General features: G+C 42.7%; 2 protein-coding genes across 4 annotated transcripts; both read left to right on the forward strand.

Annotated features, from left to right (window-relative positions):
- Window positions 1–469: 469 nt before the first annotated feature.
- On the forward strand, window positions 470–33,370 carry LOC139412054 (serine protease HTRA1A-like). Its single transcript, XM_071158845.1, has 9 exons — window positions 470–1,100; window positions 10,340–10,439; window positions 10,983–11,187; window positions 27,385–27,579; window positions 27,669–27,701; window positions 28,303–28,417; window positions 28,669–28,726; window positions 28,969–29,064; window positions 32,734–33,370. Exons 1-9 carry the CDS (start codon window positions 641–643, stop codon window positions 32,900–32,902), a joined length of 1,431 nt encoding a protein of 476 aa, XP_071014946.1. The 5' UTR covers window positions 470–640; the 3' UTR covers window positions 32,903–33,370.
- A 2,512-nt stretch (window positions 33,371–35,882) lies between these two features.
- On the forward strand, window positions 35,883–60,950 carry LOC139412061 (wings apart-like protein homolog). Of its 3 annotated transcripts, XR_011634662.1 has the most exons (21): window positions 35,896–36,166; window positions 36,921–37,306; window positions 37,978–38,695; window positions 40,237–40,541; window positions 41,497–41,618; window positions 47,350–47,445; window positions 47,778–47,942; window positions 48,591–48,727; window positions 51,296–51,407; window positions 51,659–51,892; window positions 51,973–52,084; window positions 52,476–52,573; window positions 52,751–52,827; window positions 52,975–53,147; window positions 53,351–53,466; window positions 53,750–54,127; window positions 55,828–56,041; window positions 56,151–56,239; window positions 58,824–58,919; window positions 59,022–59,777; window positions 60,500–60,950. XR_011634662.1 is itself a non-coding variant. In XM_071158858.1 (20 exons), exons 2-20 carry the CDS (start codon window positions 36,943–36,945, stop codon window positions 59,085–59,087), a joined length of 3,672 nt encoding a protein of 1,223 aa, XP_071014959.1. In that variant the 5' UTR covers window positions 35,883–36,166; window positions 36,921–36,942; the 3' UTR covers window positions 59,088–60,950. The 3 variants fall into 3 exon arrangements, 2 of the variants coding, with proteins under 2 accessions (XP_071014959.1, XP_071014966.1); XM_071158858.1 differs by having other exon boundaries at window positions 35,883–36,166; window positions 59,022–60,950; XM_071158865.1 differs by having other exon boundaries at window positions 35,892–36,831; window positions 59,022–60,950.
- Window positions 60,951–72,089: the final 11,139 nt, after the last annotated feature.

A 72,089-nucleotide genomic window follows, 5' to 3' on the forward strand; every position in this document is an offset into this window, starting at 1 on the left:
TATACTAAATAAAGGTTATCGGATTTACGTACAGAATAATACGAAATGCTCTCAGACTAGGTTGAAAAGAGTAGTCACTACCTGGTCTGAAGAAAGTGTTTGCTTTTTGTGTCATTAACAATTTTTTCAATTCAGATATCTTTTTTAATTGTGATTTATTCAGCTCAGATGCAAATGCAGTTGCATTGTTTTTAATAAAACATGCAATGGCTTCCCATAAAATCAAATTTTGATCCAGGATAGGCCTATTCCAAATGTGTAGCATATTCTAAATTTCGTCTATTTCAAAATAGAATTCATTCAAATAGGCCTAATGAAAAAAGGTATGAATACATACCAAAGCGCTTCCCTTTAACACGTGACACACACACCAACCATAGAAATGCGTATTGTTATTGCCTAGAAAGTGTGCCGGGTCATGTGGAATTGAGTAGGCTTTTGTATAAATGCAGTGCCAGCTAAAATACTCAGTTGCTTATTGGTGCACAGTGGAAGTGGAGCTTCTCTTAATCCCTTACATCAACTGCTCTGCTCTACACTCCTCAGCTCACATGTACCAAAGTACTGCACGTTTAGAGAAGCCCGGACACTTTTTGTTTACTTTCCCATATTTTGAAACTGTGTTTCACAGTAAACCACCATGTTTTGGTCAATATTTTGCGTAACCGTTTGCTTGGCATCCCTATTTGCTGAAGCACAGATCTCCAATAGGTACGTTATCAGCTGTCCCAGTCGTTGTCACAAGGCGATGTGTCCCCGTATGCCAGCGGAGTGCTTAGCAGGACAAGTCCTGGACCACTGCAACTGCTGCCCCGTGTGTGCCTCTGGAGAGGGCGAAGCGTGCGGCGGCAATGGAAAGCTTGGAGACCCGGTGTGCGGAGAGGGGTTGGAGTGTTCGGTGTCCGGCGGAGTGGGGTACTCTGCCACTGTCAGAAGAAGAGGGAAGAGCGGCGTTTGCGCCTGCAAAACCACGGATCCTGTATGTGGTAGCGACGGTGTATCTTACCGTAACATCTGCGAGCTCAAGAGAGTCAGCAACCGGGCACTGAAACTTCAGCAGCCACCTGTTATGTTCATTCAACGGGGAGCTTGTGGGAAAGGTAAAGGCTTTGAAGAATATTATACATATAATTCCCATTTCACCGTCTTGTCTTGAATGTGCTGTTTGTGTGTATTTCATAATCATTATTTCTGGTGACTTCCTAACTTTAAATCAGTGAGCATAACTCGATTACGCATAATTGTTCCATTCAATCTATATCAAATAAGATTCAGCCTTGCTGATATTTAGAGTCATGAATTCTCACCAGAAAGGAATCAGTGTGTGACAGTCTGGTGGGCAACAACATCCAGATGTGGCAGCTGGTTATGCATCCCACGGGCACAAACATCAAGTGTCCTTTGACAGTAAAACAAAGGCTACCATTGAAATGCGCTGGTTTTTGTTTTTGTTCATTCACACATGAAAAGCAGTAATCCTTGCTTAGTTTTGCTTGTTTGAACTAAGTCACTAATTATATTAACTTGTTATTAACGGTATGGATTAGCTCTGGTATGCGTACAGTCACATGGGAATAACCCTCCAAATTAATTTATCTAAAGTAGCACAATTAATGCAATAGGTCATTGTTGCTGACTTCACCATGGATAATGTATTATTTCTTTCTTTGGACTCCACTCTGTGAGTCCTCAGTTTCAGCCAGTGCAGCTGACCTGCAAACTGAGACACTTGTTATCAGAGTCAGTGGGACACAACATAAACCAGACCATCTATCCATCCCAGATTTTTTTTTCCTTATGAAATATCATAACATTAATAGATTTGTGACAGCCTTTTAAGTGGTTTCTATTTCCCTCAACTTTCTAATTGCACTTGCATTGTGTCTCTGAGGAGGGTACAAAGACAACCTTCACACTAACAACTCACCTACAGGTGGTAGAGAGATGAGCCAGTGATCTTTAACTGTGTTTGTGTGTTTGATGTGCTCCAAGGGCCCGATTCTGACCCGAAATGGAATGGAATTCCCTTTATAGTGCGCTATTCACCTGTTATTCATTGTGGGTAGAGATACTTTTATATATATAATGTATGTGGACACCCCTTCAAATTAGTGGATTTGGCTATTTCAGGCACATCCATTGCAGACAGGTGTATAAAATCGAGCAACAGCCATGCAATCTCCATAGACAGAAGAATGGCCTTACTGAAGAGCTCAGTGATTTTCAACGTTGCACCATCATAGGATGCCACCTTTCCAACATGTCAGTTCGTCAAATTTCTGGCCTTCTAGAACTGCCCCGGTCAACTTTAAGTGCTGTTATTGTGAAGTGGAAACATCTAGGAGCATCAATGGCTCAGCTGCGAAGTGGCAGGCCACACAAGCTCACAGAACGGGACAGCCAAGTGCTGAAGCATGTGGCGTGAACATTTTTTTTATCCTCGGTTGCAACACTCACTACCGAGTTCCAAACTGTCTCTGGAAGCAACATCAGCACAAGAACTGTTCGTCAGGACCTTCATGAAATGGGTTTCCTTGGCCGAGCAGCCGCACACAAGCCTAAGATCACCATGCGCAATGCCAAGTGTCGGCTGGAGTGGTGTAAAGCTCACCACCATTGGAATCTAGAGCAGTGGAAACGTGTTCTCTGGAGTGATGAATCACACTTCACTATCTGGCAGTCCAATAGACAAATCTGGGTTTGGCGGATGCAAGGTGAACGTTACCTGCCCCAATGCATAGTGCCAACTGTAAAGTTTGGTGGCGGAGGAATAATGGTCTGGGGCTGTTTTTCATGGTTCAGGCTAGGCTCCTTAGTGCCAGTGAAGGGATATCTTAATGCTACATCATACAATGACATTCTAGACGATTCTGTGCTTCCAACTTAGTGGCAACAGTTTTTGGAAGGTCCTTTCCTGTTTCAACATGACAATGTTGAGATCGGTGTGGAAGAACTTGACTGGCCTGCACAGAGCCCTGACCTCAACCCCATCGAACACCTTTGGGATGAATTGGAACGCCAACTACGAGCCAGCCCTAATCATGCCTAACCTCACTAATGTTCTTTTGACTGCATGGAAGCAAGTCCCTGCAGCAATGTTCCAACATCAAGTGGAAGGCCTTCCCAGAAGAGTGGAGGCTGTTATAACAGCAAAGGGGGGACTGCATATTAACCCCATATTAATGCCCATTTTGGAATGAGATGTTTGACGAGCAGGTGTCCACATACTTTTGGTCATGTAGTTTAGACTAAATTAAGGTGATGCAGAGGTATGTCTACAAATATGCTGTATTCTGACCTTGACTTAATTCCACCACCTTTACACTCGAGGAAACCATGAATAAGGTCTAGCGAACCTACCGGTTCCAAGTGGAAAATCTTCTTTCTTTTTTTCTGATCTAAATAATAACATACTCCATGCAACTTGATAAGAGCTATTGATAAGAGCTAGGTCAATGACTAATCTGATTGACACTTGTTTCAGATACATTTGACATTAGAATTGCTGGAGTCAAATCAAATCAAAGTTTATTTGTCACGTGCGCCGAATACGACAGGTGTAGGTAGACCTAACAGTGAAATGCTTACGTACAGGCTCTAACCAATAGTGCAAACAAAAAGGTGTGTGTGTGTGTGTGTGTGTGTGTGTGTAGGTAAGTAAAGAAATAAAACAACAGTAAAAAAACATTTGAAAATAACAGTAGCAAGGCTACATACAAACACCGGTTAGTCAGGCTTATTGAGGTAGTATGTGCATGTAGGTATGGTTAAAGTGACTATGCATATATGATGAACAAGCAGTAGCAGTAGCATAAAAAGAGGGGTTGGCGGATGGTGGGACACAATACCGATAGCCCGGTTAGCCAATGTGCGGGAGCACTGGTTGGTCAGGCCAATTGAGGTAGGATGTACATGAATGTATAGTTAAAGGGACTATGCATATAACAGAGAGTAGCAGCAGTGTAAAAAGAGGGGTTGGAAGGGCACACAATGCAAATAGTCCGGGTAACCATTTGATTACCTGTTCAGGAGTCTTATGGCTTGGGGGTAAAAACTGTTGAGAAGCCTTTTTGTCTTAGACTGGGCACTCCGGTACCGCTTGCCATGCGGTAGTAGAGAGAACAGTCTATGACTGGGGTGGCTGGGGTCTTTGACAATTTGTAGGGCCTTCCTCTGACACCACCTGGTGTAGAGGTCTTGGAAGGCAGGCAGCTTTGCCCCAGTGATGTACTGGGCCGTACGCACTACCCTCTGAAGTACCTTGCGGTCAGAGGCCAAGCAATTGCCGTACCAGGCAGTGATGCAACAGGTCAGGTTGCTCTCGATGTTGCAGCTGTAGAACCTTTTGAGGATCTCAGGACCCATGCCAAATCTTTTTAGTTTCCTGAGGGGGGAATAAGCTTTGTTGTGCCCTCTTCACAACTGTCTTGGTGTGTTTGGACGATTCTAGTTTGTTGTTAATGTTGACACCAAGGAACTTGAAGCTCTCAACCTGCTTCACTACAGCCCCGTCGATGAGAATGGGGGCATGCTCGGTGCTCCTTTTCCTGTAGTCCACAATCATCTCTTTAGTCTTGGTTACATTGAGGGACAGGTTGTTACTCTGACCTCCTCCCTATAGGGTGTCTCGTTGTTGTCGGTGATCAGTCCTACCACTGTTGTGTCGTCTGCAAACTTAATGATGGTGTTGGAGTCGTGCCTGGCCATGCAGTTGTGGGTGAACAGGGAGTACAGGAGGGGACTGAGCACGTACCCGTGGGGAGCTCCAGTGTTTAGGATCAGCGTGGCAGATGTGTTGCTACCTACCCTCACCACCTGGGGGCTGTTCGTCAGAAAGTCCAGGATCCAGTTGCAGAGGGAGGTGTTTATTCCCAGGTTCCTTAGCTTAGTGATCAGCTTTGAGGGTACTATGGTGTTGAACGCTGAGCTGTAGTCAATGAATAGCATTCTCACATAGGTGTTCCTTTTGTCCATGTGCGAAAGGACAGTGTGGAGTGCAATCGAGATTGTATCATGTGTGTATCTGTTTGGGCAGTATGCAAATTGGAGTGGGTCTAGGGTTTCTTGGATAATGATGTTGATGTGAGCCATTACCAGCCTTTCAAGCACTTCATGGCTAAGGACGTGAGTGCTACAGGTCTGTAGTCATTTAGGCAGGTTGCCTTTGTGTTCTTGGGCACAGGGACTATGGTGGTCTGCTTGAAACATGTTGGTATTACAGACTCAATCAGGGACATGTTGAAAATGTCAGTGAAGACACCTGCCAGTTGGTCAGCACATGCCCGGAGTACACTTCCTGGTAATCTGTCTGGCCCTGCAGCCTTGTATGTTGACCTGTTTAAAGGTCTTACTCACGTCGGCTACGGAGAGCGTGATCACACAGTTGTCCGGAACAGCTGATGCTCTCATGCATGCCTCAGTGTTGCTTGCCTCGAAGCGAGCATATAAGTAATTTAGCTCGTCTGGTATGCTCGTGTCACTGGGCAGCTCGCGGCTGTGCTTCCCTTTGTAGTCTGTAATGGTTTGCAAGCCCTGCCACATCCGACGAGCGTCGGAGCCGGTGTAGTATGATTCAATCTTAGTGTGAAACCAGTCATATGAGAGCAAACTGAAGCATATTCACATATCAACTTTCCCACAGTAAAGTTTATGAAATGCTATGCCATTATGCAGAATTTAAATTGTACAACCTTTTAACTTGCAGGGATGGGTACTCTCGAATCTTTTAATTATGAGTTACTCCGAATTTTTCTATTTCCTATTTCTATCAGGTTAAATATTAGCTTCTATCAGTATTGTCTGTCAGTAGGCTTAATAACACATATTCAACTGCCAATGTACTTTTTGTTCCCTTCAGTTGGTATGGCCTACATTATCATTCCATATAATTCCATTGTTTAGTTTACCTTAATTTGCTTCCTCTGTGCAGTATTCTCCCTATTATAATTCTATGTACACTTATCTTCCAACATTACCGTGGGTTAAAGAACTGAGTGTGGCAATTTTCAGAATGGATCAAAACACAGTTTTTTTCTTTCATGCCAAAGGCTCTCCAAGTCTGTTTTTCTGTGCTGAAACAAAGACTCATATGCATATACTGTAGATGGCTTTCTTTCATTGATTGCTAGTATTCTGAACTTGTTCTCCCGATATATTCTATTAAACCTGTCGACAAAATTCTAATTAAAAGGTACACTGTATTTAAAGGGATGGCTTAAGATAAATGTACTGAAAACCGCATTGAAATAAAATCTCTTGCCCAGTGAGTGGGAGGGTTTTCAGCGATTGAATTACATTTATTCAGCGTGCGGAATGGAATCACGCCTGCAAAGTCCTTCACACATCTTCATGTTAGTCTGAATTCCAACTACTGAGAAGTGACAAGGAAAGGAGTGCGTAAGAAAGGCGTCATTTCCTAAGTCGGAATCAGGCCCCATGTGTTTAGTTCTTAGTTGGACCACAAGGGTTCAAAAGGGTTCTTCGGCTGTCCCCATAGGAGAACCCTTTTTGGTTTCAGGTAGAACCCTCTGTGGAAAAGGTTCTACTTGGAACCCAAAAGGGTTATTCAAAGGGTTCTCCTATGGAGACAGCTGAAGAACCCTTTTGGGTTCTAGATTATTCATTGTCAGACAGTTAATGTACGTGTGCAGGCACATAATGTACAGTATGTGTATGACAGTAGACTATCTATTTTTAATATCTCCACATGTTTACCTTTTCCAACACAAGGATACACAAGGCATGCCAAAGTTATGTCAGAGAGTGTCTCCTCAGTGATTTTGCAAACATTTGGGATGCAAACATTTGATCCAGCTCCTCTCCAGCTCCAGACAGCCTAAGAAAACAGAGTGCAGCTCTGTGCCAAGCTACATGAAGGCCCCTGGCCAAGTAAAGAGAGGCTCCGGACCACTGGCCTCAATGACCTCTCTTAAAGCAAACACATTAAATTACACTGGTGCATGATGTCATTTGAATCTGTTTTCTGAAGTTGTCGATCATGCAAGTTGTTTGAGCTGGCACACGATTCAGGTCAAATCTTGCTGTCCCGTGGGCCCGTTGTGTGTTTTCTTAATGAACTCATTTCATTAATTCAGGTCAACTCATCACAGAATGGCATATATGGCCTGCAGAAACACGTTTGAGATGTATTGATATTTTACAAGAAGTAAGAGAATAAGCATGTTGACTTTAGGATGTTGAGAACAACCTTTTCATGCATTTCATTTCAATACACACCCAAAGGAACAGCAACATAATGCATAGCTCTAATGAGTGATTGGGGCTTGCTAGCTTTACATTGGCAAGCTGTGTTGGTGTACAGTTAGAGAATGAAAATTGTCTGTGATAATGCTTGGTGGATCATGTACAGTATGCTGATCGTACAAGTATTTTCTCTTCTCGTCTCTGCCTCTCACTTGCCACTCTTCCTTTCAGCGCTCTGTTTTCTTTCTTTCCTTTTTTCTTTCTTTCTTTCTTTCTTTCTCTCTCCCTCTCTCCCTCTCCCCTTCCTCTCTTGGCACTTTAAATTCATCAGTAGGGTTATCACGAAACAATGGTCTAGGGATTGAATTGGGATTGGGCTTTTCCGTGTATGTTCACACAGCTCAGGGAATATGTTTCATGTGACTTAGGGGACCCTTTCAAAGACTTAGTGAGTGTGTATTCAGTGGAGCCAATGCATTGCTGCAACACAGCCTTGCATCAAGGGACCTGGACTACAGTAATACCGCAGAGGGAATACAACCCCACTGACACTGCAACCCAATCCCTCTGCCCGTAGGATGGGGGAAAGGAAGAGCAGCTTCCTTATGGAAAAACTCATAAAGCAGCAACAGTGTGGACAGGCAGGCAGACCAGTGTGTGTTGGGGAGTGCTTGATACAAGAATCAGGGTTCTTTTCTTGGAGAGGTCAGTGAGTTTGTATAGCAGACATATGGGAATTATAGGGAGATGGACACAGTGTGTCTAATAGAGGGATGGAATGCCTCTTTGACAGGAGGTTACTGAGCTGGCCCTTGGATAGCATGACAAGCGCATTGTTTCATTCTATTTTTTACATTTGAGTCATTTAATAGATGCCCTTATCCAGAGTGACATACAGGAGCAAATAGGGTTAAGTGCCTTGCTCAACGGCACATCGACAGATTTTTCACCTAGTCAGCTCGGGGAGTCGAACCAGTGACCTTACGGTTAGCCTACAGTCCCAACGCTCTTAACCACTGTGCTATATGTTGCATAGACGTAACGAGACAAGTCGAGAGAAGATGTGGCACTACAGAACCATTTAGGATAACTATACAACCCCCATCCTCCTCCACTCTTTCGTCTGGTTCCCCCACCTCTGAGGTGGTGAAGTTGAAGGCTACAGGAGCACAGCCAGACAGCCAGACAGCCAGGCCAGAAGAAGGTAACTGATAGGACAACAAGGACTACCTTTCAGGGAGGCGCAATAGACAGGCTACATCTACACCCTGATAGGATAGGCTTTGCTTTGCCTCTGTAGAATTTAAGTTTAGATTTATTTCATCAATATGACATTGTTCAATTAAAAATGAGACCTGAAGCCTGATGCTTGAATACCCTAAACCTATGTATAGCTTGTATAGCTGTTTAAGAGCGTCTCCCCTGGTCCCCCTCTCTCTCCTCTCTCTCAGTCTGTAGTCAAGCATGCCTGCCTCGGGTCAGAACACTTCAATCAAAAAGCCATTATCTCGGTTTAACTGTGTGTGCGTGTGTGCGTGTGCGCGTGCGTACATAGGATATCTTTAATTTGTATTTATTTTACTCTGTCAATTTCTGGCAGACAGTAACTGTGGGTCGACTCAACATACTGTATGTATGTAGTTCTGTAAGGCTTATGCATATGTAACTGTGGGTCGACTCAACATACTGTATGTATGTAGTTCTGTAAGGCTTATGCATATGTAACTGTGGGTCGACTCAACATACTGTATGTATGTAGTTCTGTAAGGCTTATGCATATGTAACTGTGGGTCGACTCAACATACAGTCCTCCATCATTTCAGAACAGTAAAAACCGATAGTTATTAAAACTCCTTTTCAAAGGCATTCCAATGGTATTCAGGATTTTGGAGGGAGTTGAGGTTCAAGTAGATGCTCTCATCCTTGGTCCATATGCTTTTCTATTTGTCCAGCGGTCGACTTCATCCCAGCAGTCGTTGACCTGATCTGAGCCCCAGCTCCTCAGACAGAGTGTCTCATTAAGAAATATCCTGTCACGGTCTACAGACGAGGCAACACTGGCAATAGTAACCTGCACTGCTATGGAAGAACCACACACTGACTACATCTGCTTTGTGATTTTCCCAAATCAGCAAGAAAGATTTCGTCATCAACTGGCCAACACCCCATTCTCCTTCATTTCCAATGCAATAATGTGTCTGTGGAAACAAATCAGTCTGTCTGTGTCAAGAGGACGTGCCAAGTATCTTCATAACATTGCACAATGAAGAGGTCAAGTGGTAAAGATGACCTCTTTAGATACTTCAGATTGATCTCAGGTCTAGATACCAGAGCAGGCCCACAGACCGATGCACTCATATCTTAAACATTTGAACCAGGGACATATGCCATCATACTATCCCCATATCTTGGGGCAAATTAGTTATCCTGAGGATATGGATGCTATCATGGAATTTCCCTTCTTACACAGGAAAGAAATGGGGTATTCTCAACATATAATTAAGTAGGATACAGTATGCCAAGACTGTGCTCATTCTACTCTTGTGTTGGTTTAACTGTGCCTCAAGCAGGAAGTGTTTTTTTTTTTCACAACCCATCTGCTAGGCTTATGGGCGTCTCTTTCCCATGTAATATAATTGAACTAAACAACCTTTGCAAACTACAGCAAGGTTTTGGATTGTATGACAAAACCTCTATGGTGCTTTCTTTATTTTAAACATAATTACTTGAGGGGTGTGGAAAGATGAAGGAGATGAAACATGATTATCTTATCTTTAAAAAGCCAAATGTCTATGATAATCTTCAGAGAAGACTTACTGTAATTCACAGCCTGGAAAAAATACTTGTATGCCTTCTCAGTATGATGTAATTACATGGTCAGTCATCAACATTTTCTGACTTATCTTCTTACAGAAGAGTCAAAGGCACTTACAGACAGAGACAGAAGCACGGGGAAGACTCTGTCTATGCCACAAATGGACTGTCATCTTTTCCATTTCTCTTTGGGACCAGTTTCATATACTGGGCTTATTCTTGCATTGCTGTTACATCATTTCGTTGTATTTGTGTTTGTGGTTGTTTTTGAGTTCTTTTTTTTTATTATCCCAACGTCCTGTCTCTGTTGATGTATTTCTAGCCCAGGACAACCCAAACAGTCTGAGACACAAATACAACTTTATCGCTGACGTGGTGGAGAGGATCGCCCCAGCCGTGGTTCACATTGAACTCTATCGCAAGTAAGAGCGGCACCTGTGTGTGTGTGTGTACTTGTATTCCTACATTATCAGGACGCCGATGTCCTAACACTTCACCTTAATGTCCTGAAAAGGTAGGAAAACAAGAACTTTTTTCAGGTCCTGAATTTGTTCAAATGCTATTTTAAATTGAAAGGTTTAAGGTTTTGGGATTAGGGTTAGGGTTAGGGAAAATATCATTTTTAATGGTGAAACTTTTATACTCCAAAAAGTCCAGAAATTTCACGAAAACACAGCTGTGTGTGTGTGTATGTGTTCGTCCTTGAATATCTGTAGACACATACCAGAGTTTAATTTACAACCCACCTGGATGTGAGACCACACTAGTTGGTAAAACATTTAAGTTAAAACCCTCCCTTTTAACGTACTTCTCCTTCTGCCTTGCATCCTCTTTCCCTGTCTTCATCTCTCCATCCCCCTTTTCCTCCCTATTTATATGAATCACTCCCTTTCTCTCTATAAATGTATCTCTCTCTCTTTCTCTCCCTTTCTGCATATCTTTCTCCCTCTCTCCCTCTCTCTCAGGATGACATATTCTAAGCGGGAGGTGGCAGTGTCCAGTGGCTCAGGGTTCGTGGTGTCAGAGGATGGACAGATTGTGACCAACGCCCATGTTGTGGCCAATAAACATCGAGTAAAGGTGGAGCTGAAGAGTGGCGCCACCTACGACGCCAATATCAAAGACATGGATGAGAAGTCCGACATCGCACTCCTCAAGATCGACTCACCGGTAAGAGGGGACACCAGAGGTCACAGACATAGCTCAACATTTCAGAATTCAGTACAAATTACTTTATTCAATCATTACACTTAGAAACAGTTGTAAAAATGTGGTAGTTCGCCTGTGTTGTATGCTACCCATTCCGTAACAAAGACCAAGTTTCAGGTTGTATTATTTATTGTCAATGTAAATTGTCCCGTGGCGATTTTTATGAATTGTTCAGCAGTCTAATGGCTTGGGAGTAGAGATTGTTGTGGAGTCTTTTGGTCCTAGCCTTAACGCTTCGGTACCGCTTACCATGCGGTAGCAGAGAAAACAGTCTATAACTTGGATGACTGGAGAGTCTGACAATTTTATGGGCTTTCCTCTGACACCGCCTATTATATAGGTCCTGGATGGCAGGAAACTTGGCCCCAGTGATGTACTGGGCCGTTCGCACTAACCTTGGTAGCGCCTTACGGTCAAATGTCGAGCTGTGATGTCGAGGTGATGCAACCGGTCAGGATGCTCTCGATGGTGCAGCTGTAGAACCTTTTGAGAATCTGGGGCCCATGCCAAGTCTTTTCAGTCTCCTGAGGGGGAAAAGGTTTTGTCGTACCCTCTTCACGACTGTCTTGGAATGTTTGGATCATGATAGTTCGTTGGTGATGTGGACACCAAGGAACTTGAAACTCTCGACCATCTCCACTACAGCCCCGTCGATGTTATTGGGGGTCTGTTCGGCCTGCCTTTTCCTGTAGTCCACGATCAGCTCCTTTATCTTGCTCACATTGATGGAGAGGTTGTTGTCCTGGGACCACACTGCCAGTTCTCTGACCTCTTCCCTATAGGCCGTCTCATCGTTGCCGGTGATCAGGCCTACCACTGTTGTGTCGTCAGCAAACTTAATAATGGTGTTGGAGTTGTGTTCAGCCACGCAGTCGTGGGTGAACAGGGAATGCAAGAGGGGACTAAGTACACACCCCTGAGGGGCCCCAGTGTTAAGGATCAGCATGGCAGACGTGTTGTTGCCTACTCTTACCACCTGGGGGCGGCCCGTCAGGAAGTCCAGGATCCAGATGCAGAGGGAGGTGTTTAGTCCCAGAGTCCTTAGCTTAGTGATGAGCTGCGTGGGCACTATGGTGTTGAATGCTGAGTCGATGAAAAGCATTCTCACATAGGTGTTCCTTTTGTACAGGTGAGACAGGGAGGTGTGGAGTGCGATTGAGATTGCGTCATCTGTGGACATGTTGGGGCGGTATGCGAATTGGAGTGGGTCTAGGGCGTCCGGGAGGATGCTGTTGATGTGAGCCATGACCAGCCTTTCAAAGCACTTCATGGCTACCGACGTGTGTGCCACGGGGCGGTAATCATTTAGGCAGGTTACCTTCGCTTCCTTAGGCTCAGGGACTATGGTGGTCTGATTGAAACATGTAGGTATTACTGACTCGGTCAGGGAGAGGTTGAAAATGTCAGTGAAGACACTTGACAGTTGGTCCGCGCATGCTTTGAGTACACGTCCTGGTAATCCGTCTGGCCCAGCGGCTTTGTGAATGTTGACCTGTTTAACTTACCCAAACTTACCCTTGTAAAACTGACTATCCTACCGATCCTCGACTTCGGCGATGTCATCTACAAAATAGCTTCCAATACTCTACTCAGCAAACTGGATGCAGTTTATCACAGTGCCATCCGTTTTCTTACTAAAGCACCTTATACCACCCACCACTGCGACCTGTATGCTCTAGTCGGCTGGCCCTCGCTACATTTTCGTCGCCAGACCCACTGGCTCCAGGTCATCTACAAGTCCATTCTAGGTAAAGCTCCGCCTTATCTCAGTTCACTGGTCACGATGGCAACACCCACCCGTAGCACGCGCTCCAGCAGGTGTATCTCACTGATTATCCCTAAAGCCAACACCTCATTTGGCCGTCTTTCATTCCAGTTCTCTGCTGCCTGTGACTGGAACGAATTGCAAAAATCGCTGAAGTTGGAGACTTTTATCTCCCTCACCAACTTCAAACATCTGCTATCTGAGCAGCTAACCGATCGCTGCAGCTGTACATAGTTTATCAGTAAATAGCCCACCCAATTTTACCTACCTCATCCCCATACTGTTTATATTTATTTACTTTTCTGCTCTTTTGCACACCAATATCTAGGGCCATCTGATCATTTGTCACTCCAGTGTTAATCTGCAAAATTGTAATTATTCGCCTACCTCCTCATGCCTTTTGCACACAATGTATATAGACTCTCTTTTTTTCTACTGTGTTATTGACCACCTGTTAATTGTTTAATCCATGTGTAACTCTGTGTTGTCTGTTCACACTGCTATGCTTTATCTTGGCCAGGTCGCAGTTGCAAATGAGAACTTGTTCTCAACTAGCCTACCTTGTTAAATAAAGGTGAAATAAAAACACATTTAAAAAAAGGATTTGTTCACATTGGCTACCGCGAGCGTTATCACACAGTCAACCAGAATAGCTGGTGCTCTCAGGCATGCTTCAGTGTTGCTTGCCTCGAAGTGAGCATAAAAGGCATTTAGCTTGTCTGGTAGGCTCACGTCATTGGGAATTGGCTATTTTGTAAATGACATTGCCAAAGTCAAGGATTGGTAAGATAGTCAGTTTTACATGGGTAGGTTTGGCAGCGTGAGTAATGGAGGCTTTGTTCCGAAATTTAACTTTGGATTGGAGATGCTTAATGTGAGTCTGGAAGGAGAATTTACATTCTAGCCAGACACCGAGGTACAGTTGAAGTCGGAAGTTTACATACACTGAGTTTGGAGTCATTAAAACTTGTTATTCAACCATTCCACACATTTCTTGTTAACAAACTATAGTTTTGGCAAGTCGGTTAGGACATCTACTTTGTGCATGACACAAGTCATTTTTCCAACAATTGTTTACAGACAGATCATTTCACTTAAAATTCACTATATCACAATTCCAGTGGGTCAGAAGTTTACATACACTAAGTTGACTGTGCTGTTAAACAGCTTGGAAAATTCCAGAAAATGATGTCATGGCTTTTGAAGCTTCTGATAGGCTAATTGACACCATTTGAGTCAATTGGAGGTGTACCTGTGGATGTGTTTCAAGGCCTACCTTCAAACTCAGTGCCTCTGCTTGACATCATGGGAAAATCAAAATAAATCAGCCAAGACCTCAGAAAAGAAAATGTAGACCTCCAAAAGTCTGGTTCATCCTTGGGAGCAATTTCCAAATGCCTGAAGGTACCACGTTCATCTGTACAAACAATAGTACGCAAGTATAAACGCTATGGGACCATGCAGTCGTCATACTGCTCAGGAGGAGATGCTCCCAGAGATGAACATACTTTGTGGCAAATCAATCCCAGAACAACAGCAAAATACCTTGTGAAGGAAACAGGTGGAAAACTATCTATATCCACAGTAAAACGAGTCCTTAATCAACTTAACCTGAAAGGCTGCTCAGCAAGGAAGAAGAAACTCCTACAAAACTGCCATAACAAAGCCAGATTATGGTTTGCAACTGCACATGGGGACAAAGATCATACATTTTGGATAAATGTCCTCTGATCTGATGAAACAAAAATAGAACTGTTTGGGCACAATGACCATCGTTACGTTTGGAGGAAAAAGGGGGAGGCTTGCAAGCCGAAGAACACCATCGCAACCGTGAAACACGGGGATGGCAGTATCATGTTGTGGGGGTGCTTTGCTGCAGTAGGGACTGCTGCACTTCACAAAATTGATGGCATCATGTGGAAGGCAAATTATGTGGATATACTGTAGCAACATCTCAAGACGTCAGTCAGGAAGTTAAAGCTTGGTCGCAAATGGGTCTTCCAAATGGACAATGACCCCAAACATACTTCCAAAGTTGTAGATCATTTGTGGGCAGAACTGAAAAAGTGTGTGCGAGCAAGGAGGCCTACAAACCTGACTCACCAGCTCTGTCAGGAGGAATGGGCCAAATTCACCCAACTTATTATTGGAAACTTGTGGAAGGCTACCTGAAACATTTGACCCAAGTTAAACAATTTAAAGGCAATGCTACCAAATGCTAATTGAGTGTATGTAAACTTCTGACCCACTGGGAATGTGATGAAAGAAATAAAATAAAATAAATCATTCTCTCTACTATTATTCTGACATTTCACATTCTTAACATAAAGTGGTGGTCCTAACTGACTTAAGATGTCAGGACTTGTGAAAATCTGAGTTTAAATGTATTTGGCTAAGGTGTATGTAAACTTCAGAGTTCAACTGTATTTATAGTTGCATTTCATTTATCTAGCATTTAAGAGCAGTTGGAGGCCACTGAAGGTGTGATGAATGGCGTTGAAGCTTGTTTGGAGGTTTGTTAACACAGTGTCCAAAGAAGGGACAGATGTATACAGAATGGTGTCGTCTGCGTAGAGGTGGATCAAAGAATCACCCGCAGCAAGAGCAACATCATTGATATATACAGAGAAAAGAGTTGGCCCGAGAAATTAACTCTGTGGCACCCCCAAAGAAACTACAAGATGTCCGGATAACAGGCCCTCCGATTTGACACACTGAACTCTATCTGAGAAGTAGTTAGTGAACCAGGCGAAGCAGTCATTTGAGAAACCAAGGATGTTGAGTCTGCTAATAAGAATACGGTGATTGACAGAGTTGAAAGCCTTGGCCAGGTCAATGAAGACGGCTGCACAGTACTGTCTTTAATCAATGGCGGTTATGATATCGTTTAGGACCTTGAGCGTGGCTGAGGTGCACCCGTGACCTGCTCGGAAACCAGATTTTATAGCGGAGATGGTACGATGGGATTCGAAATGGTCAGTGATCTGTTTGTTAACTTGACTTTTCGAAGACTTTAGAAAGGCAGCGCAGGGTGGATATGGGTCTGTAACAGTTTGGGTCTAGAGTGTCTCCCCCTTTGAAGAGGGGGATGACCGCGGCCGCTTTCCAATCTTTAGGAATCTTAGACGACACGAAAGGGAGGTTGAACAGACTAGTAATAGGGATTGCAACAATGGTGGCGGATAATTTTAGGAAGAGATGGTCTAGATTGTATAGCCCAGCTGATTTGTAGGGATCCAGATTTTTGCAGCTCTTTCAGAACATCAGCTGTCTGGATTTGTTTGAAAAAGCTAAGCTTTGCTTTCCTAACTGACTGTGTGTATTGGCTCCTGATTTCCCTGAAAAGTTGCATATTGCGGGGACTATTCAAAGCTAGTGTAGTACGCCACAGGGTGCACTACACTAGCTTCGAATAGTCCCCGCGATATGCAACTTTTCAGGGAAATCAGGAATATGCAACTACAATGCCATTGGATGAATCCTGGAACATATTCCAGTCTGTGCTAGCAAAAATCCTATAGTGTAGCATCCGTGTCATCTGACCACTTCCGTATTAAGCGAGTCACTGGTACTTCCTGCTTTAGTTTTTGCTTTTAAGCAGGAATCAGGAGGATATAATTATGGTCAGATTTGCCAAATGGAGGGCGTGGAGAGCTTTGTATGCATCTCTCTGTGTGGAGTAAAGGTGGTCTAGTATTTTATTCCCCCTGGGTGCACATGTGACATGCTGGTAAAAAAAGTGTAAAACTGATTTAAGTTTGCCTGCATTAAAGTCCCTGGGCTGCTAGGAGCGCCACTTCTGGGTGAGCATTTTCGTCTTTGCTTATGGCCTTATAGAGTTGGTTGAGAGCCCCGCTTTGTGGTGGTAAATAGATGGCAGATGAGAACTCTCTTGGTAGATAGTGTGGTCGACAGCTTATCATAAGGTACTCTACCTCAGGCGAGCAACACCTCGAGACTTATTAAATATTAGACATCGCGCACCAGCTGTTATTTACAAAAAGACACACCTCCACCCCTCGTCTTACCAGAGGTAGCATCTCTGTTCTGTCGGTGCATAGAAAATCCTGACAGCCCTATATTGTCAATTCTTCGTTCAGCCACGTCTTGGTGAGACATAAGATGTTACAGTTTTGAATGTCCCGTTGGTAGGATAATCTTAATAGTAGGTCATCAATTGTATTTTCTAATGATTGCACATTAGCAAGGAGAATGGAAGGCAGTGGGAGTTTGCTCACTCGCCTCTGGCTTCTGTGTCCCCTTTCTTTGCGTCTTTTCTTCACGCAAAAGGCTTGGATCTGGGCCTGTTCCAGTGAAAGCAGGATATCCTTCTCGTCGGACTCGTTAAAGGAATTGGTTTCTTCCAGTCCGCAGTGAATAATCACTGTTCTGATGTCCAGAAGTTATTTTCGGTCATAAGAGACGGTAGCAGCAACATTATGTACACAATACGTTTTTTTTAAAGTTACACAAAACGCCCCAAAAAATAAAAAAATTGCACAATTGGTTGGGAGAATGTAGAACGTAGTTCAGTGCCAATACCATATTAACAATGTGCAGGTATACTGGAGTGGTAGGGGTAGATATAGGGGTAAGGGGGCTAGCCATCAGGGTATATGATACAGTGCCATGCGAAAGTATTCGGCCCCCTTGAACTTTGCGACCTTTTGCCACATTTCAGGCTTCAAACATAAAGATATAAAACTGTATTTTTTTGTGAAGAATCAACAACAAGTGGGACAAAATCATGAAGTGGAACGACATTTATTGGATATTTCAAACTTTTTTAACAAAGCAAAAACTGAAAAATTGGGCATGCAAAATTATTCAGCCCCTTTACTTTCAGTGCAGCAAACTCTCTCCAGAAGTTCAGTGAGGATCTCTGAATGATCCAATGTCGACCTAAATGACTAATGATGATAAATACAATCCACCTGTGTGTAATCAAGTCTCCGTATAAATGCACCTGCACTGTGATAGTCTCAGAGGTCCGTTAAAAGCGCAGAGAGCATCATGAAGAACATGATTAAAGGGAATGACAACTTTTTTAAATCTAATTGAAACACTAACCCTAGACAAACAAGTTAAAGCAACAGACAAGTAGGAGTAAAGAACAAGCAACCATTTTGAATCTTCCAGTTTCACACACCAGGCAGGTCCGAGATACTGTTGTGAAGAAGTTTAAAGCCGGATTTGGATACAAAAAGATTTCCCAAGCTTTAAACATCCCAAGGAGCAATGTGCAAGCGATAATATTGAAATGGAAGGAGTATCAGACCACTGCAAATCTAAAGTTCAAGGGGGCCGAATACTTTCGCAAGGCACTGTAAACAGTTGCAGCATGATTATATGTGAGTGTGTGTGCTTGTGTAGAGTCAGTATGAATGTGTGTGCATGTTATGTGTGTGAGCAAATTAAGTGTGTGAGTGTCAATGTGATTGTGTGTGAGTGAGTACAAGAATAAAAAATAAATGAAAGGATCAATGCAGATAGTCCCTGTTGCCATTTTGTTAGCTATTTAGCGGTCTTATGGCTTGGGGATAGAAGCTGTTCAGGAGCCTGTTGGTGTCAGACTTATTGCTCCGGTACAGTTTGATAAGCGCCAGCTCGTTGTATCTCTTGTCCTGAGGTGGAATATATACAGGCAGTCATGCTAACAGCTGCAAAATCTCTCAGAAGGCAGAAGGGTCAGCATTTGACCATCAGTTATTCCAAGACGGGTGAACAATGGGTCGAAACTTCAGCATGCCATTTGCTGTTGATGAAGAGTTATAACCCTCTCCCTCTCGATTTCCCTGAATTCATTGTCATGTCCGCTCGGTGAATGGAGAATCCATTGAGTTGGATAGCCATGGGGGGCATCTTGTCTGAACGCCATGTTTCAGAAATGCAGAGAATATTGCAGTTACGAGCTTCACATTGATAGCAAAATCGCAATCGGAGGTCCATCTTATTACCAAGCCATTGGACAATAGAATGGAGAGAAGAGGTGGCCGGTTTTCCCTTTGTCTTAACCTCGCCTGGACTCCCCCTCTCCTGCCTGTTTTGTTGCCGACATTTTCTCATGGGCAGCCCGGAATTGAAGAAAGAGCCATGGGCAGATGAGTCAAAGTTAAAGCCGGAATTGAGGTTAGTAACTGCCAATCTTCACAATATTCCTTCAAATTGAAACTTTATGGAATATTATAAGTGGCATAAATAAGAGGGTTTGAGGAGTGTGACTTTACACAGTAGCTCCCATGCTATTTAATCCCTGCCTATGAGCGTGAGTGGGAATGACATTGAGAGTTTCAACTCCCAGGAGGCAGATTGGATTTTAAGTACAGCCTTCCAGGCCAACAGCAGCCATCTTGGTGCAGTACTTTCCAATATTATACAACTGCAAATCTAGACACCACTAGCAAATGTGAGCAACAATTGAACAATAACAATGACTTAATATTATTCCCTATTAAACATCAGCGGAGTCAGAATTACAAGATGAAGCAAGATGTTATTGGTAGAAAGTTGTTGTTCAGCTTGATAACACAGCTGGCATTCAACACATAGTTAATGTTGGCAATGGCATTCAGATAAAAATACTTCAGAGACAACAGTCATTAGGAAACGATTCTCTGAAATAAACTTGGAATACATTCTGCAAAGACTCATTACCAGCAGATGAAAACCCATGTCATGCTCCAATGAGCAAATCGTTTTGATAGCAAAAGTTCTGCTCATAAATGGCATGGAGGCAGGCCATGCAAGGTTTTTGCAGAGGCAGCGTACAGTAACATAGAGAGATTGTTGCTTTGTGGACTAGTGGGATACACATCCCACATGAATCATATTCGACAGCCATATGAAGGAATGTCTGGCACCCAGTCAAAGCCACAGGCTAGGAGTAACTGCACCGCAGAATGGCTCGCAGAGCATTCCCTCGCTTCAATACACAGCTGAAAAGACACTCACGACAAGGACAGGGCTGCACACAGCATCGGCCAAAATGCCAAGACAAGCACAAGGTTATGTTTTCTTTTATGCGGTTTACAGTGGTTCCCCAAACTGGCCCTGGAAGACCACTGTGCTATACACTCTGGTCTACATTCAATACACATACTAGACAACTGGAAGGTGATATCAGACCCAAAGCAGTGATCCATGGACGTCTGAAGAAAAGATTATGGATGGAAAATACAGCATCATTACTTCTCAAAAAACAGATTCAAGACACTGAAAAGTTGAATGATTTGTGCCCTGTGGTAAGACTACCATCCAACTACTGGTTGACCATGACAGCCCAGTACCTGACTGTGGATTGACCATATACCCCGTGCCCCACTCTGGCTACATAGCTAAGACAGCTGTTGAAATCTTTGCCCCAGTTTTCTCTCCTGTATGAGAAAGTGTCTACCCAGTCTGCCCAGTGGGCACAGTCCCAGTTCCATGACTAACCCCCACAGTGGGACAGGACAGAGGCTATGGGCTAGTGGGAGAGGGGAGGGGGTCTGACTCATGACACCCCAGCTAATGAGACAGTGGGTACGGGCAGGGGAGGGTGGATGTGAGGGAAAGAGTCGACTAGAGATGGAAAGTGTCAGTGAGAGAGTAATTAGAGGATGAAAGAGAGAGAGGGAGATAATTAGAGGCCAAAATAAAGGAAAGGTTGGAATTTCCTAATTTGTATGAAAAATACAGTAAGTTGTCACAGTTCTGGCCTCAGGGCTTCAGGTCTCTACTCTTTTAAGTATGTATTTATTTCCTTATTTTCCTCACTCTCCCTCCATCTGTCCCTCTCTTGCCTCAAGTGTGCATCATGAGTATGGGTGACTTCTGTCAAACTTTGTATTTCATATCAGCACACTGAGAGAGAATCAATCACATGTTTATGACTGTGAGCTTTGAAAGTTGACTCTGAATGTAGAATACCCTCTCTTCCCCCTCGGTGCTTCATGAGAAGCAGAGTTTATTGGAGGCTGGGTCGGTCCGTTCTTGTGTGGTGTACCCTCGTCTCTGGGGAAGACATTACACGTCTGCAGCTACATTAGTCTGTCTGCAGAAGTTGGGACTTCAGAGGATGGGAAGGAGAAAGGGGAAAAGTGCTACATTCATTTCTGACAGAGAGAGAATGTGATGGAGAGGCAGACAAAGACAGAGGGAATGTGGCCTGGAAAACGGATCCATATGTCTGCAAAGCTAAGTGATCTAATAGGCTAATGAGATGGCTGTGTGATGTGACGCTGGGAAGATAAAGCTAGAAGTCATCATTGGTGGGAAAGAGCAGCTTGTTAACCCTATCCACTCCCTCACTCACTTCCTCAACTGTCTGTGGTGCAAAGTAGCGTACTGTCGGTGTCCTCAGTTTAGAATATTTGAGATGATTTTGTTCATGGAAGTCATGTCAACAGACTGAGGACAGTTAAACACACCCAAACAAATAAAGACACCACATCCTCATCAATAAATACAGTGAGTATATGTGTCTCAGTACTCAAGCACAATGTTAGTCTGTATGCTCCCCAGGTCGTCCACCTCCTAAAGGGTGGTAGGATGACTAGCGCTGGCTAGACCGACCACGGCTCTTATTGGTCCCTGTTAAGGAGACATCCAGGACATGCTCTGTTTCTCAGTGGAAAGAGTGGCGTCCTTCAGAAAGAAGCAGAGGGAAAATTAATCACATCCTCGTCTCATCCTTCATTTCACTCGCTCTCCCACAATTGCTTCCATCCTTGTGGAAGCAGTGTGTCGGGACGAGGGCCAAGGGAAGCAGACTGGCCTTGCTCTTTTATTCGATGCTCCAGACAAGGCCTAGTTTGTAGATGGTTGTTTCCCAGGCCAGCAATGCAGTGGAAGAGAGACCCATACATCCCAAACGCATCTTATCAGATCTGCATGGCCCACAGATTAAAAGCGTGTGGTGTCTAGCCGCCCGTTGGTGAGATGCCATCCAGTCTTCCAGGGTGTCTGTAAATCATGCTGGGAACACAGAGGGAGCTTACGGCCATGTGTTTGGCATTTACAACAACATGTGCACCATATTGATCCCCAGAGCTGATGGTTCTGCAGGTATTATCATGTTGGAACAAGCTCCTCTTTATCCACTGAGGCACAACCCTTGGGACAAAGTTTATGTGTAGCCAAAGTAGCATTCACCCACACACGGTCACACCATTTGCTAGTGGCCCCATGATATGTATGCATGGTAGCATAGGACTAAAAAGTTAACATAATACCTACAGATGCGCTGTCTTAATTTGACCCTGCTTCTCACAGCAGGAAAATAATCCTGCAGTAACATGAAATGTGAATTATTATGTGGATTATAATACATTTTGTAGGGGTTGATACATTATTATATAAATGTTTTGTTACTGCAAATCAAGTCTGACATTTTTTTTAAAACCTTGAATACACTACAATTTGCGTATTGCCTTGAAGTCCCCTATAAGAAAAGCACAGTAGTGATCACAGCAAAGACTCTAGAAGTGGTTACAGGTTTAATCACCAAACAGAGGGCGTGTGTGTTTCACTGGCATGCCTCTGTGCTGTTTACAGTTGTTTTTTGTTTGGGTTGATGTAAAAGTAACCCTTTTTCTCAGGTTTGCACGCCTTCGAAATTATTAGCGACAGTCCATCAAAGCGTGAGGCTTGACAAAAAACAAGTTTGCACCTGGGATCAAGTCATAATGGGTTTTTAAGTGATTCCAAACAGCCAAAGCTGTAATTTGAAACAAAGACTTGTCTATGGCAACAAAGGAGGTATTTTCCTCATTGGTCCTTCCACCATCTCACATGGCAGACACTCTAGATGTACAGTACAATTTTGGTTGAGATGATAGGATAAAGCCTATTGTGCCATTCTCAGTTATCTTCTGTATGAGCCAGTGGAGACCTTGGGAAATGGGTATTTTTTATTAATAGAAAGGTTGAAATTTCAACTGAAAGTTTGAAGTTAAGATCTAGAACAAGGCAGTATTGCATTTAACTGAAAGCATCTCACATGATGTTAGGGACGGCCAATGCAGGAGAGGGTTGACTGCTCCTCTTGTTGTCCCTCTCACCACCTCTCCTTAATGAGGTCATTGTCATGGGTTGACAGGGTTCGATACTGTGACCAAAACAGTCGCTTTTGCAACCTTTTGACTGGGTAGTGCGACACACATTTTTAGTGGGTCGCAAGAGTGCCAGTGAAACAAATTTATCTGGTCATGTACATTTTTGGTTGCTTTTTTTATCTTCATGATTTATTCAAACTGTAATGTGCAATTGACAAAACATAAACCAACTTTCTAAAGAGGCAACAATGGCACGGGAATGCCCCTGTCTGTGTGTGTCAGGGCTTGACATGAATGGGAGGATTTGGAAACCCTCCAGACCAGTCAATCATCACTGTTGTGGCCAGCTTGGGCCAGTGAAAAGATTAGGCCATTTTAATAATGCTATTTTTAATATTGGCTATGTAAATGATTAAGAAGAAGGATTCCTCGAAGCTGTTTTTTTTGTGTCGAGAACATGCTGTCTATTTAGTCAGACAATTCCCACATTATTCTGACATACACTGAGTGTACAAAACATTAAGGACACTTTCCTAATATTGAGTTGCACCCCACTCCTTGCCCTCAGAATAGCCTCAATTCGTGGGAGGATGGACTTTACAAGGTGTCGAAAGCGTTCCACACGGATGCTGGCCCATGTTTACTCCAGTGCTTCTCACAGATGTGCCTGCCCATTTGTCTTGCCCATTCACCCTCTGAATGGCACACACACACAATCCATGTCTCAAGGCAAAAAAATCCTTCTTTAACCTGTTTCCTCCCCTTCATCTATACTGATTTAAGTGGATTTAACAAGTGACATCAATAAGGGATCATAGCTTTCACTTGAATTCACCTGGTCAGTCTATGTCATAGAAATAGCAGGTGTCCTTAATGTTTTGTACACTCAGTGTATTTTAGAAGGAAAAATTACGTGAATGTCAATGCTTAATGCCATTGGGTAGGCTTATTAAAAAAGACATTATTCTTAAAGTGGAAATGCATACTTACTTTACATACATTTTTAGTTTTTTTTTCTATAGGCTTTTTTTGTATGAATGATCAAATGACCTGCTATTGAAATTATGCACACATAATTCAGTTTCCAGTTAAGTCTTGACCTGGGCCAGTATTTTTGTTCCTTTGAGCCAGTAGCTTTCAGTTGCAGGGCACTGGCCCTGTGTACTACTGGCAAATTTAACTGAATGTCGAGCCTTGCTATGTGCGGTGCGTGTCGCCATGTAGACTATATGTCTACCACTGTTTGTAGCCATTAGTAATGCTAATGATAGCCTAATTGTCTTTGGGTAGATGGAAAGGCAATTAAAAGTGAACTACAAAGTAGCCTATGCCTAGCTGGCAGAATCATGATTATTTGCATCAATCCAGTGGCCATTTGTTTTGAAAACCATCACAAGTATGCTACAAAAACACTGCTAGCCAAATACAACTGTCTGGCTGGTGTGCACCTGAATGAAAGGGGTACTACACTAAAAATTCTACATTTCTCAGATTTTATCCAGACCTCAAAAAAAGGTTTCCTATTTTGGTTTAAGCATTGTTGTTGACATATAACATCCAATTTGGTTGTTTTTCTATTAAAACGGGTGCTTTTGAGAGCAGAAAAATGTGGGAAATGACAGTCCAGCTCTCTATTTTATTGCCGTTGTATCGTTTTGGTATCAAGTATACTTCATATTCTACCCTCTGGAAGGTTGCATAGAAAATAACACATGGCACTTTGAAATTTGCAATAAATACATTTTGCACTTTATTTGAACAGTCTCTTGTTTTAACAGTCTCTTTTCTTTGCTGTTAGAGTTCATCTACCCAACTCAAAGAACACAAGCTAATTTGAAAGATGGCTAGCCATTGTTAGCCTGGTTTTGTATGGAATGCAAGAACATTATGGGACACAGGCCAGGTCAATTCTCATTGTTTGTAATTTAAAAAAAATTGTGCTACCAAATCATGTGCTGGTGCCACCAACTGAAAAAGTTTGGTGCAACAGTGCCACCAGTGGAAAAAGTAAGTATAGAACCCTGGATGAGTGTTAATGCATTAAGGCCAGCCCATGGTCCAAAATAACCTGGTGAGTCACTTATGGTCAAGAGAAAGTCAGAACCACCAAAATTACATATACAGTATTCGACTCGGTATCCACAAGGACAAAAAGTAGCTGAGTACAAGTGGTTAGTAGGTGATAGCTAGACTAACAGTCCTCACACATGAATAGTCATGCCATTTGATGTTTGTTTTATTCCTATTCACACCTAGACACTCCCACCCTCAAGGGCTCATATCAGCTAGCCTTGGTATCCACAGTGTATAAGTTAATGTGTGTACGCATGACTGTACCGCCCACAAATCAGTGGCCGCATTGTGTGTAAGCAGATGGATATGTGCAGGTGTGTGTCAAGTTGTGTTTTTCATTATTCACTGGGCTGAGACATTTGAATAAGCGACAGGACGATTTTATAATGACCACGCTGTTATTACCAGTATCACTACAGCAAGCGGTTGGTAGACCGTCTCAGTGTTAGGGATTCAGATCGGGCTGACTTCTCTCACTTCCTCCCTCCATCTGCTTATCCCTTTAACTTGGTGGGGTCAAGGTACGGGGTGGTGTGTGTGTGTGAGGGTGTGTGTGTGAGGGTGGGGAGTCCAGACTGGATAGCAGTTCACAGACTGCTATTCCGGTGTCAAGTCTGGATAAAAGAAATTAGAGGCAGGGGTGGTGGGGTTACGCACTCTCATCTTCTAACTGTCATCTTCTATTAATACCTAGGCTACACCTCAGGAGTCAAGTTTGCACTCAGTTCCCGCAACCCAAAAAGCTAAAATGGCGTCTTATAGTGTTAGATGGATTTAATACTGTATAAAGACCTATTCAGCTATTGTTGGCAACGGTCAGCAGTCAAACGTGGCCCTTATGTTGTGTCGTCACTCCGCAGAGATGACAATCACCATGTAATAACCAAGTGTGTACACCATATTGGAAAGGAAAATGTAGTGTTGTCATATTTTATGATGGCACTGCACTATGAATATCCCTGGGTAGTTGATTACAGGACTTGTTTCTGTGTTTGCATACAGAGACTTTTGTCTGTGTGTATCTTTGGCTTGTTGGCCAGTCAGTCTCAGTTACCTTAGCTTCCACACTGTGACTCTATTTATAACCCAGGGTAAACAAAATGGATACAGGGGAACAACCGGGAAAGGTCTCTCAAGATTGTGCTGTTGTCGGGAGTTTGTTGGGTGGTGTGTTGGGAACCACACACTCAACGTGATGTGGCGACGCGTAGGCTATGACTGAACAGAAGGGAGATGATTTCATGCAGACAGGGAAACTGTGGATGGATAAATATACCCTCTGTCTGTCTAGGCACTGTTTCTGGCTCATGGTTTCCTTACCATGGAGTCTCAGTTGTTGAAGAGTTTAACGTGAATGAATTTGTACTGTTTTATGAGGTACTAGCCAGTGGCCACTAATAAAAGAGATGCACTGTGATAGGAGAAAAATGAGGATGGATTAAAAAAACATTGTAGTTACTCCACAATACTAACCAAATTGACAGAATGAAAATAAGGACGCCTGTACAGAATAAACATATTCAATAGCATGCATCCCATCCTGTTTACAACAAGGCACGAAAGTAATACTGTATAAGATTTGGCAAAGCAACTCACTTTTTGTATTTTTTTTTGGCCCCAAAGTGTTATGTTTGATCCTCCTAGGTTTTGTATTGAAGTCAATGTACCAATAGGAGGACGGAAGCTAGCTGTCCTCCGGCTATACCATGGTGCTACCCTATAGAGTGCTTGTCACGTATACTACCTCTCCAGCCTCTAGGTCATAAGGCTGCTGATTATCCCGTACACCTGTCACCATCGTCAAGCGCACCGGCGCCTCATGACACTCACCTGGACTCCATCACCTCCTTGATTATCTTCCCTATATCTGTCACTCCCCTTGGTGCTTTCCTCAGGTGTTATTGACTCTATTTCATGTCGGTGCATTGTTTGTGTTTCATGTTTACTGTTTTATTTATTTATTTAAACACTCACTCCCTGTACTTGCTTCCTGACTCTCAGCGCACTCATTACAGTGCTATTGAGGCTACTATAGACTATTTGGTGAAATTAATATATTTAGTATAGTTTTATCTAAAAAGGATAACTTTTTCAATGTTTTACTATTTAAATGTTTATGAAATTCACTGAGGATGGTCCTCTCATTCCTCCTCTGAGGAGCCTCCAATGGTATGTATGTGGGGAAGGATAGCTTTACGGCCCACAGTTTCTAGTGCTGCTGCTTATCAATGTTACTGAGGGATGTGTACCTATGAAATATCTCCCCCTAACCTGTCCCCTCTACAGATCAAGCTTCCTGTGCTGATGTTGGGGCGTTCGTCAGACCTGAGGCCTGGGGAGTTTGTGGTGGCCATCGGAAGCCCCTTCTCCCTCCAGAACACAGTTACCACAGGGATAGTCAGCACAACCCAACGAGGGGGCAAGGAGCTGGGCTTACGCAACTCTGAAATGGAATACATTCAGACAGACGCTATTATCAACGTGAGTCTGTGAACACATGCACGCACATACACACACATCACAAAGGATTGTGAACTGAGAACTGAAGTAATCTTCTTTTCTGTTTACAGTATGGTAATTCAGGAGGCCCTCTGGTGAATCTGGTGAGAATACTGTTTGTTTATTGACTGCGAAACAGTTTTTGTACATGTCTAATAGACAGCAGATAATGTGTCTGAATGATGGCACATAATATTTTGTGACCGTATGCAACTGTGTGATTGCGTGTTACTGTCACGACTTCTGCCGAAGTCGGTCGCCCTCCTTGTTCGGGCGGCGTTCGGCGGTCGACGTCACCGGTCTTCTAGCCATCGCCGATCCACCTTTCATTTTCCATATGTTTTGTCTTGTCTTCCCACACACCTGGTTTCAATTCCATCATTACATGTTGTGTATTTAACCCTCTGTTCCCCCCCCATGTCCTTGTCCGGAATTGTTTATTGTAGTGCTTGTACACGTTATGCTGGTGTGTAACGAGTTTTGTTTACCCATTGATTTATTGTTCTGTTTACGGTGGTTTTGTTTATTAAACTGCGCCGTTGTAAATCAGTTTTTGCTCTCCTGCGCCTGACTTCTCTGCCGCCAGTACGCACCCCCTACAGTTACGGTGTTATTAATGTGTCACTTTGTTTGATCATGAGTGATTCTGGCCAGTCTGGTTCAGACACGACATGAATGACTTTATTATTGACTGTGTTATTGAAGGATGGTGAGGTGATCGGGATCAACACTCTGAAAGTGACGGCTGGTATCTCATTCGCCATCCCCTCCGACAAGATCCAAGAGTTCCTGACTGAATCCTACGACAGACTGTCCCGAGGTAGGACGTTAAATCCCTATGGTCATCCTGTGTGTAACATCTAAATATGTCCCCTTAGTGTAAGGTCCTGTCTACACTCTTATCCACATGTTTTGAGGATAACCATAAACACTTACAGACGTTTTGATTCAAGCCCCTTTATAACTAATCTTAACCCATGGCCTAGGTTCAGAATCACTCAAATATCTTCCAAGTCAAAAGGTAAACCCCATTGCAAACCTAGTGGTTTTCTTCTTATTGTGTGTCCGTAGGAAGAGCTGTGACAAAGAAGAGATACATTGGTGTGAGGATGATGACACTCACCCCAGCGTAAGTGGATCCTTAGTCACTGGTTATACTTGCAATGAAACGGATAAAGATGGCACTTTTCCTCTCTCGGACCGTCAACTCCCGATAAATGCAAAGAAAGATTTGAGACTGTGAATGTGTACACTAAACTGGGAAATGCAGTTATTCAAAGCTGTCAAAAAGAATGTATTTGAACTGGACCTGGTGAACTGCATTTCAGTTTGATACGGAAAACGGAGCACCTCTTCCCCTTCACTCTGTAGGTTAACCAAGGAGCTGAAGGTTCGACACAAAGACTTCCCTGATGTCACCTCTGGAGCGTACGTCATGGAGGTGATATCTAAAACGCCGGCCGCGGCGTAAGTACAAACTAACAAGGATAGTAGAAACTCACTCCGTCTCACCAACAGTGGGGGTTTCTTATGAGTGTGAGGACAAGTTGTCTGACTTTTTCTGTGCTAAGGGATATTTGCTTTGGCTCCTTCCGCTGACTGTACACATGTTTCAAATTTATATAGACCCTCAACGCCCAACTCTCCCCACACAAACTCACTCACATTCACACTCTCTCTCCAGTTTTCACGTGCACACACACACACACACACACACACACACACACACACACACACAACCCCCCTTACTAAAACATTGCTGAGACTCACTTTAAAATTCTTGTTCACCCACTCAAGAATCCCCTCCCGACCACAGTTCTACCAGAGAGGGTTTGGGGGTTGGGGGACACTGAGGTCAGCCATCCCCTTCCTCCCTCAAGCAGCAATGGTTATGCTGTGGTTTTCCTGGGACCACTCACCCAACCCTAGTACACTCTCTGTGTTTCATTGGAGGTATAAGTGTTAGTCGTGTTTTCCTGAGGAGTATGAGGAGAATGTGGAAGTGTGGCTGTATTATAAGTGGTGGTGGCGGCCACTGTTCACATGTGTGATTAGAGAGTAGTTGTGTGCAAATTGGAGGCCTTGATATCACTTCTGGTAACCGTTCCAGTCTTTGTGCAATTTCGTTTTACTAGATTTCTATTCTGGGTGTGTTTGGTCTATGGGAGTGTGTTGCACAAAGCAGTCTCCACCTGACTTACTGTAATTATTGTGGTCTTGATGAAGGATACGTGAAAGGGGTCAATTTGTGTTCATTGTAGCACTATAAAGTAAGGCATCATAGAATGTGTGAAAGGCAACAAGGCCAATGGAATCCATTCTTAGCTGATTGTCTGTGCAATAAAGACCAATATTGAGTCTATACCTTAAAATTACTATCTTATAGCTAGGACTGAGTGGTATATTGCATTTTACTATATATAGGGTGTCCACCAACTCTGCTCTGAGTGGTTGAATATGTGCTTTGGTGATGACATTTTCCTTCCTTATGTTATGAAATACATTTTACCAAGACAAATATGTTTGGATTCGTTCAGTGGGGTCTTCCTCTAACATACATTACGATTATATCCAAAAAGTCGGATTTCATAACCTAATACATCCCATAATAAGCACCTAGCTGTGTTGACAGAGCGACACAGCTTTCTTGCCGAAGCATTTGAGGATTTTACATTTTGTGGTCGCCATCTTCCAAGTTGTTTCCGCAGGTGGCACATAGCAAAATTAGCATGACCCAAGATTAATTAAATGTAAAAGGCTTTGAAAATAAAAAGCTTGCGGGACGCTCAGTGCCCTATTTACATTTCACAGAGATGTGCTGGTTTTGTGAGAAGTCTTTAAAAAAAGAACAGGAACTTCAAATGAATATGAACAGTGTATACTAAAATATGAGAATACTACATCATGTCTCAAATTCGACATCTATCTTACCCATATTGTTTTAATGGTGATTTCAAGACAACTGAGAACTCGGAAAATAATGAGGTCAAATCATGACATCAGTGGCCTTCAGGTCAGAAAGTCAGAGCTCTAGAACAATGCAGATTTTCCAAGTTGGATGACAGTTCAAACTATTTTTCCCCTTCAGAGCTAGTTTGTCCAGTTGTTCCCCATTATCTTGAAAGCACTGCAGTCGGAAGTCAGAGATTTCCGAGTTCTCAGTTGTCCCCAGTTGTTTTGAACGTGGCATATGTCCTCCGGTTTTGAGAAGAAATATGACGAGTTCAATGGTAAACCGTTCAATACAACTGGGAACTCAGAAATAAACAAGCTCCGACTGGGAAAAATAGTTATGAACGGTCATCCAGTTCGGATTTCCAAGTTGGAAACTCTGGCTCAGACTTTCCGATCTGAAGATCACTGACATCATGATTTCAGCTAGTTCCCAGTTGTCTTGAAAGCACCATATATTCTCGCACAGCATCCAGCCTAGCTGACGCGATGCTAGTTTCCTGATAATTTTTTTATTTACTACTTTTTTTCTCTGGCCCCCATTTAGTCACCTTAATTTTGACAATCCTACAAGGGTAAAAACGCCAATAAAGGTTGAACTGATTATGATAGAGACATGAGGTTTGGACCATTGGTTTTCTTAAAGGATTATCCACAATTAACATATTATTTTCCAATTGGTCAAAAGATGCGACAGCCTACTATATACCGGTATTGATGCATGGACTAGTTTGGGTTTTTACTTAACCTTCTATAACGGTATTTCAATGTTTGGTTTGTGCCCCCTGTCACTCGGGGCGGCAGGGTAGCCTAGTGGTTAGAGCGTTGGACTAGTAACCGGAAGGTTGCGAGTTCAAACCCCCGAGCTGACAAGGTACAAATCTGTCGTTCTGCCCCTGAACAGGCAGTGTTACCAGGCCGTCATTGAAAATAAGAATTTGTTCTTAACTGACTTGCCTGGTTAAATAAAGGTAAAAAAAAAGAAAAAAAAAAAAAAAAAAGGAGAGAGCAGTTGCTCAACCATGGAGTCACAAGTACTTTCTTGCTGTTCACTCTGCAGTCTGCATGGTCAGATAGATGCAACAATATGTTGGTGACATGCTGCTTTCTACAAGCATTCTATAATTACACTATTATTTTATGTTTGTCTTTTCTTAGCAAGTTGTGGCTGAAATAAAGCTTGTTAGCCGCCAATGCCAATTGCTAGTTTGCTGGCTAGCTAGGTTGCTAAATGTACAGTACTAAGAGCAGTGTTGTAGTGAATGGTGTACGCATTATACCCATACGCTCACTTCTTACCACGGTGCGTATCAACGTAGTTTAGTAGACGTATACGCCATATGAATTAATACGTCTGATGGAATATTTCCGAATGTTTAGCTTAAAATGTTGATAAACTATTATTTCTACACATTTTCACTGCAGCAAGGTTCACAGTGGTAGGCCAATCTGCAAATGTTCCAAAATACAAATAGCAGGAAAACAGTGTTCTAAAATGCACACCGCACATGCAAGTGGTTTCATGGACAGAGATGTAAATATGAAATCCATTAGAACTATTATGGGTTGCTAATATGACTAGGATAATGCCATTGGCTGCTAGACAATGAAAGAAAGATGAAAGAAAACCAATAGAACAGGAGAACGCATATAATGTGCAACAGAAACACAGCTAACCAAATAACAGTGCTAGGTGCCTGCACACTTGAATTAAAGGGTAACTAAATTCAAAAATCTAAAACATGTTTCATGTTTTTTATCCAACTTTAAAAGTGGTCTCCTGATGTGGTTTAAACATTGTGCATTTAGTTGTTTTTCTATTTTAAAAAATGTGGTGCACATTGAGGAAATGACGACAAAAGTGCAAGAAATGGATTTAAACTGCTGAAAATATTTTTGGGGTTTGAAGTTGGATTGAACTGTATGAAACAATTAGAATGGAGAAACCCCAATTGAAATCACATCACATATAATTTATGTGTTGCCACTCTTGGGTCTTGGGTAATGAACTACTCATAAATAATATTTAGAACTTTTATTATTAAAAAACATAAATTACTGTAAAAAATGTGAAAAATATTCTGATTTGATATTTTGTCCATATTGCCCAGCATTATACCTAACCGTTCCATCCAGCATTTTTCTTTCTGTAGTTCTCATTATGATGTGTCCTTCTCTTCTTAGTGGCGGTCTGAAAGAGCATGATGTGATCATCTCCATCAACGGCCAGCAGATCACCTCTGCAACCGACGTCAGCACCATCATCAAGAAGGACACCACGCTGCAGGTGGTGGTTCGCCGTGGTAACGAGGACACCATCATCCCCATCACTCCCATGGAGATCGACCCCTGACCCCCCCAGCCCCACCAATGAGTTGGTGCTCATTACCATCACCAATAGACCTTATATGGACGTGTGCTTTTAATCACACCCTATGGAGTATCTGTGGCCTTTAGGGTTTTGTGGCGCCATGCGTCCAGCCAGGTTAAGACCGCCTTGGAAAGGAACGCTTGTATAGAGCATCTCAGCAGAGTTGTAATTCCTCATCCATGTGTATTACACTTGTATTATTATACGCTTCTACTACTGTTTACTGTTAAACACAAGCCAGTTGACCTGTTGTGATCTGCTTGTTTTGTTGTTTTATACTGACTGATTGTTCAGATGGAGGCCCACCATGGCAATCTAAAACAATGTGGAGAGCAGCTCTGGGCGAGTTGTGCAATTATTTTTTTCTAAATTCCTTACCTAAGTACTGTAGTTTTATGGTTTGTTTGTCGATTACATTTACGAAGAAGAGAATAAAGACTTGTAACTGCGTTTTATGATCGTAATTTTAATGTTGGAAATGTAAGGATCAACATGCAGTGCTCACGTCTCTCATTGACAATCTTTTTCAAGCACTCTCTCTCTCTTTTTCTCTGTATCTCTCTCATTTACACACACACACTGTGATGGACTGCATCCTGACTGAGATTAGGTTTACAATATTTTATTTGAGTGAGGATGAGCTTTGCCATGACACACACACTCACGAGGAAGACAAAGTTGATGTGGGGCTGTTTTTTAATTTAGTTGTACTGCCTCCATAAGGGTTTGATACTGGCCTGGTGTGGCAGTTGGGCCAGGGGCCCTGGCTGTAGGCTGACCTCACAGGGAGGGGAATATTCAACCAATGTGACCCAGATGAGGTCCTACGGATGATGAGACACTCACATGAAGACACTCTACCCAAGTCCTTTACCAATACATCACGATGCAGTCGTACTATTAAAAGTCCCTGCCATCACTTCATAGGCATAGCCTACAGGCATAACATAATCATGTAAGAGGACTGGTACACATTCTAGACATCATGGCAAGCAGGTTATGGGCAGGGCATGATCACAGTAAACTGGCCACTGTATGCACTTCTGTGTGTGTTATCATAAATACAATAATATTTTGGGTATAGGGAACAACATGTTATATTATCCCAAAAAGTGATGGTTTTCAGTTGATGTAGGCCTAGATTATACCTGATTTCAGTGGATGAATAGCATAAAAAGGATGTATCCGTGGGCATAAATGACAGAGACCACTTGAGCCAACCTAGTGCAGTACAGATGTGGCTCAGTATTGTAATCTTCCCAATGCAGTATTCACCTGTTACACAGAGTAAAATGTATAGGAGAGCGGATCTACCATGATACGTTAGATGTGTATCAAGAAACAGTGTGGTAGCGCATTTCAATAACAGTAAAAAATAAATGCAAGTTAAGCAACTGCTGCCATCTAATGGTTTTCTGAAGCATTACATCCTTATACACAATGAAAATACTTAATGGAGGATTCAACTTGACTTTTTCTGTCTCCATCACACAGATGTTTGAAAGTGTTCCATTGATAGCCTTCACATCACTCTGCAAAAACATTGTTCCAGTGGGGTTGCTAACTGACCCAGAGACAGTGAAAACATCAAGCACATGTGACTCCATAAGTCTAGTGGTGTATTCAGCTGTGAAGGGCAGGGCGTGCCTATGTATGAAGCCAGGGTTTGTGTCCAAACATTCAGTCATAAGGGCCATGACGGCATTAGCTCATGCCTCTTGTGTATTAGCCCTGCTGTGTCAATATGTGTTAATTGGCTTAGATTGGTTACATGTGTAATCAAACTCAGAGATGGATCTAGATAGAAACATTTGGCTAGACCTTGTAGTGTAAAATGTTGTATTTTAAATGTATCTACCTAGACTAAGCATTGTCCATGTCTAACCCAGAAATCATTTTAGTTTGATCATATAGTCCTCAGACTTGTTAGCCTGATGTAGTATCTATAGGTCAGAGGAACTTATGCAAATACTTTTCTTTGGAGGCCAAAATCACTTTCTTTTAACCATCGCCATGTGATGTCATTCACATAGCTGAGCTAAACTGACTTCTAGGGGTTATGATACCTGTGTTTTAGATTAGTCCCCTGGCAATCTCTACCAGTCGCAATGAGTCATGTTCTACACACAGGTGGCTGGTGTCACCTTAATTGGGGAGGTAGTAACACCTGGAATGGAATATTGGAATGGTATCGAACACATTAAACACGTGGATACCATTCCGTTTACTCCATTCCAGAAATTATTAAGAGCATTCCTCCCCTCAGCAGCCCCCTGTGGTTCTACATGAGCTTTCCTCTTCTGTTTCTGTGATTGTACATCAATCATTACATTCTCCTTGCTCAGACGTAGGCCTACAGGCCATACAATTGTTCCATGTACTTCAAGTCTGAGTAATAGCCAGTGATTTCAGCATTGACCACTTGCCCCAAAGCTGTTCATGAAGAAGTGTTCATTTAAATACATCTTGATCCCAGTTCAGTGCCAAAGCTTATTTGTATTTTAAAATGCTTTTATACATGCTACAACTTTGTTTCGAATTTGTACCTAACACACAACTATTGGGTAGGTTGTAGGCTAATAGTGGAATAGTGGAGGCACGCACCGCTACTGCTTGTCAACCAGCTCACCAAGCTCGTCAAGCTGGATTTTCCAGAAAGGGCACATTTTTATTTGATCGTCAAGGAAGGACGTTATGATTTACAAACACTGATCTCAAATATCAGATTTTATGGCGTTACAGTAGTTATGTGCTCATTCCACACTGGGGGCAGTATACTTCTGCAGAACTATGCAGAAATGTATTCGCACACCCTCTCTTTGCGCTCCATCGAAAACACTTTTCTTTAAGTTTTTATCCAATCACACACACGTTTACTGACACAACTCGTCAAAGTCGCTTGGGCACTACAAAACATTATATTCGATGATTGGTCAACGGCTATCTTGTGGAGAAGTGACGCAATTTTCTTGGCCACATCCGAAGTCAGAGGGAGGGTAAATTTTAATGGCAGTCACTGGCGCTGTAAAATAAATTAAGTCCGGAATCTGGGAAGAATTCATGACAATTTCGGTTATCAATGTAGCTCTTTAAACGCGTTTTTCCCTGGTACATCTGCGTCGTATTTGTAAACGGTAGCAATCGTTGTTTCACGAAGTTAAGGCTTGTTTTGTGCGATTACAGTACGCCGGAGTCAGACTAGGCCCAGCCGGGTGCAGAAGAAGCGGTCCCACTGAGTTGAGAGAGGTGTGTTTTCGGTGTTTTAAAGCGCATTTCGGACCATATCTTGTTTTAACATGTAACTAGGTACCTAATTTTGAGAGATGCATTTCGACACCTTTTTGTTACAGAAAATAACATCTTTAACTTTGCATTTGCTGGCTAGCAAACGTTAACGCGTTAGACATGTAAACATAGCTAGCTACAGTTAGCAGTAACGTTAGCTAACTACTATACATGGCTAATGTTGGTTCTTAGCAGATGTCCGGCCTTTTTCTTACATTGGCCCAGTCAGCGGTGTCATGAGTTGAGCGTTACTAGTTGGCCAGTGAGCTGGCTACGCAACATCGCGCCTATGTTTAATTTCAATGTGTAACTAGTTAGCTGGTTAACTAGCTGTTAACGTTACTAGTGCTGGACATATCATAGATTGAGATCAGTGTTGAAAGGAAACGTTAGCTAACTAGAGCTGGATAGCTATCTAGCCGAATAAACTAACATTGATTGAGCTTAGTCGGCTAATGGTTTTAGTGAATCCATCATTGCAATGACCCCCATCACACCTAATTTATTAGTAACGTAATCTCGAACCTCAGCGGCAGAGCTAAAGCTGATAGCTAGTCGTTTGATTTAATCAGCTACTACATTATAAACTGTATTCAGGGAAAAAGAACATCCAATCTATTTTGCAGGTAGGCCTTCACACCACCCACCAGCTTTGCATGAGATAAATATTGTTCTAGTTAACTAAATGTATTGTTTTCTCGTGTTACACCCACAGAGAATATGTAACATTCATCAACATGACATCCAGATTTGGTAAAACCTACAGCCGTAAGGGAGGGGAGGCCAACTCCAAATTTGATGAGGTCTTCTCCAACAAGAAGGCCACACTGAGCACCAAATGGGGAGAAACCACTTACAAGGCCCAGCTGGGCTCCAAGCGGCCCCTTCAAAAGCCTGAGGTAGTCGAGTTACTCAAGAGGCCCCGCATTGAGGATGACGACAGCTCAGAGGATCCTTTTGGTTTTGACAGTGACGATGAGTCCAATCCTGTCACCTCCCACAGTGTGCCCCAGTCTGAACCAGCTGAAGGTGAGGCCAGTAATACGCCACCTGCTACAACCACAGTCCCAGTGGATAACAGTAGGAACAGCACAGCTACAGGTAAGAACTGGATGCAAGAAAACTGACTTACTGTTGGCTTTAAACATGTTGGACATGTTTTCATGAGAGGAGGCACTCAAAAGTCTAGCTTGAGCCTGTGTCTGTCTTAAAGTGCTCGTAAAACACAAGCACTTTAAGACAGACACACCAACCACCTTCAGTAGAGCTGATGTGTGTGCTGTGTGTCTGGTGGGAACATGTTTCCACAGGTGCTTGTAGAATACTTGTATGTCTACAGTAGCTAAAGAACACCATGCGTATTGTATTTCATTTTTTGTTGTTGCAATTTTTATTATGTAAGGACAACTGCTTCACATGATCCTTGTGATATTGCTTATGATGAGAGTGGTGGTGTGTGGATATTTCTGGAGCAGATAAAGTGAAGGGCTCCCTTGTGAGCTTGTTACACTCTGCTGGCAGCTTCTGTGTCAGCTTATCTCGTCTTTGTCTCTCCCTGATAGCTCTCTAAAGAGAGATCAGGCTTTACTGTAACACTATCGTCTCAGCAGGTCTGTACCCATTTAATTTAGAATAACTGATTTAGAAATGATACAAACCAAACAACCGTGTTGAACAAAGTCTGAAACTGTATTTTACAATATAATGCTTGTGTAGAATGTAATAATGCTTCCTTCTGTTAACTTGCTTTTTCATCTGCTTTGTGCTCACAGGCAAGCAAACATTGTCTAATGAGGGTGCAGAAAAGAGTAGCCAGTCCTTGTACAGAAGTAAATCGGACAGTAACCAGAAGCCTATTGCTCAGTCCTCTGTTACAAAGACTGTGCCCAAGGACCCCTATGTGGAATGGAGCTTAATAGGGACCCAGAGGTCTTCTACCTCCACTAGTATGGACCCTCTCCAGGAAAAAGACTCAGCTGAGGCACCAGGGTTTAGCGGAGACTCACAGTTCTCTTCTTCCCAGGATGGGCTCTCAGCTGGGATGAAAAGTGCTCAACAGGAGGCCCTGGCCGAGCCTGTTGTTGACAACCTTCCCCCCTCCCCGTTCCTCCTCAGGCCCTGCAACACTAGGAAATACATCCGTCCCAAACCCAACAAGGCCTCTGACGTTCCAGATACTTCTGCTGCTTGCGACGTCAAACTGCCTGTAGCCGCCAGCGTTCCGGCTGCACTGAAGTCCAACAGTGTGTCCGCTGCCAGCGGTAGCGGCGGTGCTAATGCTAGCACGACGGTGGCCAAACCTGCTGGCAGGGGTCGGGTACGGGACTACACGGTGATGCATCCATCCTGCCTGTCGGTGTGTAACGTCACCATCCCGGACTCCATAGAGCGCAGCATGGACGAGCTCATCACCAGCACACCCCCTACTGACCTGGGGGAGGTGGGACGGCTGAGGAAGAAGGCAGACGTACTTCCAGCCAAACCCAACAGGTAAACGACTCCACTGGCTGTGGTCCAGACAGTACACTCTAACTCCTCCCTCCCACTGGTCCTTCATGACATGCTTGGTACTACTTGCTTGATATTGTACAAATGTACACTACCGTTCAAAAGTTTAGGGTCACTTAGAAATTCCATATTTTTGAAAGAAAATAATTGGATTTTTTTCTCCATTAATATAACATCAAATTGATCAGAAATACAGTGTAGACATTGTTAATGTTGTAAATGACTATTGTAACTGGAAACGGCAGATTTCTTTAAAAAATATTATGGAATACTACATAGGCATAGAGGCCCATTATCAGCAACCATCACTCCTGTGTTCCAATGGCATGTTGTGTAATCTAAGTTTAGCATTTTGAAAGGCTAATTGATCATTAGAAAACCCTTTTGCAATTATGTTAGCATAGCTGAAAACTGTTGTGCTGATTTAAAGAAGCAATAAAACTGGCCTTCTTTAGACTAGTTGAGTATCTGGAGCATCAGCATTTGCAGGTTCGATTACAGGCTCAAAATGACCAGAAACAAAGAACTTTCTTCTGAAACTCGTCAGTCTATTCTTGTTCTGAGAAATGAAGGCTATTCCATGCGAGAAATTTGCCAAGAAACTAAAGATCTCGTACAACGCTGTGTACTACTTCCTTCACAGACCAGCGCAAACTGGCTCTAACAAGAATAGGAGGAATGGGACGCCCTGGTGCACAACTGGGCAAGAGGACAAGTACATTTGCATGTCTAGTTTGAGAAACATGCACCTCGCAAGTCCTCAACTTGCAGCTTCATTAAATAGTGCCCGCAAAACACCAGTCTCAACGTCAACCGTGAAGAGGCCACTCCAGGATGCTGGCCTTCTAAGCAGAGTTCCTCTGTTCAGTGTCTGTTCTTTTTCCCATCTTAATCTTTTATTGGGCAGTCTGAGATGTGGCTTTTTCTTTGCAACTCTGCCTAGAAGGCCAGCATCCCGGAGTCGCCTTCTTTAAATTGGCACAACAGCCTTCAGCTGTGCTAAAATAATTGCAAAGGGGTTTTCTAATGATTAATTAGCCTTTCAAAATGATAAACTTGGATTAGCAAACACAACATGCCATTGGAACACAGGAGTGATGGTTGCTGATAATGGGCCTCTATACACCTATGTAGATATTCCATTAAAAATCAGCCGTTTTAGGCTACAATAGTCATTTACAACATTAACAATGTCTACATTGTATTACTGATCAATTTGATGTTATTATTTTCTTTCAAGAACCAGGGCATTTAAGTGACCCCAAACTTTTGAACGGTGGTATACATTTACCGTTGAGCACGTAATGTCTCTTATACCCACTTACTTTAGTTTGCCCCTATAATTGTTTTCTATATGTGGTTTACCAAATTGTTCTACTACATTGAGACTTAGGTGATTCTGTTCTCTCAATTTAAGCACCTCTTTTGTTTTTAGAAGACATTTGAATCCTTTGACTATGTTTTCGTGTGTTCCTTGTCAGCTGCTGATTTGAAATTAAATGATTCTCCTCTTGTAACATCAGGTTCCGCACCACCCAGAGTAAATCCAAGAAGGAGACCAAGCTGGAATTTTTCGGCTTTGAGGACAAGGGTGACCAGGAGGGGGAGGATGGTGCGGACCCCACGGCCGGCGGCAGCAGCTACAAGATCAAGTACTTTGGCTTTGACGACCTCAGCGAGAGCGACAGTGACGAAGAGGATGGCACCCATGTCAAAGTGAAGAGGAAGGCCAAGAAGGCTGCAGCAGTGGCGGTAGCAGCCATGTCTGTTAGTGTGGATAGCCCTCAGCCCAGCGACTCTCAGGACAGCCAGAGCAACAGCAATACAGGTGATATATATATATATATACTGTTTTTGTTTGTCTATAGGTAAAAAAGGCTTTAGCTGTATGAAAAACAGGTGAGAGAAGCTATGTCATACTGTCAAAATATCAATTATTTGATGCATTCTTCATAAACAACAGGTGTAGACCAACAGTGAAATGCTTACTTACGACCCTTCCCAACGCAAAGAGAAAAAAATGATAACACAAGGAATAGATGCATAATGAGTAATGTTAACTTGGCTATATACACAGGGTACCAGTACAGAGACTATGTGCTGGGGTACGAGGTAGATATGTACATAAAACTAGGGAAAAGTGACTAGGAAACAGGATAGATAATAAACAGTAGCAGCAGCATATGTGATGAGTTAAAAGTTTGTGCAATGCAGATAGGTCAATGCAGATAGTTAACCTGGACTAATAATTTAGCAGGCTTGTGGGTAGAAGATGTTCAGGGTCCTGTTGGTTCCAGACTTGTTGCATTGGCCCCACCTGCTGTGCGGTAGCAGAGAGCGCAGTCTATAACTTTGGTGGCTGGAGTCTTTGACAATGTTTAGGGCCTTCCTCTGACACCGCCTGGGTATAGAGGTCCTGGATGATAGGGAGCTCGGCCCCATTGATGTACTGGGCCATACGCACTACCCTCTAGCGCCTTGCTGTCAGATGCCAATTAGTTACCATACCAAGTGGTGATGCAGCAAGTCAAGATGCTATCAATGGTGCAGCTTTAGAACCTCTTGAGTATCTGAGTACCCATGCCAAATCTTTTCAGCTTCCTGAGGGTGAAGAGGCATTATCGTGCCCTCTTCACGACTGTTGTTGTTTGTGTGTGTGTGTGTGAACAATGATAGTTTGTTAGGCTCATGCTTTGCTTACTGTCAGTTTGCCTTTCTATTGTAGATGTATTTCTATCATGTTGATTCCACTGTTAACCTCATTGTGCTGCTCCCCCACTCAGATATTCTGGAGTTTTCTGATGACTCTAACCTTGGTGGGTCTGAAGAGCAGAAGGGTCGTTCAGGAAAACAAGGGGACACATCCAAGGAAATTGGCAGGAAGATCTTCAGTGGACCAAAAAAGGTGAGGGAGGAGGGATGCACATTTCTGTCCGTTTTGCTGCCAGCTAACCTAACCTCGTTAACTGGTCAACAAACGGTTCTGTTTCTTCCTGACAGTAAAATTAGGCGACCCACAGAAAATAGCCTACTATGCATGCATACAAGGAACGGACAATAGCAGGCCTATCGTCTTAGTCAAAAGGCTATAGCCTATTATTGAACATGCAACTCTTGGAATGAAACCGCTAATAAAAAGGCATTAAATATTTGCCAAAGTGCAATTAGCTGTGCGCGTGTGACAACTAAGCTACTTAGCGACTAATGAAAATACATATGCACCAATTTAATACACATCATTATGTAAATTAACCTATAGACCGATAACCTGTCAAATGCATCTTCGGCGGCTAATCGATTTAACGGTTAACCATTCACATCCCTATGAGGAAGTTACGAAGTCTGATGTTTCTGTGTGTGGATTGTATATGTGTGTGTGTGTGTGTGTGTGTGAGATTGTGTATGGAAAGAGTTTTGTTTGTGTGTGTAGCTGTGCTCATGAGGTAACACTGATACGAGCAACAATTGCTGTCACTATGGGGATGATATGTTCAATATGTTTCAAGCACTCAAGGGTGAGTGAGCAGCCAGAGAACATTCTCTTTTGAAGGGGTAATTGTGCTGGAATCAATGACAGGATCACGTCTGCTTTGCTTCACTGGATATATAAAAGCGTTTTTTTGCCAGGCAGATGAATGGGACGGGCCTAATTACATGACTCTTCAGAAACGTCACAAGAACCTCTCTCCTCCACTCAAACATTTTACCAAATCAAGCGGAAAGTCGCACCATTTTCATAATTGACATGCCTAGATTGACCATGAAAATGAGTGATTAAGCCAGTTAAGAGGACCAACAGATTTGTTTGAATTCCAATAATAAGTAGTAACTGCACCAGCCACAGTAACTGAGTTGAGCAGCAACAGTTCCTCAACAGTACTCTGCACTGTAAGAATTTCACTGTACCGTTTACACCTGCGGTATCTATCCAGTGCATGTTAAATCAAATGTTATTTGTCGTATGCGTCGGATATAACAGGTGTAGACCTTACAGTGAAATGCCTACTTACAAGTCCTTAACCAACACTGCAGTTTTAAGAAAAAATGCAGAAAAGAAGAAACAGTTAAAAATAATTTAAAGAGCAACAGTAAAATAACAATAGCGAGGCTATATACAAGGGGTACAGGTACAGAGTCAATGTGCGGGGACACCGTTTAGTCGAGGTAATATGTACACTACTGTTCAAAAGTCTGGAGTCACTTCGAAATGTCCTTGTTTTTGAAAGAAAAGTACTTATTTTTTTGGTCCATTTTAAAATAACATCAAATTGATCAGATAGTGGAGACATTGTATCTGGATGCGGCTGATATTATTTTTTAAATATATCTACATAGGTGTACAGAGGCCTATTATCAGCAACCATCACTCCTGTGTTCCAATGGTATGTTTTGTTAGATAATCCAAGTTTATAATTTTAAAAGGCTAGTTGATCATTTGAAAAGCCTTTTGCAATTATGTTAGCACAGCTGAAAACTGTTCTGCTGATTTTAAAGAAGCAATAAAACTGGCCTTTAGACTAGTTGAGTATCTGGAGCATCAGCATTTGCGGGTTCGATTACAGGCTCAAAATGACCAAAAACAAAGAACTTTCTTCTGAAACTCGTCAGTATATTCTTGTTCTGAGAAATGAAGGCTATTCTATGCGAGAAACTGCCAAGAAACTAAAGATCTGGTACTACTCCCTTCACAGAACAGAGCAAACTGGCTCTCACCAGAATAGAAAGAGGAGTGGGAGGCCCCGGTGCACAACTGAGAAAGAGGACAAGTATATTAGTGTATAGTTTGAGAAACAGACGCCTCACAAGTCATCAACTGGCAGCTTCATTAAATAGTACCCTCAAAACATCCGTCTCAACGTCAACAGTGAAGAGGCTACTCCGGGATGCTGGCCTTCTAGGCAGAGTTCCTCGAGTTCCTCTGTCCAGTGTATGTGTTATTTTGCCTATCTTAGTCTTTTATTTTTGTTGGCCAGTCTGAGATGGCTTTTTCTTGCAACTCTGCCTAGAAGGCCAGCATCCCGGAGTCGCCTCTTCACTGTTGACGTTGAGACTGGTGTTTTGCGGGTACTATTTAATGAAGCTTCCAGTTGAGGACTTGTGAGGCGTCTGTTTCTTAAACTAGATACTCTAATCAAGCCATTCATTTGATGTTCTGTAGTTTTGGGCTGAACTCAGACACAGACCTCAATCCCTCTATACCTCTCCCCCTCTGCGGGAGTGAGAGAGATCTCTGTAGAACTGTGATCCACAGTAACTTGATCCTCACAGGCCAGTCATGACAGCAGTGTGATGGCGATTGCATCGTCTGTGTACTTATTGGGGCCTATCCGTTCTCTCCAGAAATGTTCGATCGGGTTCAAGTCCAGGCTCTGACTGGGCCACTCAAGGACATTCAGAGACTTGTCCCCAAAGCCACTCCTGCGTTGTCTTGGCTATGTGCTTGGAGTCGTTGTCCTGTTGGAAGGAGAACCTTTGCCTGATTGTGAGGTCCTGAGTGCATTGGAGCAGGTTTTCATCAAGGATCTCTCTATACTTTGCATCTTTCCCGCAATCCTGATTAGTCTGCCAGTCTCTGCCACTGAAAAACATGCCCACAGCAGGATGGTGCCAGGTCTCCTCCAGACGTGACACTTGGCATTCAGGCCAAATAGTTCCTTCTTGGTTTCATCAGACCAGAGAATCTTGTTTCTCATGGTCTGAGAGTCTTTAGGTGCCTTCTGCAAACTCCAAGCAGGCTGACGTGCATTTTACTGAGGAGTGGCTTCCGCCTGGCCACTCTACCATAAAGGCTTGATTGGTGGAGTGCTGCAGAGGTTGTCCTTCTGGAATGTTCTCTCATCCCCACAGAGGAACTCTGAAGCTCTGTCAGAGGGACATCTCGTTCTTGGTCACCTCCTTGAAGGTCACCTCCAAGGCCCCCCTGAATGCTCAGTTTGGTCGGGCGGCCAGCTGTAGGCAGAGTCTTGGTGGTTCCAACCTTCTTCCATTTAAGAATGATGGAGGTCACTGTTCTTGGGAACCTTCAATGCTTCCGTCATTTTCTGGTTCCCTAACCCAGATCTGTGCCTCGACACAATCCTGTCTCGGAGCTCTACGGACAATTCCTTCAACCTTATGGCTTGGTTTTTGCTCTGACCTGCACTGTCAACTGTGGGACCTTATATAGACAGGTGTGTGCCTTTCCAAATCATGTCCAATCAATTGAATTTACCATAGGTTTGTCATTATGGGGTATTGTTTGTAGATTGCTGAGGATTTTTAAAAAAATATATAGATACTTCTTTCTTTATATGAATTAATTATTAAAGCTGTAACGTAACAAAGTGAAAAGTCAAGGGGTCTGAGTAATTTACCAAGACATTAGTTATTCTATCTATTAGGTAATACATTCTTTCCGCTGCCATTTGTCACATGATCTATTTCACAGACGACAAATTATCCACCCATATCTAGCGTATTTTGTTTTGTCGACATTTGAAAGGTTTACAGACATTTGCTCTTTCCATCAGCTCCATCATTCTTTTTTTTGGTCTGACATACTTTACTCGCATACTTGTTTTGATGGAACATGCAAAAATATAAACCGCTCATTGTAGCTCTGCCACAAAAATGGAAAAGGCAATTACTCAAAAGAGAGGAATTAATTAGGTTGTCTGCCGCCAATCAAAAACCATGCATGGCTTAAAATTACTAGTGTGAATCATAAAATATATCCGTTTCACTTCAGGTTGAGAGGTTTGACAACATACAGCTTAAAATTCAAGACAGATTTCATGTCACAATATGAACTGATACAAAACATTTGACGCATCAATCCATTATTTTCAATTTAAACTAAAATTCCCGCTACACACAAATAATGTGCAATGTATGGGGCATTGAACAGTCAGCTCTGTGAAAAGACTGCAATGAAGAAACAGAATCAATAGATCATCTCTTTTTGTACTGTCTTTCGGTGGCTCGCATTTGCAGTCAGGTCTAGCAGTGGTTGTTAATGTCTGTGCTCAGGTGAACCTACAAACAGTACTGTTAGATCTGAAAAACCACAGTCTATTCATGGAAAATATGATTATACTCTTAGGTAAAATATTTATTTGTTGGGCAATATCTGTAGACATGGTACAAATAGTGTTTCAAGACTCTTGTGAAATCACAGTAAAACAAGATGTAGCACAATTGTGATAGACTGGGAAAGATGGATTAGTCTGTGGACATGAGGGATTGGTTGATTTGCCGATTCACTTGGAGTACAGAACATATAGGAGTACTTTATACTGCATGTACAAAACATTATGAACACCTGCTCTTTCCATGACATACTGACCAGGTGCAACTCAATATTAGGAGGGTTCTTAATATTTTATAGTGTGTGTGTGATATATATCTCACACACAGTACCAGTCAAAAGTTTGGATGCGTACTCATTCAAGGATTTTTCTTTATTTGGACTATTTTCTAGAATAATAATGAATACATAAACTATGAAACATTTTGATTTGTTACTACATGATTCCATGTGTTATTCCATAGTTGTGATGTCTTCACTATTATTTTACAATGTAGAAAATTGTAAAAATAAAGAAACCCTTGAATGAGTAGGTGTGTCCAAAATGTGTTGACAGGTACTGTTTCCACCAGGTCCTCCAACCATGGGTGGATGGTGGTGGTGAGGGCAAGGGAAGGTGGTGAGGGCAAGGAGGGGAAACGGAATCAGAAATGATGCAAGTAATGTTTTTTCGATACCAATCGGTCTGCTGGTTTCATAGCAAAAAAAAATCCCACATGGTTTGTGTTAATCACAACACCTCTCAATATAGGCAAGTCATATTCAGGACATGCACTAGACCAGGGTTTCCCAAACTTGGCCCTGGGGCCCACCTGGGTCCATGTTTTTTATTTGCTCGAGCACTACAAAGCTAATTCAAAGAATCAAAGCTTGATAATGAGTTGGTTATTTGAATCAGCTGTGTAGTGCTAGGGCAAAACCCAAAACGTGCACCAAGGGGGGACCCAGGACCGAGTTTGCTAAACCCTGCACTAGACGACTTCAAAAATGGATAGTTTTCCATTAGAATGCAGTGTCTGAACATACCCATTTCCTAGGTAGACCTATTCGGTATCATTAAAACATAAAGCATGTCTGATGTTTGTATTCCTTCCATCACAAACTCACCACTTTTATAGCAGATCTAATGTTTTTTTTCTCCAAATGGATAGAATTTTTATTAAAGTGAGCTTCCTGAGTCGTGGAGATGATAGGATAATAGTATAAGATGAACTTAAATGTCCCCAAGGTGCGATTTAGGGGACTAATGTATTTATTTCGGAAGTCGGTTTTGGTCAAAGTGAAAAGAAGTGACCGTTTTTGTCCAGGAGTCTTCAGAGAGCCACGTAGCGTCATAAGTCTAGACGTTATGAAGTTGTTTATTATACAATTCTCCACTATTAGCTCCTATGGTATTGTGATGAGGCTAATAAGTCAGATTTATCTAGTAACTACTGTTCCCAAAACTGAGGAAGTCTAGGTTTGTTTTGCTAGTTCATCATGAATCCTTTCTACTACTACTGAAAGCTGTACTGTAATCATTCCCAGTGCTACTGTACTTACCATGTACCTGTGGTTGTGTGTTGTGCAGTCCCCTGCTAAAGCTGTGTACAATGCTCGCCACTGGAACCAGCCTGAGCCTGAGGAGATTCCCCTGCCACCCCTTGCCTGCGCGCACACTGCTCCGGTGAGAACTACTCTAGGACACTGCCAGGTCTCTGCCTTACACTGGTCACACACAGATTCGCACACTATGTATTGAATTTGCGATCTCTAGTAAGCCAATAACAATGCGTTGTCTAACAATGCGTTGTCCTAGAAATAATGCATTGCCCAAATAGCAGCCTCACCTACTTGAGATTTCAGAGGGGGAAATTTAAATCAATATTAGCTGTGTTCTGCTTAGTCAAGACTTTGAAAATGTCCCAATAGGAGACATTTTAGATTGTCCAAGGGCACCTGGAACTAGATTTAGTTTGTCTCGTCTAACTTTGCTTTTTGATTTATTCCCCTCTCCAGGCCAGCATATCGAGCGGAAGTAGCAAAGACACCAATTCTCACAAAGACGACGGCCTGTTCAAAGCGCCTCCCCCACCGCCCAAAGTCATCAAGTCTGTGACCATCCCCACTCAGCCTTACCAGGACATCGTCACAGCTCTCAAATGCAGGAAGGAACACAAGGAGGTGAGCCAGGCATGCTGGGTGACACTTCACTCACTCGACAGTCGGCATGATCTTTGCACTGTTAACATCACCCGACCACTTATATGCCATTTTCACAATTTGCGTTTGCGTGCTTGTATGGATTATTTTTTTCTCTCCCGCAGGCCACACACAGTCGTTATTCATTCCAAACACAGTTTAGACTGTTGATGTCCATTTAGAGCGCTGTGTAAAGCTTGTCTTTGTTAATTTAAAACACAGTATGGGCAGGAGGGTTCCTGAGGAGCATGCTGTTTCATTAAGGCCTGGCCACAACTAGCAGATTTGTCTTTGTGCTCTTGACCAGACAGTTGGTTGCACATCCCCCTTACCAAGAGGAACTGAACCAAATCGATCTTGTTGGGCAGTGTCTTCGCCTTAGAAAACCTCTGGTGGCCTGTGTACACACACATAGTTATTGATAAGGGAGTATTATCCCAGTCAGCTAATGGAACTAATCGAGTGGAGCCGCTTTGCATGCTGTGAAAATGTTCTCTTTTTCTTTCTTTGGACAGACACATGCACACAGACACTTGCATTAGATAACAATTTTAAATCATTGTTATTTTGCTCAATGTTCAGTGCCATTTTCTTGTGTAAATGTCAGTCATTATCTCTTCCCCCTTGTAGCTGTACACGGTTGTGCATAATGTGAAGCACTTCAACGATGTGGTAGAGTTTGGTGAAAACCAGGAGTTCACTGATGACTTTGAGTACCTGGAGACGGGCCTGAAGAGCAGCCAGCCACTCAACACACGATGCCTTAGGTAAGATAAACCCACTCAACATTGTCCACCTTGGCAAAAAGAGCTCTTATTTAACATTTCCATATTCACACACACACACACACACACACACACACACAGAGTGCCTTCGGAAAGACTTCCGACCCCTTGACTTTTTCCAAATGTTATTGTGTTACAGCCTTATTCTAAAATGCATTGAGGAATTTTCTTAATTTAGTCTATGCACAATATCCCGTAATGACAAAATGAAAACAGGTTTTTAGAATTTTTTGCAGATGTATTAAAAATAAAAAGCAGTATTCAGTTCCTCAGACCCTATGCTAAGAGACTTGAAATTGAGCTCCGGTGCATCCTGTTTCCAATGATCATCCTTGATGTTTATACAACTTTTATTGGAGTCTACCTGTAGTAAATTCAATTGATTGGACATGATTTGGAAAGGCACCTGTCAATATAAGGTCCCACAGTTGACAGTGCATGTCAGAGCTAAAACCAATCCATGAGGTTGAAGGAATCCAAGACAGGATTTTGTCGAGGCACAGACCTGGGGAAGGTTACCAAAACATTTCTGCAGCAATTAAGATCTCCAAGAACATCATGGCCTCCATTCTTAAATGGAAGAAGTTCGGAAGACTCTAACTAGAGCTGGCTGCCCAGCCAAACTGCGCAATAGTGGGAGAAGGGTCTTGGTAAGGGAGGTGAACCCGAACCCAACAAACCTAAGCACACAGCCAAGACGATGCAGGAGTGGTTTCAGGACAAGTGTATGAATGTACTTCAGTGGCCCAGACTTAAACCTGATCGAACATCTCTGGAGCTACCTGAACATAGCTGTGCTGCATCGCTCCCCATCCAACCTGACCGAGCTTGAGAGGATCTGTAGAGCAGAATGGGAGATATTTCCCAAATACAGGCGTGCCAAGCTTGTGGCGTCATACCCAAGAAGAATCGAGGCTGTAGTCGCTGCCAAGGGTACTTCAACAAAGTCCTGACTAAAGTGTCTGCATACTTATGTAAATGTGAAGTCAGAAGTTTACATACACTTAGTTTGGAGTCATTAACTCGTTTTTCAACCACTCCACAAATTTCTTGTTAACAAACTATACTTTTGGCAAGTCGTTTAGGACATCTACTTTGTGCATGACACAAGTAATTTTTCCAACAATTGTTTACAGACAGATTTATTTCACTTATAATTCACTATATCACAATTCCAGTGGGTCAGAAGATAAGTTGACTGTGCCTTTTTAAAAAGATGTAATGTCTTTAGAAGCTTCTAATAGGCAAATTGACATCTGAGTCAATTGGAGGTGTACTTTTAGATGTATTTCAAGGCCTAGCTTTCAAACTCAGCACCTCTTTGCTTGACATCATGGGGAAATTAAAAGAAATCAGCCAAGACTTCAGAAAAACAAATTATAGACCTCCAAGTCTAGTTCATCCTTGGGAGCAATTTCCAAACGCCTGAAGGTACCACGTTCATCTGTACAAACAATAGCAAGTATAAACACCATGGGACCACGCAGCCGCCATACCGCTCAGGAGGAGACGCGTTCTGTCTCCTGGAGATGAATGTACTTTTGTGCGAAAAGTGCAAATCAATCCAAGAACAACAGCAAAGGACCTTGTGAAGATGCTGGAGGAAACAGGTACAAAAGTATCTATATCCACAGTAAAACAAGTCCTATATCGACACAACCTGAAAAGCCGCTCAAGACATCCGCCAGGAAGTGAAAGCTTGGTCTCAAATGTGTCTTCCAAATAGACAATGACCCCAAGCATACTTCCAAAGTTGTGGCAAAATGGCTGAAGGACAACACAGTCAACGTATTTGAATGGCCATCACAAAGCCCTGACCTCAATCCTATAGAAAATTCCTGGGCAGAACTGAAATAGCGTGTGCGAGCAAGGAGGCCTACAAACCTGATTCGGTTACACCAGCTCTGTCAGGAGGAATGGGCCAAAATTCACCCAAGTTATTGTGGGAAGCTTGTGGATGGCTACATGAAACGTTTGACCCAAGTTAAACAATTTAAAGGCAATGCTGCCAAGTACTAATTGAGTGTATGTAAACTTCTGACCCACTGGGAATGTGATGAAAGAAATAAAAAAGCTGAAATATATCCTTCTCTCTACTATTATTCTGCCATTTCACATTCTTAAAATAAAGTGGTGATCCTAACTGACCTAAGACAGGGAATTTTTACTAGGATTAAATGTCAGGAATTGTGAAACGTTTAAACTCAGTTTATGTAAACTTCCGAATTCAACTGTATATGTGATTATATATTTTTAAACCAGTTTTTGCTTTGTCATTATGGCATATTGTGTGTAGATTGAGAGGGGGGGGGCGTGATTGTAATACATTTTAGAATAAGGCTGTAATGTAACAAAATGTGGAAAAGGTCAAGTGGTCTGAATACTTTCCGAAGGCACTGAGTGCTCAATCCAAGAGGACAACATGGAGCGATTTATTTATATATATTTAAGCATCTTTCATTATTTTTACTTGTCCACTTAATCCTTTTATGTGCTCTTCTCCTCTGAACTTCTTCCAACACTCTCCCCCTCTCTTGCGCCTCTCTCTAGTATAATCAGTTTAGCTGCAAGGTGTGCAAAGCCCAGTTTCCGGATGCACCTACGGGCCAGAGGGAAGGTGGCTCAGGTCTTCAAGATGTTGAATGATGCCCCGCTGCATCCGGTAGGAATCTGACGTCTACAACCACAATTGACTCAAACTGTAGTAACTGACCCAAACTAATGGTAACAAAACCAGTGTGTTTCAATAAATCTACCTCAGCTTATTTGTGGCGATGACCTATTTGTCCTGTAGACACTTCACATTTTGCTATTGAACCTGAATTTGAATAAACAAGGACAATATTTAAGATCTTCCCCTGCAGCCAAATGCTTTTGAACTGATTGTTGCCGCTCTCCCTTCCTCTTCTCCAGAACCTGGCCCTGTGTACTGCCTCTCTGATGTACATCCTAAGCAGAGACAGGTTAAACATGGACCTGGACCGGGCCAGTCTGGAGCTGATGATCAGACTGTTGGAGCTGGAGCACGACCACTCGGGCCACCACCAGGACCAGCTCACTGCCAAGGAGATGACCAAGGTCAAGGAGAAGATCCGCAAGCTATGTGAGACAGTTCACAACAAGCACCTGGACTTGGAGAACATCACGGTATGCGGGGTCAATCAGAATAATGTCTTTGTATTGATGATGGTGAGTTGGATTTCTATAGCACTTTGTTTGTTTTGCAGTCGTGTCACCTGGCCATGGAGACCCTGTTGTCTCTGACCTCGAAGAGGGCCGGGGACTGGTTCAAAGAGGAGCTGCGCTTACTGGGAGGCCTGGACCACATTGTAGATAAAGGTGTGTGTTGTAACAGTTTTGACTTGAGGTTATTTTTTGTTAAGGCTGCCAGGTAGGTTATGAAATGTTTGTTTTGTCCTTTTTACTTTGAGTTGGTCTCATCTGGCAGTCAAGTCTACAGCAATACATACTCATGTAAAAGTCAGTACTGGGAAATACACTTTTCATAAACTGTTAAACATTGAAATGACTGGAACTATTTGAATATTTTGCATTTGTTGTATTATAAAACATTAATGATCCAATAAATACAAGTCACTACTTATTATTATTATTATTATTATTATTATTATGTTCACTTAAGATGCAACTTATGAGACTTCCTATCTATGACATCTTACTTTGTTAGAACATAGTCATTGGCATACATGTGAATTATTGTCTTCTGCAGTGAAAGAATGTGTTCAGAACCTGAGCCAAGAGGAAGACAAGGAGAAGCTGGTGTCATCGCTATGGGGGGCAGAGAGGTGTCTAAGAGTACTGGACAGTGTAAGTACAACATCAAGGAGTGTTGGCAGGCTCAGAGGTTTGAAATCCATTCATTGAATACAAGAGGGGAAAGTACATTGACTCTGCACTCTCCGCCTCATCTGACCAGCTTTGATTTGACAATTGAAAAGGCATTTCAACATCAGTCTAGTGTGTCTTTCTGTCCTTCCATTGCAGGTGACTGTCCAGAACCCAGAGAACCAGGGCTACCTGATCGCTTACAAGGACTCTCAGCTCATAGTGTCCTCTGCCAGGTGAGACTGAAACGCATGCTAATCTTTTGACACCCACGCTCGCTTACTCCATCGCTCGCTCGCTCCATCTTGCGTTCTCTCTATCGCTCGCGCCATCTCGCTTTCTCTCTCTTGCTTCATTTCTCTCTCTTGCTTCATCTCTCTCAGAGGTTTGCGGTACTGTGAGGACATGATTCAGCGCTACAGCCGGGAGGTGAACAGCTCTCTGTGTTCGTCAGGCACGGCGCTGCTCCACTGCAGCTTCAGCAACGTGGGCAAGGCCGTTGAGGACTGCATGAGGGCAGTCATAGGGGTGCTACTCAATCTCACCCACGACAATGGTAATATCACTGCATCAACATGACCTCTACATCGAGCAACATTGTAGCTAGCGCAATGCGTTCCCAATCCTAGTGCCTTGTTTCTCTGCTCCTCGTCTCTTTTGATCGCATCCCAGCTGTGCTAAAGTCCTCATAACACACCCCAGCTAGCTGCAGGGTGGCGGCAGAGTGGTAACTCTGGACTGTACTGTGTTTTATTTTAGAGTGGGGAAGCACCAAGACTGGAGAGCAGGACCGGCTCATCATCACAGCACTCAACTGTGTCCTACGGGTCCCACGCTACATACCTCAGGAACAACGCTTTGACATCAGAGTCCTGGTGAGAGGCGCTGTGTGTGTTGTAGGCCTTAATGGAAATGATTACACAAATCCAGTTACTTGTACCCATCTTTGAAACATGTGGTTCCTGTGTACCCACTTCATTGAAGTGCCACTTAATGAATGCCTAGGTAGTAATTAAAACCGAAGCTTCAATGTAGTAATTGCAGGTTGTTTGTGCTCAATGTTTTATTATGGGTCTCAATGAAGTGTATGTCCTTGAGCCTTTTTAACAGCATCGCTCCTCTCCTCCTGTCTGTGTGTGTGTGTGCACGCTGGTACAGGGCTTGGGGCTGCTGATTAACCTGGTTGAGTACAGTGCCAGAAACCGCCACTGTCTGGTGGACATGGAGTTCACCAGTTCAACCAGCCCTGAAGGCATCCAGGGAGAGGCAGGGGGAGAAGAGACCCAGACCCCTGAAGGTATCCAGGGAGAGGCAGGGGGAGAAGAGACCCAGACCCCTGAAGGCATCCAGGGAGAGGCAGGGGGAGAAGAGACCCAGACCCCTGAAGGCATCCAGGGAGAGGCAGGGGGAGAAGAGACCCAGACCCCTGAACAATTCCTAGCCTCCACAGATCCAGCTACAGCAGCCCTTACAGAGGGTGAGGCTGAGAAGAAGACCAAGGGCTCCTCTTCAAGTGCCCTGGCTGCTCTGGTGCAGGTTATTACCACTTCAGAATCATTTTGAAGGGAATTTGTAGCAAGAAGATCGAAAAACACGGGTTATTGAGTTACTCTTGTGCATTTGTCTGCGTCTTCCATAAGTACATAGAGTAGCCCCCGGCTGAATTCCTTTTTGCTGAATGAGCTCTTTTGGTGTCCTCTGGTACATTCTAATGCCTTGATTCCATTAGAAATACACAGCGACATTATTAACTTTACCTCCCAGATTGGAAAATGTGTCGTGAATTGTCGAAAGGCATTATTTTTACAATTTAAATTACTGAAAAATATATGTATGAATTACGTGTATTGTTAGTTATTTTGGATATCGTCTAGGCCTATATGATCAGGAATATTTAGTAAAGTGTTTTATCGTTCTGATTTTACTTAGCCTAAATTAATTTCAATAGATCATTAGGTAGGGCCCTATAAAATCTGTTTATTTGTTGCCTGATCTCGTTTAGTTTTGTTAAATTTGTTTTTTTGTTTTTCCAGGTTCCCAAATTTCTATATTTTGTCAGGTTTTTGCTCTCAAATCACTTATTTTTTAATATTTTTTGTATAGATCATCCAATTTAGTTGGTTTTCTAAATCCACAACAATGCTTAAGCCACATGAGACCACTTTTGAGGTCTGGGAAAAATCTGAGATGTAGATTTTTGACTGTCAAAATCATCGCTAACGGCTACACAAAGTGGTAGACGCGTGCACACACACGCAGATGGGGGCATTCTCGTTGGCTTTTAGAAAGTTGCAGGAAATGGGATTCACGGATGCATTCTGTTCATGTCGTATGATTATCTCGGGAAAATAATGCCTTTTCAATACATTTAGTTTATTCGCTACTAAGGTCAATACATTTTTGAATGTTGTTGAATTCTGTTTTAATACCTGGATTTCATGAGGGCCCTAATGATCATATTTGGACCAGAATGAGGCTCTCTTCTACCTATTGTTCCTGCAGTGATGATTCACCATCTTCATTGAATGTTTTCATAATTTATCTGCAGATAATCACCAAAAAGCCTAGGCACATCAGGAGCCTGTGCAAAGTAGTGAGCCAAATAAACGTCTCTCTCGCCGATGCGATCGTTAGGCCACACTGACCGACTAGACGAGTCACTCACTTTTAGCATCACTGTCTGGCAAAACCCTTTGGTTTACTTGCCCCAATGCGATAATGTGGTCATAACTACTTTGCATCATTTACTAATGGTAAAGGGATATAGGAGATCGACTTTATTCAGTCAGTTGGACACCTTTTTATAAACTAGTCAACACTTGCTGTTCACTTGTCAAAGCACAGTAAATAGACTGTGAAACACTCTAAAGGAAATAAATGAATGTGCCAGAAAACACTAATTAGGCTGTTGTGGATTTCAACTAATTGTTACCACTGACATGCAGATTCACGAGCATCATGTTCTCTTCCTCTGTAAATAAATTTGACGGCAACCAACCACAAGCACACACATTGTACTGGGAGGCAGAATGTGTTTCCCTGTCATCACTTGCTTTGTGACTGACAGGAGCCTATCCTATCAATAGATTGCTAGAAAGATTCATATTGTTCATCATAGTTAATATGAAGTGGAATAAGTAGCCGGCTGAAAATGAGTCTGTAACCGGATGATTAGCCGACGGCCAGAGTTAATGTCTGTCTGGCAGGAGTTTGACTGTCTTTTCCTCCGTCCACAGTTCTTCTTGGAGCGGGAGCGAGCAGCCATATTGGCTGAGGCGCGGACTGATGACCTCATCAGCGAACCTCCCAAGCCCCAGGACCAGAGCGGGGAGTGGCAGGAGACATCGGGCGAGATCCAGTGGGTCGCTGCAGAAACCAACGACGGTGAGAATGACAAGGAAAAGGACACAAAGAAAGACGAGGAAGACGAGGAGCTGGATCTCAACAAAGGTAAAGATGTGGGTCTGTGTAAAATATTTTTTTGTAACAGTTTCCAATAGTATCACTACTCCATGTTGAGTGTTGTTCTCCTTCACCCTCTCTCTCTGTGGTGGTGTAGCTCTGCAGCATGCTGGGAAGCACATGGAGGACAGCATTGTGGCTTCCTACACAGCTCTGCTCCTGGGTTGTCTGTGTCAGGGCAGTCAGGTAAGCTTCCGGCAAACTAGCGACAACCATGTTCCTCGCACTGGGGGTGCAGGCTTTTGTTCCATCTCAGCACTAACACACCTGATTCAACTAATCAATAAAGGGCTTGATTACGTTTGCAGGTTTTAAGTACAGATGTAGGATCTTAATTTGAACCAGTTTGCTACAGCAGGAAAATAATCCTGCAGCAACAGGAAATGTGGATTGTACTTGGACATTAGGGGTTGATTTGATTTTCCATTACAAAAAATGTCTTGAATTCCAAAGTGGAAATTATAAACTTCAGAATCCTTTTTAAGCCTCAAATAGCCTACAATTTTTTAATTACAGGAATGTTGTCCTGCAACAGGCTGATCAAATTAAGATCCTACATCTGTATAGGCTACTGCAAACCAGTGCTATTCTTCTGTCTTGATGGTAGGTCTCTTAGAGTGGCGTTTTCCTTAGAGCCTTTTGCTAATAGTGTTATCTGTGCAGTGCTAGTATTTTCCCCTTGCAAAATATCAGGAAGAGAAATTTAATCTTGACAATGGCAATAATCAATCATCTTGGACCGACTCTTTGTATACATCAATGATGTCGCTCTTGCTGCTGGTGTGTCTCTGATCCACCTCTACGCAGACGACACCATTCTGTATACTCCTGGCCCTTCTTTGGACACTGTTAACAACCCTCCATGCAAGCTTCAATGCCATACAACTCTCCTTCCGTGGCCTCCAATTGCTCTTAAATACAAGTAAAACTAAATGCATGCTCTTCAACCGATCGCTGCCTGCACCTGCCCACCCGTCCAGCATCACTACTCTGGATGGTTCTGACTTAGAATACGTGGACAACTACAAATACTTAGGTGTCTGGTTAGACTGTAAACTCTCCTTCCAGACCCACATCAAACATCTCCAATCCAAAGTTAAATCTAGAATTGGCTTCCTATTTCGCAACAAGCATCCTTCACTCATGCTGCCAAACATACCCTTTTAAAACTGACCAACCCACCAATCCTCGACTTCGGTGATGTCATGTACAAAATATAGCCTCCAATACCCTACTGAACAAATTGGATGCAGTCTATCACACTGCCATCCGTTTTGTCACTAAAGCCCCATATACTACCCACCATTGCGACCTGTACGCTCTCGTTGGCTGGCCCTCGCTTCATACTCGTCGCCAAACCCACTGGCTCCATGTCATCTACAAGACCCTGCTAGGTAAAGTCACCCCTTATCTCAGCTCGCTGGTCACCATAGCATCACCCACCTGTAGCACGCGCTCCAGCAGGTATATCTCTCTGGTCACCCCCAAAACCAATTCTTTCTTTGGCCGCCTATCCTTCCAGTTCTCTGCTTCCAATGACTGGAACGAACTACAAAATTCTCAAACTGGAAACACATCTCTCTCACTAGCTTTAAGCACCAGCTGTCAGAGCAGCTCACAGATTACTGCACCTGTACATAGCCCACCTATAATTTAGCCCAAACAACTACCTCTTTCCCTACTGTATTTATTTTATTTATTTATTTTGCTCCTTTGCACCCCGTTATTTTTATTTCTACTTTGCACATTCTTCCACTGCAAATCTACCATTCCAGTGTTTTACTTGCTATATTGTATTTACTTCGCCACCATGGCCTTTTTTTTTGCCTTTACCTCCCTTCTCACCTCATTTGCTCACATCGTATATAGACTTGTTTCTACTGTATTATTGACTGTATGTTTGTTTTACTCCATGTGTAACTCTGTGTCATTGTATGTGTCGAACTGATTTGCTTTATCTTGGCCAGGTCGCAATTGTAAATGAGAACTTGTTCTCAACTTGCCTACCTGGTTAAATAAAGGTGAAATAAAAAAATTAAAAAATCTATGTATATATACTTATTAACAAGTAAGTGAAAAGTAAAGGCAACTGCAGTGCTCTACTTTGTCCATGATGATTAGAATAACCCGATCGTGGCCTATGGTGGTCTAAGCCACTGCCTCGAGAACTCCTATACCACTGCAACACGCGATCGATTCCGGAACACTTATTCAGCAACTCTCTCTCTTTCCCCTTTACCTCTGTCCTAGCTGATAAACAAATAACAATATGAGAGGAAGCAGAGAAAAGAACCTGATCGCTCATTCCAGTTCATTTGCAGTTCAGTTGCATAAATGCTGCATTAGATTTCACTTGCGAGAGCTTGATTCTGTCCACGGCTATTAAACTATTAAACCTAACATGACACAATACAATTGCAGAATACATAAAAGCACAAAGGCTATTTTTTGACTAATATAAACAATTTATATAACATTTTTTTTTACTAATATAGGTAACATAAAAGCGTAGTTCAAAGCTTGAGTACCGTTGTAGCCCATCGATAAATGAAAATTCGTGGGAAAGCTAGTAGCCTTCTCCCCTAAACACCTCATGAGTCATTTTCTGCTCAACCTACATCGGTGCAGAGTTGACCAAGATCTGTGCAGATGCACCGAAAGGTGAGCTGAAAATAACTTGTCATTGCTTAGTTATTTCAGCTGGTTGCGTATTTTTGTGAGAGGGAAATTTTGCCCCTTAATGTGTATTTGCTTCATTCTCTCTCCTCAGGTTAATGTGACAACTGTGCGGGAAAACCTTCCCAAGGGAGATTTCTCAATAATGACGGAAATGCTGAAGAAGTTCTTAAATTTCATGAACCTTACTGTAAGTAGGTGACGTCTTTTGATAATGAGCTAGCATCTCTTTCTCCTTTTACATACGAGCACAATACAAGCTAACTTACTTTCTCTCCGATCTCTTTTTCAGTGTGCATTTGGCACCACAGGGCATAAGTCCATCTCTCGTGTCATAGACTATCTGGACCACTGTTAGTGAACCCTTCTTTGCACTCTGAGTGCAGATAAGGGGACATCTTTTCAGATCTGGCAACCCAACAAGGGTCCCACCAGATCTGGCAACCTTAGCAAGGTTATGTCAGATATGGCATCCCCAGCAGGACAGGCTGTACAGAGAATCTACCAGAGATCATCGGTGTCCCAACAGTGTCCCCGGCATTGCTTCAACATGTGTTCTCATTCTGAAGAACAAGACACACACCACACACACGATGGCCTGTGATGGTTGTAGAAAAGGGAAGGGAACTGTAGAAAGCCCCTCTAAATTTCAGTTCTGATAATGCTATTTGCATAAGCTCGCGGTCAAGTTGAAATCTTCTGGAGTTTTCTTCAATGCTTGTTTAAGTTATTCTCACAAGGTCATGTAATGTAACATCATTCTACTTTTAAGAAATCAGAAGTTCAGGATGACTGATGTTATTTAAGTATTTGTTTTTAAATAATGGCACTTGAATACTTTAAAAAAAATAATGTTTTACTCATTGCCCTTCCAAATTTGACTTTACAGTCAAACTGAGTTTTGTGTTTTAAATTTGCAATTGGTCGTTTTTATGATTGTGGTTATGCTGTGTGAGATGCTTCAAGTCTCTACAGTTCCTTACCTTTTACATGTTCCACCTAACACATCACTTGAAGTGGCTGGATATAATAACTGCTCTTTGTACGGGTTTCATTACACTCCCAGAAACCCTGGTAAACCGGACTAACATTAATAATAACCAAACCTCGGCCAACTGGCATAATCCTCATTGAACATTGTTGTTTGCCCATACTGTGGGTGTCAGCGGTGGTTAGTGGCACTTTAAATGAAGAAGACAGTCTCATAGTAATGGTTGGAATGGCCACACGTTTGGTACCATTCCATTCACTCCATCCATTACTACGAGCTGTTCTCCCCTCACCAGCCTCCTCTGGTGGGTATTGTATCTTACCACTTCAAGTAGCGCTGATCCAGAACCAAGCCCAGGGTTCACCACCTGGTCCTGGACAGCTGCAGGGGGTGCAGGTTGCATCCAGCCCTGCAGTAATTATCAAAAGCCTGCACACCTAGTACCCTGCGTTGGTGATCCCTGTCCTAACCCCAACCCCCCTAGGCACCCCCAAGTCTGTGAGCACTGGATAGTAAAATGGTGACACTTCTACCTAGTTTATCGGAGGGAAAAGTGAAGTAACTACCATACTGCTTATACCTATCCTTTCCGATCTGCTTGTGGTGGTAGCCTCTGGACAGGGTTGTAGTGTTTATTTACTGCCCCTTGTGTCTTAAGTCATCATGTTGGACATTACCTTCCTACTCTGAGCGGTGAACCAGTACCCCTAAACCTCCTTTCAGCTACTCTAACTAGTCCTGTGCTCCAATAAGATACTGATTGAATGACTGCCATACAGATTTCATTTCCCTCTGATTTGTAGAGCTGCAATTGAACAGACATTGTTACCTGCAAGTTGTGTTGCAAATCTAGGATGTATCCATTATGACGATTCTGTTGCAAAATGTTTTTACAAACAAAACAAGGGTTTCTATTGGACAAATTCAGTTAGGTCCGTTCCGTTTTTCTGTTTGCTTCCGTTGGGTTGTTAAACGGTTTCTATAATGAAAGGAATTTCAGAATGTAAACACCTGTAAATAGTGGTTAGTGGATGTTAGAATGCTAGACTTTTTTTTTCTGAAGCTGATATTTTTATTTTCTACAATATTTCTGAGTTGTCATTTTGAAGTAAAAAACTAAAAAATACAAAGACCGCTGCAGGACGAAAAAAGTTTGTACCGGTTTTGAGGACGTTGTCTTTGATTACATGTAAATAATTGTAACTCAAATAAAAAGTTACTTTCAGTACACCACTGTATCTTTCTCATGTCTGGTATTGTGTGAGAAATACTTGTGTATTCATTCTGCTATTAACATACTGACTGGCTTAGCCTCAGGAGGCAAACATTTATACATAGAACTTGAGGTATTCGTGTAAAGACACTGTATGCATGACTGTATTCTGTTTATCCCCGTGAGTGCTTTCTGGGAGTGTGTGTTGCTCCCCCCCCCCCCCCCCCCCCTTCTTTGTTCATTCACCCTGACAGACTCGGACTGAGTTGCACAATAGAAACAAGCATTTTATACTTAAAGCACCACATTGACATTTTAGACCGCTGTTCCTGCTTGACAGACAGCTGTGCTAATACCCCAGCCTCTTTAACCAACAAAACACTTTAGAATTGTTTGAATATCTGGCAACCTGACATAACAGTGGTGTCAGTAGATGGGAGACATACAGTACACATGATTATGTCTGATCCTGACAAGACATGCCAACATAAGCTGTGAAAATGTATGGTTTCAGTGCAATGTCAAGATGGACAGTATGTCTATGGAAGGGATTGCCCAGAGTTCCAAGTGTTATTTATTTTCATAGCTCATTGTGAATATGTTTGAATTTCAGGTAGACATGAGTGAGCTCTACTCTGAATTTCGATTTGACTATCAGAAGCGATGGTTGCGGTTTACTTTTAAGTGTATAAAATGTGAATACATGTGTGTGGGGGGGGGGGTATTTCCCAGAGGCTAATTGGATTGTTAATTTCTCTCCGGTCAGTCTAAATGTAAATCCGGCTATAATTTCTCTATACTATGGATCAGTCTCCCAATCTGCCTGTCTTCCTGTGTTCATGTCTCTGCCACCTCTCTCTGTGGTTTTCATTTGGCCAGAATGACCACCAGGTGGCATGAGCACTGAAGTACTGACCATCTGTGCCTCAATATAGTGGTGAACAGGTGGAGACACTCCATTGTTGACACTGGAATAATTGCTCAGTGTATTTCTCGTACGCGCCTGTGCACACGCATGCAGGAGTCTCCTCGTCAGTGGTGCTGCCTGACATTTCTCCCACAGGCTCTTATAATGCTATGCTAGCTTTGGAGTGATTAAAACCACTCACGAAACGCCAACTTTGGAGTGATTAAAACCACCCCACTCCTGAAACGCCAAATTAAGAAGATATACACCTACACAGAAGTATACACTCTGGGAACCAGTGAAAAATATACTGTTTCATCACAACCATCACCACACACACACACACTTGGGGCTCCTCTTTAATTTTGCACCTTAAATAATTGACTGGCACAGCAGAAAGAGCCACTAGCCTATCTGTATTCCTAAGTGTGTGTGACCTGCATTGTAATGGGTGGCTTTCGTGTCTTCAGACCAGCCAGATGACTAATAGAGTGCTAGGTAGCTATCTGAGCCAGACTGGGGTTGTTTCATGTCTTCAGACCAGCCAGATGACTAATAGAGGGCTAGGTAGCTATCTGAGCCAGGCTGGGGGTGTTTCATGTCTTCAGACCAGCCAGATGACTAATAGAGGGCTAGGTAGCTATCTGAGCCAGGCTGGGGTTGTTTCATGTCTTCAGACCAGCCAGATGACTAATAGAGGGCTAGGTAGCTAGCTATCTGAGCCAGGCTGGGGTTGTTTCATGTCTTCAGACCAGCCAGATGACTAATAGAGGGCTAGGTAGCTATCTGAGCCAGGCTGGGGTTGTTTCTATTTTTCTATGTCCCACCTTAATTCATTGGAGAAGAAGAGGGATGTTAGGGTGTGTGTGCGCTCGAGCGTACACGTGCATGATAGTGTTGATGAGAGATGGACGACCCATGGTCTGTCACCCATGCTCTAACTGATCCCAATGGAGTGTCTTGGTTCAGCCAAAGCAGATTACCTGTGGGATTGAAAACGCGTACAGTTTCAATGCATAGTAAAACAGGGAATGCTTACAACCCAGTAGGATTGTAAATGTTTTTACACAGTTGACCCTGACGCTAAGGGTGTGGATAGGGACTTAAAGGGAGAGGTGAGAGACTTTGTCATTTTTAAAGTTAGAGTGTAAGGTGTGAACATGAATGCAATCCCCTAGATGTAACTTCAGGGCGAGTTCATGTACTGTACAATAGCACACAGGACCAGAGAGTGCACACTGCAATCTAAGTAGTCTCACTCCTGCTCTCCCCCTCTCTGAGTATTATTTTCCTCTTCTTTGCTTATGACATTTGTTTCCCTCCATCTCCATTTCTCAATCAATGTCTGTCTCTCTGTACGCGTTCTCTCTCTTGATCCCTTCTCAAGGGGTCTCTCTCCTCTCTTCTTCTCCATGTTCCGCTGTCTGTTTAATTTACCCTGCCATGTTCTGGGGAATTTTCTGATTGACTGCCAGCAGACCACATCTGAAGACCCAGTTACTAGCTTGACAGTATAAAATAGCAGTGGTTTTATTGACTACAGAGAGGCTGACAGTCAGAAACATACCTTGGGGCACTCTTGAGTGTCAGAAGTTTCTGTGATACCCAGGGAACTGATCTGATCAGGACATTCCATGGGATGCACCTTGATGACAGCGCTGGAATGTTTGATATTGAGCTGGGTTAGAAGCCAGAGCCAGATATTAGTTGTATTATTTTGCATTAGCACTGTTAATACCCCTAAGATGCCAGCCCACCTTTGAGTGTCGTTGACTATCATTAAATGTAAAGACTGTATTTTATCAAACCAATTCTCTATGTGTAATTTAATTACGCGATTAAACTATATGAAACCGATATGACGGCTTGGTAGACAAAGGAGAGGGGATGGGGACCGCTCAAGAGCGGGAAACTCATAGCTGATAACTACACTCATAGAAATTGCTAATACTTTGAATATGAACAACCGCTGATTTGAAAAGAAATTACAATTGACATATTTATGAGCTTATGTCTTGTTGTCTCTCTCTCTGGTCGCCGGTCTATCTGCTGGAGAGAGTTGACAGAAAAGTCTCTGGTTGCGTTCCCCAGAAGTCACAGTCTGCCGTAGTTAGAATTGATACTTCAAAGTACCATTCGGAATTGTTCTTAGAATCGGATGCATTTACCAGACTAAAGTATTTAAACAGCTGCAGTCTGAATAATTAGTCTTTGTAGATAACTTCGCCATTTCAACGTGGGAATGATCTCCACGTTCTCTGGTCTTCTTCTTTGGTAGAGTTGTAGTTCTTAACCATTTCAACATGTAGCATCAGCTCCATATTTTTTGGTCTTCTTAACCATTCGAGACGCCCAGCTTACTGTGGGTCTCTTTGGCATCGAGTAGTACTTGTTTTCTGATGAAAGTTTCAGAGTTCCAGCCATTTCAACATGGGAATTCCCTATCTTGACTAAATGCAAATGTTGTCATGAGTCCTTTTATTCTGGAGTAGAAAAGGGCGGTTCCATGATGCCTGATGTAATGTCTGGCTCATGGAGGTGTGGCCACTGACTAGTTAAACTTAATATGAAAATCCATACTCTCATTTAGAAGGCTAACATCACATTTCATCTTTTCACAAATAGTTTCATATGTAATCACATACATTTCACAACATTTAGATGTAAACCTGATAATTGATAAGTGTACACAAGTATAGATACAGTAATGTGGATTTCCTGTCCTTCACGAGATCACCAAATGAAACACACTTGACATGACTGTCCCTTAAGTGTCCACGGACCACTCCCACATTCTCAAAAATATAAATATGGTTCAATTATTCAAATTTTTGATGTCCAAATGTCTCTCTGTGTTCCACAGTTTACATTCCAATCTCAAACACTACAGAGCATAGAGGTAGCGTATTTTACGACCGCCATAAAACAGCCGACTTCCCGCTCTCCCCCACCTGATCCTTCAGATCGTCACAGGAGAGTTATGACAGTCCCCCTCTGGTGGGTTCAATCTTGTGTTTATCCTGCAAGTTGCAAACCAACATAAAAATAATGACCACGTGATGTCCTGGTTGTGGATCATTGTTGCGGTCCCCCTCTGGTGGTTGACCTTGGTAGGCTCTCTGAGAGTGGAGCGGTCCACCACAAGGATGGGCAGTGGATGTCTGGTTGGTGATTGCCGTTGCAGTTCCCCTCTGGTGGTCAAACCGGGTAGGATTTCTGCAAATGGAGCAGGCCGCCACAAGGATGGGCAGTGGATGTCCGGATTGGGATTGCCTTTCTGGACCCGTCGTCCAGGCTGGTTGATCTAGGCAGTAACTTAGGCAGATGTTAACAACGCACACACACTCATGAAATACATAATTACATTTCTTCCCAAATGAGCGGCATTGTGGCACTAAGTGACGGTTGTATGGGGAACTTGTTTATGGCTCTATCACTTCCTAAGTGTCAAAGGAAATGAAACGAAAAGGAATGAAAGCATAAACAAAACATATACAAAATATAGTTATCACACTTTCTTCATCTAATTGGACAGTATTCTATATACGTCCAAGTCTGGGCAAAATGGCCCTATCATGGCATTGTCTAATGCCATATCTAGGGTGTTCCTAATTTGTGGTGTTTTGCTTAGGGCACTATTTTAAGATGATAACTACATGATAAGTCTACAGCTGTAAGGACCCAGCTTCGGGCAGTCTACAGGGATGACCTATGGATCTCTGTGGGGAAACTGGTGAGTACTGTAGCTGTAGAGTCGAAAGGACGTACATTTTCAACTTTACTAAGGTTGGTATTTTGTTCTGACCCTTAAGTGATCCGAGCATAAATCTTAATTAAATGTTACATGTGTGTTTGTGCTTACACAAGCGCACATACCAAGGGAAAGGAACCAAGTATCCGGGTAGGCTGCAACCTGTTCAGAATGAGTCTGACGTCATCAGATCATTTCCAGGTCATTGCCTGGAGGTCAGTAAGAATTGATGTCGACCTCAAGATGTGTAAAGGGGACCTGTAGTAATTTTACTACAAGTTAATGTGTCTTACACCATTGTAGTGGTGATAGGTATAAAGGAGTCAGTTTCATAGCTATGTTATCCACGGAGGAGCTAACCTCACCAGTTGTACGCGGTGTGATCATGGTTCATGACTTCTGATAACTTTCCTCCTGAATGGAGGGTTCTATTTATTAGTTGCATGTGTGTTAACTATCAGAAGAGTGTTCTGGAGATTCCCTTACACGTGTTGCCATCTGAGTGGCTACTAACTCCTCTATCGCTGTTATCAATAGCAATTTGACTTGTGAGAGCTCTAATCCTCTTACTGATTGTTGCTGGACTGACTATGCTGGCATTGATACTGGTACTCAAGGGGACCAGTTATCCTACCAATTTATTCTGAAATCTTATCCTACTGGAACACATGATTAGAACATTTTACTAGTTGCATTGTAGATGAAACTACACATGACAAGGCATGATTCTTTTTGCCATTTGTCTTGGAGGTGGAACATCTACTGGACTTCTGTTATAACCAGTGTCGTACACCTTAGTAATATCTTAGATGTGTTCTAAGGTTATCCCGTTTAGGGGACTGTCTGCTCCTCACTGTTCTTATAGGGGAGTTTACAACAAGATTTGTTTTCTTCTCTGGCGGCCTCGTACAGTGTTGCACGTAGTCTCGACTCCCCCCCCCCCCCCCTCTCCATGTGCCTGGGCTATTACCCCCCCCCCTCCTTTGTGTTGGTATCCGAGGCACCAAACGACAAGGTCGGACCCTTGTCAGCGTCTGCGTTATGAGAATGGCCGTAACCTTTCAACCAAATCTCCTGGTGTATGTGCTTCAAAATGCTCAGTGGCTGTCGAGGCCTGTCAGTCACCACAGCGTCCACGTGTGGCAACCTCTTCAGTCCCTGTGAACTGAGACGAGGATATCTGTCTGTGATATCGCAAACTGTTTCGCCAGTGGGAGTCATCTGGTCAGTTGCGGGACTGACACCATTAGTGTCATTGTAAGGGGTGACCGCCCCCACAAAGCGGAAGATGTATCATTGGAAGCAGAGTACACTCTGCGCGTCAATGTTTTACTTGCTGAGACAGCCGCAGTGCTTGCGGAAGTGTCCGAAGGGCAGGAGAAGTTCATCTCAACTACAGTATTGCATGACTTCAAGGAGGAGGGAAGTTGCTCATTCACAGAGACTGCTGGCTCGAAATCATGAAAATAATTGTCAATCAGATTGGCTGATTGAATGTGTCGAGATATCGTAATATCTCCTTGGATCGGATTCAGCACCAAGATGTTTCGAAACGTCTTTATATCAAGGGGTGCTTTTGACAGATACCCCTCGTTGATGACTGCGTTGCAGCTAGCGTTAAGGAAAGCCAGTGTGGTCAGTGGAGAAGGCACTGTATCTTGTGACCATACATGGTTGGTTTTCCAATCCATCAGTGGGACTAACCAATCTATCAAGTCTGCTCCGAGTAGCAGGGGTTCAGATTCGAGGCTGGTAAAATACACAGGGTAAACAAGCGATATGTCCTGGAAGTGTAGTTTCAGCATGATTCTCAATGAGAGAGGCGAAGTAGTCTCAGTGAAACCTTGAAGTGTAGTATCGTATCATTCCACTTTTAACCAACGTTTAATTGGCTTCAAAGCCTTTTTGAGATCATCAAACAATGTTTGAGAGATGAGCGATATTGTCGCGCCCGAATCAATTAGCACATGACAAGTTAAGCAGTACTCCAGAACTGTTTCCAGGTATGGCCATTTAGAGTTGCGTTTAGTGGACATATTCCCCACGAGGAGTGGTCATTTGCAACTACGTGAGGTGCCATTTCTGTTCAAGGTGAAAACAGATCGACTTTTCTGATTTTGAGTGGGCTTTTAGCGAAGCTTTTGACTTTTTTCTTCGCAACCTTTGTATCAGAGTCTATAGACAAACCCTGTGGGCTTGTTTCTTTAACGAACGGGTGCTGGATAGGGTCTCGAGTGAGAGCGGGAGAAATTCGATTTTTAACTTCCTTGCTAAGGGTGTTAATTCCTGCGGACCTGGTGTACGGCAAATCCCCATCTAGTCCTTGTGACTTATCTTTTACCCTTTTCTCAATTTCTTCTCACTTTAGTTCATCACTTGTGGAACTTCTAGAGGACATTGTGTGTGTGGGTTTGGTGCAGGACCGTAGCGAACAGGTCGATTGTAGTGGTAGTAATTTCAATGGCGACATACATTACTGTTATTTCGATTGCGGTGGTTATTGGAGTCGTGCTTTCGTGGTAGAAACCATTGTTGTGCGTCATCTCTCAATGCTCCAATACCTGATAATGCACCCTCTAACTGGAGTGAGTGCTCCTGGTCAAACTTAAAAACCGAGTAGTCAGGGCTCTTAGCGTTGCAAGCTTTTGATGCCTCAAAAGCTGTGCTTGCAAGCTCTCTGAGTTGTAAGATAGGCAAGCCAACGTGGGCTGTAGGGTTCCAAGTAGGTAATGAAGGTGGGATACATGTTCGACAGAAACATTTGTTTCAGTGGTAACAGCTCTTCCATTCCTGTTTCAGTGAGTAGGCCAAAGTAAGTTGAACAAAGCCTATGATAGTAAGCTTGTGGATGTTAATTCCGAGCTTGTTTGACAGTGTTAGCCAGTGAGCTATTGTGTTTGCAAGTTGCAGAACCACTGAATTCTAATTTCAAGGCTGTGGCAAGTTTAGCGTAGTCATTTAGCATGTGTTGCTGTTGAAGACGAATGAAACATGTCACGTGTCTATTTGACGTTCGCTACAACAGGTAAACCCTGCCAGAACCTGTAGCATTCCGGTAGCCATCCAACGCGTCCTCTATGTCAGCTAGGAACGTCTCAATATCATTTGGCTGACCTGGAACGGGGTCAAAGGTGGGTCAATTCTTGACGAGTTTGTCAAGGCGTTCCGCGCCGACCGGGCGGAGAGGGTTGGCAGCATCCTGTGGGGAAATTGGGGCCGAAAGGCAAAGAGGAGAAGATCGAGGGACACATGAGGGAGGCAAAGTCTGAAACCTTCTATCGTCACTCTTTTGAGTACCGGACTCCTCCGGTTGCTTGATTGGGTAGTCACGCTGTAGTTTTTCCCGCTAATGGCATAGTTAGGGTTGGTATTGCTGCTGAGGTCAGAGATCAATCCTTTTATGGGTTCACTAATTAGCGGGTTCACTAATTAGCGGTGGAGTGGGGACCACTCCCTCTGATAGCTTGCACATTATTAGACGTATTAACGTATTAAATTGAATGAGACGATGATATCCAATCAATTGAAATTGTCTGAATTATCATAAGTGTAACCAGTAGTTCAAATGTCACCACTAGGGTCACTTAGCCCTAAGGCCGAAGCCACATGGAATTCCCACGAAGGCGGGACTTCCTTCAGTGCTGGATGGTACTGAATGGGCTTTGCAAAAGCAAATTTAACTGATTAATCAATGTTAATGATAAATCAAACCTGTATAGGCTATTTGGGAATTAAACTTTAATTAACCTGAGAGTGTTGCTGTATCAAGGTTAATGTGGAAAGTTTAAATTGTCTCATTTGTAGAAACCAATCGATTTGGATATTATTTAAAATGTCCATTTGAAAAAGGTAAGTCTGGCAATTTTACTTATTAGTGTAATTGAATGAGACATCGATATCCAATCAGTTGAGATTGGCTGGATATCATAAGTAACCACTTGTTAAACATGGTATATGTTGTGTGTCACCTAAATATATATATATTTTTAATAATATTGGTGATTCTTCACCCCCAGGGGTCACTGATCACAGAAAGCTGAAGTCAAACAGAACTACAAATGGCGGGACTTCCATTGCCCAAGACAAGATGGAGGAATTTCAACGTGACACAGGAAAAACAAAATGGCTGTTCTCCTTTGTTAGCTTAGCAACTCGTGCAAGCTAACCCTACTTTGTACACTTTGAAGCATAACATAGGATCCCCTGAAACAAGAGAACGGTTTTGCTAGTAATCATCTTACTTTCAAAACTTTTTGCCAATATTTTTTGCGATGTTTTTAACCGGAACGCGCAGTAAACAAAGAAATACACTGAGGCTACTCACGCTACTGAAACCGCAAGGGACAGAGAATTATCGCTTTGTCAAGCTAATATCTCCTCAAATTTCAATCGGCTGGCTCTGTGTTCTCGTTCGAGAAATTAATAACGACCGAGTCTACCCGGTTCTGAAACACAGGAGACAGAAATAGCACGTTTGGCCCAAGGTGTCTATTTCTCAAATTTCTGTAGTTAGCAGGATTGTTATCCAAGTACTAGAAATGTTGTCACTAACTTTACCAACTCATAAGACGTTATCAGATACATGACACCGGCACAACTTCTATGGGGAAACACACACAACTAATAATTCCTGTCTACAACTCCCCTGCAGTTTAACATAATATGGGTGTATAATGCAATCTGCGTTTCAATTTTATATAGGCTGAATCAAAATAAATGCCTCATTCTATCTTAGATTCCTCACATGGGAGCATCAAATATTGTGTCGTTGACTATCATTAAACGTGAAGACTGTATCTTATCAAATCAATTCTCTATGTGTAATTTAATTATGTGATTAAACTAATCATGTAACTTTAATTAACTAGGAAGTCGGGGCACCACGGGAATATGTTGTTTACAGAGTTTCAATTTCCAAATATAACTCAAAAGATATTTTTATATCTTATCAGGTACACTCTTGTATTAATGTAGTATTATACCTCATCAGTCATATTCTTGAACGTCGCAAACCCTTGGTTATCTGCACGAACCCTAGCCTAAATCATGAATCAGCAATATACAAATTGGTTAAATTGTTTACTTACTAACTAACTTAATCAATCACAGAATTACATAATCACACACACAATTAGTTATACATTGGGTGCTACATGATACAAAGAAAAAGACCCTGGTGTTCTCTGGTCTTCTCCTTTGGTAGAGTTGTAGTTCTTAACAACACTGTCATATCAGATTTTCAAAATATGCTTTACAGCCAACGCTAGACAAAGCATTTGTGTAAGTTTATCATGGCATAATGCTATGCTAGGCTCTGCTGGCAGCAGGCAATATTTTCACCAAAATAAGAAAAGCAACCAAATTAAATAATTTACCTTTGAAGAACTTCGGATGCTTTCACTCAGGAGACTCCCAGTTAGATAGCAAATGTTCCTTTTTTCCAAAAATATTATTTTTGGAGGCGAAATAGTTCATCATGCTTGGCTGAGAAATCGACCGAAAAATGCTACCACTACAACGCCAAACTTTTTTCAAAATTAGCTACATAATATCGACAGAAACACGGCAAACGTTGTTTAGGATCCATCCTCAAGGTGTTTTTAACATATATATTCAAAAATATATAGGCAATTGGTTTCTCATAAGAAGCGATTGGAAAAATGGCTACCTCAGTATTTTACGCAAGATTTTCTGCGGGAGACACCATGTGACCACTTGCTAAATATGCTCCCTTATGGCTATTCTTCAATGGAAATGCGTAAAAAGACGTCACAATGCTCTAGACACCTTGGGGAATACGTGGAAAACGTAAGCTCATTCGTAGCTCATTCACAGCCATATAAGGAGTCATTGGCATGAGGCGGTTTCAAAAAATGCGGCACTTCCTGATTGGATTTTTACCAGGGTTTCGCCTGTAACATCAGTTATGTGGCACTCACAGACAATATCTTTGCAGTTTTGGAAACGTCAGAGTGTTTTCTTTCCAAAACTGTCAATTATATGCATAGTCGAGCATCTTTTCGTGACAAAATATCTTGTTTAAAACGGGAACGTTTTTCATCCATAAATTTTAATAGCACCCCCTAATGCATAACTGGTCCATTTCAACATGTAGCGTCAGCTCCATATTTTTTGGTCTTCTTAACCATTCGAGACGTCCGGCTTACCGTGGGTCTCTTTGGCATCGAGTATTACTTCTTCTCTGTTGAAAATGTCAGAGTTCCAGCCATTTCAATGTGGGAACTCCCTATCTTGACTAAATGTAAATGTTGTGACGAGTCCTTTTATTCTGGAGTAGAAAAGGGCGTTTCCATGATGCCTGATGTAATGTCTGGCTCACGGGGGTGTGGCCACTGACTAGTTAAACTTTATATGAAAATCCATACTCTCATTTAGAAAGCGAACATCACATTTCATCTTTTCACAAATAGTTTTATATGTAATCACATACGTTTAACAACATTTAGATGTAAACCTGATAATTGATAAGTGTACTAC

This window comes from Oncorhynchus clarkii, chromosome 1 (genome assembly GCF_045791955.1).
Source record: "Oncorhynchus clarkii lewisi isolate Uvic-CL-2024 chromosome 1, UVic_Ocla_1.0, whole genome shotgun sequence".
NCBI lineage: Eukaryota > Metazoa > Chordata > Actinopteri > Salmoniformes > Salmonidae > Oncorhynchus > Oncorhynchus clarkii.

Bases quoted from the DNA above. Each gene is read 5' to 3' on its own strand.
- LOC139412054 (XM_071158845.1), top strand. From the start codon at position 641: ATGTTTTGGTCAATATTTTGCGTAACCGTTTGCTTGGCATCCCTATTT. The intron at 27,580-27,668 runs GTGAGTCTGTGA...TTCTGTTTACAG, and splicing joins AGACAGACGCTATTATCAAC to TATGGTAATTCAGGAGGCCC. The intron at 28,727-28,968 runs GTAAGTGGATCC...TTCACTCTGTAG, and splicing joins ATGATGACACTCACCCCAGC to GTTAACCAAGGAGCTGAAGG.
- LOC139412061 (XM_071158858.1), top strand. From the start codon at position 36,943: ATGACATCCAGATTTGGTAAAACCTACAGCCGTAAGGGAGGGGAGGCC. The intron at 37,307-37,977 runs GTAAGAACTGGA...TTGTGCTCACAG, and splicing joins TAGGAACAGCACAGCTACAG to GCAAGCAAACATTGTCTAAT. The intron at 52,574-52,750 runs GTAAGTACAACA...CTTCCATTGCAG, and splicing joins GTCTAAGAGTACTGGACAGT to GTGACTGTCCAGAACCCAGA.